Source organism: Pipra filicauda, unplaced genomic scaffold, assembly GCF_003945595.2.
Source record: "Pipra filicauda isolate LSUMZ 115617 unplaced genomic scaffold, ASM394559v2 scaffold156_size1729456_pilon, whole genome shotgun sequence".
Taxonomy (NCBI): Eukaryota; Metazoa; Chordata; class Aves; order Passeriformes; family Pipridae; genus Pipra; species Pipra filicauda.
The window spans coordinates 1,026,413-1,097,541 of NW_024104062.1; the positions used below are offsets into that span (position 1 = coordinate 1,026,413).

Sequence of the window (71,129 nt, forward strand, 5' to 3'; positions counted from 1 at the left end):
GCCTTAAATTGCATTAAGATGGAACTTTGTTCATGTTGTGACACAAGAACAAGCTTCATTATAAGCTCTTCCGGGATATCTTTCCATCATTTCATCTGTTAACCCCTGATTCAAGATAAGCAGTGCCAGCCTCTTCAGTTTTCCAGCATTTCTGCACCTTTGTAACATTGTACACTCAATATTTCCTGTCCACTCCATCCTAAGTATTCCAGCAACTGCATGAGGGAGAAGTGAAAACAATAGGAAAGGAAAGTATAAGAACCCTCAAGTTTTAGGTTGTGTTTACCATGACAGTATTTCAAACAGCAACCGCAGAAGCAAATCAGTAGTGTTTCTTATTTTAATTGCATAAACCCAACATGAATAAATTTTATCAGGCCTGTAAGTACACTAAGGTGTATTCTTTTAATATTTTTTGTATACTTTTATTTACAAAAGAAAAAATGATCCTACAGTTTCAAACCAAATAAAAAATACAAGGCTAAAAAGTGGAAAAAGAAGCAGAACAACGTGTGGGCTTTTTCTTTAAGAAAGTATCTGAAAGACAAACAAAGGACACACGGGGAGAGCTGAGCCAGAGCAGCTGCTGATGTCCTCGAATTTGAAACAGCATCTGAAAAACCAACTCTCTTATCCCTCACTTCACATGTAGCGAAAGAATCCAAAGTAGTCTTTCAAACCTCAGACGTCCTCTGGCGCACTTGAAGCTCAATAGCCGTATTTTTCATTGAGATGAGTCTTGCCATCACCGCTTTGACCTAATGGACAAAGAGGAAGAAGTGCATTATTCCTTTTCCCCTCTTACCTAAGAGAAATGTGTATCCAAGTACGAAATAGCCTCTAGGTAGCACCAGCCATGCAAGCACAAAGAGGATAAAAAGTCAGACTGCATTTTGCAATTCAATGTGCCTTTTGATTTATACTTATAATTCATTTTAACCTTACTAATAGTGTTAAGATTACATCATGTATCCCTGTTTTTGTGGCTGGTTTGTTGGGGTTTTTTGGTGTCCTCAATATGGCATCTTACAAGGTAAGTTCTACTACTAGCAGGCAGAGCGGGAAAACGGAACTCCCTCTTACGGACACAGTTTGCTTGGCTATCCCAGACAGACCTCCAAGTTACTGAATCCAGTATTTTGTTCCAGTGGATTCATACGCCAGAGACATGCAGTCTTTTCATTGAAGGGTCATTCACCAGATTATAGCTTTCTTCAGTGAAATTTATTCTCATTTTTCTTATTCCCTCTGGAGCCTGCCTATATTATAAGCCTGCAACAGCCTTACAAAAATTATAGTAATGAATCTACTAAGTGAAGACTCAGCTTTGAACTTACTACAAAAATCTCAAAGCATGAAAATGAATTTTTTATTTTTGAGAGACTGAAAATTCATTACACTGTTTAAGAATAACCTCATTAAGCTAAAAACACCCTGGAACCAAAGTAAAAAAAATCATTCAACTTTAACATATGTTGGATGCATGCATCCATTATTCAGTGCCTTCACCAAAACATTACCAAGACTTCTCTCCAAAAACCTGACCCAATGATTGCATTCCAACTATTTTTGCAATAACCTGCAAAGAAGACTTTTGGATTTCACTGACTTTTACGAAAACTGAGAATACTAACATTGCTGGAGCATTTATCCCTAGTGAAGGCTTGAGCATGTCTTTCAACTAGATTATCATACCACCATGTGTGAATGGAGTTAGCACTCTCAGGTGTTACAAAACTGAAAAACAAACTTTAGGTGTATCTGTCCATTGAGATGAAGCTACTACAGATATGGTCTGTATTTCACTGCAAGACCTGCATGGTCACAGAACAAACATGGAGCAGAACATGCCAGAAAACATCAGGTTCTGAGTAAAGTATTCCTGAACGAACTTTTTCTCGAAGACTTACAAGGACACCCTGACTATGTACTAGGTAGATTCCTGAGTTATAAGACTAAAATTGGTAAGGAAATGGTTGATACCTGCAGGAGGAATCCATATGCAGTAGTCTGGGTCATCATCTGGGTACTGTGAGGAAAAAAAAGGTTGTTGAACCTGCAAAAGGGGAAAAGATTTTTAAGGTGCTGCGCCTCTCCATCAATGTGTCACAGCCACTAAATCCTCACTAATTCAGAGACAAATACTGAAAGGTAAGGGTTATTTCCACAAGAGTTAGGGATAAAAACAATAACAGAGAAGAAAGATCAAACCCTCAAATAAATCCAGTTTATTCCCAGTAGAGTCACAGACTAATAGAAATACTGGTTAGAGGGGACTTCTGGAGGTCATCCAGCCCAATTTCCTCCTCAAAAGAAGAACCTGTTCACTTCTGGACAGTTTATCTTGTCATCTTCATGTTTGGCAGTGCTGTTTGACACAGGATTTCTTTATGCAGGGGAAAGCTTTAGAGCAGGATTTTCAAGATGTGCTTTCCTGATTTCAATGCACAATCCCACTGGAAACTTTGGGCTTACGGTGACTTTCAAACTGGAGTATGTAAAAGTTCATTTGTTACATAAGGACAACTTAAGTTTTCAGAAAGAATACTCATTTTTTTTCAGGTCTCATTGGTATCCTGAAATGTTTAAAGCAAACCAAAACAGGTCACTTATAATGCAATTGTTGACACAGCAATGTCTCTTTGTCCCTAAATTTTTAAGTTTTGCGACATCAGCATCATTTTCTCAACAACTTCTGTTTTCAACAACTGAAAGTAGCTATATAAAAAAAGTCATGCAAGTGTAGAATGCAAGACTTAAGAGCTCAAAATATATCCAAGTTACTCAGCAATGATTTGCATTACTTCGTATTATCAGGACACAGTCTTAAGTCTGCAGTTGAAGTTTTCATTCCCTCAAAAACTTTCCTTCCCCAAAGTAACCTCTAAAACAGTTATTTTGGAAGACTAATGTTTTCCAAAACATTAGTCTGCACGGTTGAACAGTTTTTAGATATGGCTTGTGAAAATCACTTGAAAATTGTTTTTCCAGTTTTACATGATTCAAAGTTATTGAAATATTAAAAGAAAAAAAGAAAAAACTGACTTCTGGTTGATATTTTCCATGCAAGATCTGAGCCCAAAGGCAACGACAGCATGTGGAAAAAGTGATTTGTGATGGGAGAAAGAATACATCTAAGCCATCTGGCACCTAGAGAATGCTCAGTGTTAGAGTGAACTCTCTGCTGATGAGAAATGCTGACTTGACTGTCTCAGCATGAAAAACTGCCTTGTCCTCCCATATTCTTAAAAGTGGTATAACTTGGCCTTTAACAGTATAAATACACTCCTGATTTCTTTAGCATCTTTAGCAAGGCCAGCAACAAAGGACAATTCTAAAGACTGTGCCTACCCAAGCCCTGGGTCCTCCCCCAGGACTAACAAAGCAGCAGTTAGCACACACAGTCTGCTGGGAGTCAAGTTTATTTCAGTAAGTGCTGCAGGGCTAAAATTAGATGGTCACCACAAAGAAATTGTCATAATGGTCAGAACTCATGGCCCACCAAGTACAGTCATCTCCTCTGATTGCAGCCAGAAGAAGAACAGGGTTCACTCTAAAGGGAAGAACTTCACAATAAGAATTAGGCTGAGAGCATGCTGCCAGAGAACATCCTTCCCTGCTCTAGGAACACTTGCCTGAATTCCAGAATATGCAAAGCTCATATACTTTACATTTTAATACAGATTTTATGCATAGGAGAAACATTGTCTGGTACATCCACCCAAATTTAGTGATAACTTGGTTGCAACAAACAATAATCTCTTAGACTCACCTCTTCCCACATCTTACAGAGAAGAATGAGGTTTGATATAGACTAGTTACAACTTTAGTACAGCATGTTGAGTCAGTCAATACATGTTTCCCAGACTACTCTCCAAGGGAAATTTTGTAATGACATTCCAAAGCACCTATGTTCCACAACACTCATGATACAGGAGAAGCAGCACTTAGTAACTGCCAAGTGAAAAGGTGAAAAAAATAAATTTGTGATTAAACAGGGAGCCTCTAGCATGCCTGAAATGCTGTGCTTTACCTTTCATTGGAGACTCCAAAGTCTGTGTCGAATGGCAGTGTATAGTTCTACATTTGGGTCTTATTCAGCAGAAAAGCACTACTCCATCAATTTGTTACTATTTTGGTAAAAAAAAAAGTCTAGTACATTATTTCCTTAAAGTCTTAACCTGCAGGAGTCATGGTGTGGTAACTGACCTTCCTTGAGCTATTGGTTTTCTTAACTTTCTCAGATGTCTCTTCAGGTTCCTTATTTACTGCCTTGGATACTGGGAAGAAAGCAGATTTGTTTTATGACACATCACAAATGATCAGTTCTACCAGAAATAAGTTTACAGGAAGTTCACATAAAAATTAATACATCCATAAGGAAATCCAAGACAGCTCACTGCAACACAGTTCATACTTGAGAATAATACTGTTGAACATCTTAGTGTTTTTCAAACATTTAAATTATGTTAAACACTCTGTTGGTCAGCTACCTGAATGCAGTTTAATAAGGTCCTCTTTAGTGTGATTCTTTAGTTAATGGCAGATGTTCATTTTCTGAAAGACACTTACTATCTGTAATCACTGCACTGATAATTTAGAAAGGAAGGAGCAGAAAATGTGCAGGACCAATGTGCTTTTTAAAAAAAAAAACACCCTCACCTAAACATTAGAGTAACATGGGTGATAAGAATTCCTTGGTTTTCTACCACTTAGTCTGTGAAATATTGAGACTTATGGTTTAAGTCTGCAGGTGAGATGATGAGGACAGGACAACATTCTTAGGAGTCTAGAGTTATGAAAAAATAGTAAAGTCATACAGATCTCCTCCATGTTCAGTACACCTAATAGTCTTCATTTTGAAGATCTGACTTTTTGGATGTACATGCAAAAGGGTCATCTAGGTCATTAACAGATTATAACCCAATGTTATGTAATATTTGACACTTTATAAAAGAAAGTTCTGTCCTTCTGTAGCGTTAAGAGCTACTGCAAAAGAATAAGGGAAGCATTATCTTATTCTTCTAAATTAAAACAGTTTTTATTCTCAGGCTATTTTTTTTAAACAAAGGATCTCAAAGCAGTTATTGACTATGAAAAGCAAGGAGCACTGAAATACAGTGGAAGTGACCTGTCTCCACCATTCAGTTATCACTTCCCAAGCAAAACACAATCCTTTATTTCAAGTCTGGATTCTTAGGGCTCTGCATTAGGCTTAGTTTCCTTTGACCCACATAAGACAGTAAGCCCTTCAGTCAGTTTCTAAACCCACATGCTCCTATACAAGAGTCTAAATTATACTGCTCACCTTGAGATTTCTCTTGTGAAGGTCCCATCTGAGATTCATTCCTCAGTACCTTTGGCTCGGGCTGAAAATCAACCCCTGTAAAAGAAAAAAGAAAGAGATAGGTGGGCACTCTGCAGTAACTCATGAGCAGAGCACTAACATCCCTGAGACAAAGTACAACGGGGAACTCTGAGCTACACTTGTCTTGGGAAGAACTCTTCTCTCAAAAGGCCTCCAAATTATTTCATCCACCAAGTCCATTGCAATACATTAAAGAAAAACCCGTGACCAGTTAAAACACTTCTCAAGAGCAACCTGTCCAGCATTAAGCCCAAAAGTTAGAATTTGCTTTCTGTTATCAAACATATTGTTTATTGAGAAACATCATTACTGAGCTGTCAGAAGCATCAAGCTGATATCATCATGGCTAGGCTTCGCGAACGAAGATTTGGGAAATCAAGCTGATATAGAAAAGGAGGAATATACAAAGATACAGGAATACATCTTTCCATTACCACTTTTAAAATTATTTTTCCTCCTTACAAATGGATCTGAAGCTTTACACAGACACTTTTTTTTTATTGAGTCACTTCCACTGCCAACAACACATTGTAGTAGTTTCCATATGGACAATCAATCTAGTGGAAATGGAGCTTATCAAAATAGGACCTTTTTAGCATCCAGGAGATTTATTCTATTTCACCAAAATGCAAGAAAGCCAAGTTTCATGCCAACTGCCAAGCAGAGTTTCAACTGAAATCATGTGAAACTTAGCTGCTGCCACACAGACTCTGGACTCATAGCAAAAAAAATTATGCAAAAGAAATGGGCTGGAGAACTGGTGACTCAAACATTAGGAGAAAAAATCAGCAGTAACAGACTCAACTTCATTACTGGAAAAAATCAAAAACAATGGTTTACCATCCTGAAGGGATTCTAGATTCTTGTTATTGCAAGGAGAACTATCAGGAGCATTAGTTTCTTTTCCTGTTTCTTCCTCTGTTGTCGTTTTCATTTCCGGCTTTGATGCTCTGCTGTTTACTGCATCTCCTTCTTGCTGTTCTTCCATTTCTTCCTCTTCCTCCTCCTCCTCCTCTTCTTCTGGTCCATCATCTTTCATTTTTAACAAGCTTTCAGGGATGTCTGGACGCTTAACAGGCAACTTCTGCAAGACAAAGAATAGAGGTAGATGTCACTCATTACAGGAGAAAGTACACATACTATTGTCAGAGACAGTTGGTAAGGAAACACTCTCAGGATGAAAAATAGGTTTAAAGGGAAAGTTATTAGTAGAGATGGAATATGAAAAAATATGTCCAGTGTGGCAGTGAATCTGATGAGAAACTTGTTTAAACATGTCTTAAACTGGCTCTTTGTGGTCTCTTTGCAAACATGTGTTTCTTCTTCCCAACACCCCCCACAGCAACTGTTATCTCCTATGCAGGAATGTCCTGGGAAGGTGTCCTGAGGTGTCCCATTGGTCCTTTGTTTAACCCTTTCCTATTGGCTGTTGACCCCTTACCTGATGGTTTCTTTTGTGTGACCCTGAACTTGTGATTGGTTCCCCTTTGACCCTCCTAAAAGCCCTATAAACCCCTTCCCAACAATAAACTCGCTCTTGCCTCCTCTCCACGCCGGTGTGCTGTCTCTGTGCCTGCCATGGAGCCACGTGGGTGCTGGGGGGAGGGGAGGGCACCTCTCCCCTCCAGGCTCGGGGCCTGAAAAACCCTGTCGCTGGAGTCCCCTTTCCCCGTCCACCAAGACGTCGGAAATGGTTCTTCAGATGGAGAAGGAACTAGAACTGGGCTCCCCCACGTCGAGGGTGGGGAAAGGGATCCAGAGTCCAGTCCATAAACAAGGAGTGCAGTCTTTTCATAAGAGAGACACTGGAAACTGAATCATTCCTGGATATGATCTTGACTATAAGATCAAGCAAAACAAAAGGAAGTAAAGGACCAGCTGCTGAGATATAGCAGTGGTTCAGCCTGATGTCCCCAGACTGCCTCTACTTGATCCACTGCCTTTTGTCCATAGTTGTGTGACTGCTGGGCAAGGGCAAAGAATGGCAACTGCTGGCAGCAAACAATATCCAACAGCCACTGCTTGCCACCCATGGACCTTTCCCTGCTACAGGTTGCACCTCCAAGGTGTTTCCATGGATGTGAGAAGACGTGGTTGCCTCCTACAGTCACCACAGCCTGAGAAGGTATCCGAGAAACAGCCACTGACTCGCAGCACCTGAGTCCAACTTACCCCTAGGCTTCCAGTTTTCAGTTTGAATTTGCTCCCCCCTTTCATCGCACCGAAGAGAGGCAGGTTCATCTTTTTAGGCTTGTTCTCTGTGTTCAGACTGTAACTCCCACCCCTAATAAAAATTAAATACAAAGAAAAACAGTGCACAAAGTATCAAACAAGTCTTCTATATACAAATGCAAAAAAAAAATAAATCTGCAAATTAGAAGTGGATATATAAAAATCCTTTTATTTCTCTCCCACTTGCAGCATCCAAGGAGGAAGCTGCAGGAGATGACTCCTCCATCCCACATTCATGTTGTAAAATTCAGATACTTGTCCTAACAGGAAGCAAAAAACAAACAAACAAAGAAAAAAAAAATCTGTATCACACAGACTCCCTCAAGTTCAACTGCATACATACTCACATATGTATATAATATATATGCATATATAAAATCATATTTGGAGGCCAAGTCTCAATTTAAGTGAATTAATTAAGTAATTAAATCTCTAATCAAGCTGCCACTAGCAAATGATGAACCCAGCACACACCCTCTTGAATTGCAGCAGTGCTGCTGGGCAGTAGTTGAACAGCCACTACATTTGACTTCCAGACACATTTCAGAGAGTGAAAGTGGGTTTCATGTTGTACATAGTATCTCTAACATTCTTCATTTTCCTTTGGATGCAGGTTGGAAAAAAATTAAAGAAGCTGACACTATGCTTCCAATCCCTTTCCCACCTCATCCTGTCAGCTTGGGCTCATCTTATTCCAGTTTTGTGCATCTGTCTGAACCATAGATGCTGCAATAGCATGAAGGCACAGCGACTCTTTAAAGAGATGAGCCAGGTAGTTTGGAAGGCTGTCCTGCTTTTGTGCTTGGAAAGCTGTCCATTTACTGGGCTTGCACAATTGCCCATGGATAACAACAAGAGGAAAAATACTTGGTTTATATTTTAACTGACTTACTGGGGCTTCAGCTCAGGTAGTTCTGCAGGCTTGACGAGCTTTATTAACCCTTTCAGTCTCTGTTGCTCTTTCTTCAGTTCAAATGACCGCAAGTGAAGTTTTTTTCGTGCCACACTGTCTAAGGTGCATCCTGATTTTATTTCAGTCATGAATTCATCCAAGGAATCTTGAGCTGCTGGCTGGGACTGGACTATGCAAGATAAAGGGAAGATACATACTGTTATGGTGGGGAGATGAGAGCTGCACTCATGTGGTTCAGCCTTTAGAGAATAAGGCACATACAAACAACTATCCTTTCTGCACAGTTTCTGTTGAAACACTGGCAATTGTTAGCCCTGGAAACATGAAAGCATTTCTCCTAACAAAAGCCTGAAAGTAAACTTTAATCCACTTACATAACAAAACCTCTCCTAAAACTGAATGTTTCCCTGTGAGTAAGTGTCTCTGTTCTAGATTGTTCATCTCCCTCCAAGATCTGCTCTCCCTCAAAAAGCGGCTTAGGGTTCTTTTTGTAGTCACAGACTAAAATAATCCCAGCTACAAGGAAACCTACACCACTGAATGGGGAATAGCATTTTGGTTTTCCTGGAATATTAAAGCAGTAACATTTGGAAAACTCAAAATGAATCAACACATGATGCTGCCTCCTATCCCTGAAAGAGCGCATACAAAAACAAATTCATACATCTACCAAAATGTAGATGTAGATTTCATACATCACAAAATCTACCTTTGCTTTGATTGGATTTTCTAAAAAGAAAACACTGCTCTGTACTTGAAAAAGAGTAATGTCAGTCTTCCTAGTCCACCTAATTTCAAATATTAACAAATCTATGCATATTTGACTAATTAAAACTCAGGAGATAAAACTAAATCTCTAAATGACTAAGAAAGATAAATACAGAGTTCTAGCACATAGATTTCAAACAAAAGACTCACGAAAACTCCTTTCCTGGGCTTGAACACTGAGTTTTTATATGGTGTTCAAAAATAAGTTGGAAGTAAACAGAGAAAAATGTTTTTGCCAGAATCTTAACAAGTCTTTTGACAGATAGTTTTCTATCTTTTAATACTATATGAAAAGTGGCAAATCCAGTATGTCTTTGCTGCCTTACAAGTGTTTCTCTATATATGCACAAGCATAATTATGTGATCAGTAAGTTATTTTCAGTTCAGCTTGAGCTAATTAAGTAGCACTTGAAATTTTAAATGCATACAAATAAAATAGTCCAAGTTATTCTAAACAGCACGTATTTGAGCAGTTTTACATGACTTAGATATTTAGAAGAAAGTCTAATACCACTCATGCTTACAAATGGACTCAATTGAAAAGGATACTTCTGATCTAAAAGAAAACAGAGTTTACCATTTGAAAATATATGAAAGCCGTAACAGTAACTGTTCAAAGTTATACAGAATTAAGAGGCTCTAAAAGATAAGAAAGGGTTGTAGCATTCACCTCCACACAAGCATAAATGATGACAAAATGTCATAAAAGACATTCTGATAGAAATACTGAAAAAGAATTACTTCTTTTTCCTCTTAACTATTTATTTGAACCAAGACAAAATGCAACAATGGAAAAGGATTGCTAACAATCAATCTGAAACTTCTAGCAGGCAGGAGCTGAGCAGAATGATTGATTTAAACATCAAATTTAAACATCAAATTACAAAAATACGATTTAGTGACTAGTCACGTAATTCAGAACAATTAAAGCTCCACAATTAAAGCCACAGCTCGCTGCTTTAGCTGCAGAACAGTGTAAGTGCTTCAGTCAGTGAGTGATCCTCAGGGGCCAGATCACCCCCTCTTGCAAATCGGATTCTCTGCCTGATTCCACCAACAGTACAGGCTCACAGTTAGCATTTGCTATCTGTTGCAGCAGTTTTCTACACTACTGAAGTAAAATTTAACATTACTAGGAGGTGAATCAATCATGTCTATTATACTACATATCCCAGTAAAAAAAAAAATATAGGGCTATTTACTGCACCATCAACTTATCGATTATTTTCTTCTGAACAGGCAACCAAAGATGAGACTGAAGAGCTCTATGTACTTGATCTGCATTAGGGTGCATCAGTGAATGAGAGATACCAAGTCAGTCCGCCAGTAATTAGTTCCAAAGAACCCCAGGAAACAATTTTTGAACTTATACTGAGATTTTTTTTAGACAACTACTTTATTTCTCCAAGTGCTTGGTAAAAGGTGTTGCAATTTAGCAGATGAAATTCCAATCCAATACTGAATTATACTGTACTGCAATACAAAGACTTCGATTTTTTTCAAGGCTCTAAACTAGCTGTGCAACAGCCTGCAACTTACAAAAACATGATAACATAAATCAGCATTATATGGTGTTAGTAGAAGCATAGAAATGAACTAACTCTTCCTTCTCCCAGCCTCTACTACGATATGATTTAACAGTTGAGAGAACTGTTTCTCAACAGTTGTTGAAAAACAGTATCAGCAGAAACAAAGGCATCAGAACATATGAAAGCTTGGAATTACACGGCTCAGACAATATAAGCATCAGTGCCTCTTGTCAGTCAATCCTAACTACTTATCAAAACAGTCATGCTGAAAACAATTCCTTCAAATACACTCAACCTGAGTTAGAATTCTTGGTGGAATGGTACTGCTTTTTGAACAGGGATCTGGTATAATCTATCACCAACAAAAACATTGATACAAATGAGTTTTGGTGTGGAGCTGAATTACCAAAAAGAAACATGGCCATGTAATGCACAAAACACAGCCCAGCTGTCACACTGCTGTTAGGCTCCTTGGAGAGAAACTCTTCCGACTAATACTGCAACCTTTATTAATGCCAACTCTGTTAAAAAGGTTTTTTATGAAGAACCAGCCTAAACACATTTCCTTTCTGCCTTCCTTTTACTCCAAAAGACATCATCAGTAACAGAAAGCAAAATGCAGTTATTTGTGTAGTATGCTTTTAAATGTAACTCACTAACAGACAGAATCACTAGCCCAGAAAGGCTCTGCCTTTGTACACAAAGGCATAATCCTAGAACCTGAATTAGATAGCAAATTCACTGAACATATGGGTTAAGTGTCAACTGCTTTGACTCTACATTTCTCTTTTCCCACCTTTCCTTTTTAAGGTGCATCTACAATGAGAGAAGTGAAATAAAAGATATTACCCTTTCTGTCAGTTTTTTCTTCTTCCCTTATAAATGCTTTTGAAGGGAGTGGAAAAGACCCTGTTCCTCACTTTGGAAATTGGGTCAGTTCCACTAATACTGGCAGATAAACAGTGATAATACTCACCCTCTTAAAATCCAGGAGCTTGTACACTTGCCACCCTACTTTAACATAGATGCTGCTTGCTTTGGAAAAAGCTGCTTTCATTAGCAAGTGACCATACACACAGAATACATAAACCATTGGATGAAGAGCATAAGTATTCTCTCCAGCCAACTCAGTGAGCTGCAAAACTTCCAATCCCTTTGTAAGAAGTGGACACTGACAAAAGAAAGCACTGAAGCGAGAAATCTGTAAGATAATTTTAATCTCTTTTCTTTATGGAGAACACTACAATCAAATAAACTTCATACCTTACCTTTCCCTGAAGCCTTCAGCTTCTCTGTTATCTCAGAAAGCTCATTTTCAGCTTCCTTTAGCTTTGTGACCTATGAGAGAACAACACACTTAGAAGACTTTTCTATCGTCTTAAAATACCCTTTTAAGAGCTACTCAAATATCCTACCAAATTACTTTGATTTTTCTGCTTCTGATCTTTTACCAGAACTTCCTGGGTTGAAAAAACTATACTCTAGATTGCTCTTAAAATTTATCCTTCCTTTGACATATTGTTTAGACAATTTTCTTTCTGAAACACAAAAGTATGTATAATTCTGCAGCAGTGTTATACCACCACTGTGACACTCCAACCCACCCTACCCCTCACACCCTATTGTCTGTGTAGGATTTTTAGTTGTTATATGCCTGTCAATCCAAGATGCTTGTTCTTCGAAGCAGAATAAGGTTCTTCTCTGGGATGTGTCCTGCAAAACTTGAAAGCTTGCAATTATTTTCTGATGATTTAGAACCATTTCAAAAGTATCCTGTTCTGGCATTTCATTCACCCACTGCCATGATCCACTAAAGTTCCTTCTTAGTCATAATACAGGCATGGAAGAGTAACCCTGACACATCGTAACAATTCTTCTTACCAAGGAGTCATAAGTCTCTGGTTTTTCTTCTATTTTACCAGCTTTTCTCATTCTGTTCAGTCGTTTCTTTTCCACAGCACCAGTTCGATCGAGGAAGGTGTCATCATCACTGTCATAAAAATCCTCATCCTCCCAGTTCTTTGATTTCCTTTTTCGGGATACTGGGAAAGGTAAGGGAGAAGGCAAGAAACAAAATTATATGCCTACTAGTCAGCAATAAACCAAATTCAAGACACCAATCTCAAATCCCTAATTTAGGGCTTTTAGAATGATCACAGCCTTTGACTAGTTATTTACCTGCTTCTTGCCTCAGTACTCCCCGAGCATCAAGTAGCCTGCAAGCTTCCAGTGCACACTGTATCATTGCCTCTTTCTTTTTTCCTGAGTGGAGAACCTCTGCCACCAGCTGCTTCCCTGCTGCATCATCCACAGGCAACCTATTCAGTTTGAAGGATCAGAGCACAGCTCAGATACGAACAGCTTTTCAGGGATGCTACTCAGATATTTTACTTATCATGCTGGCATTGTTCTTCCCATTTCATTCTAATCTTTTTCTGTAGATTAAATATTTTCACTTTTCTTTTCATACAGAACCAATCAAAACATAAGCATGGATTTCTTAAAGCATGCAATTAAATTTGTATTTCACTAGTGCAAACAATAATTCTTCCTATATTTATTCCATTGGAAATACAAGAAGTTAAAAGGCTAAGTGTCAATCCCTGGATCGTTTTAAACACCAATATCTTGCATCCATGCAACACCAGTAACAAACATTTTCCATGCTTAGGCAAAGGATTTTTAAGCAGCACACTCATTGCAATGTTGCACCTATCCACTCGAGACTTATCTTGTTGACCTAATTTCCACCTCACCTTCTCCTGTCTTATAAAAGAATGACATTAGTGGCCTCTAGAAGGAACCCATCAAGAACTGCCTTATACTATAAAAGAACTGAAATTGGGCACACAGTAGAATTAACGTTGTTTTTTTTTTTCCCTCTGTCCCATTAGGAATTGAAAGAGATTGTTTCTCTTGTACTTCCATTTCACATATTTCTCAAAACAAGGGGAGCTGAAAGAACCTAGACTCTTGCTTTCCCCATTTTCATCTCTAAGGAAAACTAAATGCTGTCAGGATAGAAAGGAAAGGAAACACTGAACGAGGTACTGATCCTTGAACTTCTGCCTCAGTATCAGGGGTTAGGTCTAATTATAGCTTGCATGTGACATGAGAGTGACATGAGAAGTAATTCTTTCAGCTTTTGTTCATGAATTCAACAATTTCCATATACAAAAGTGAATGAAGACATACATACTTGATCCTGCACAGCCAGCTATTGTGCCCACGATCATCATATTCATATTCTAACTCTTCTCCTAGAAAGGAAAAGAAAGTTGATATAGCAACCAAAATTGAAATAAGCAAGAATAAACTACAGCAGAGAAGAATGTCATGTTTAAACAAAAGGGATAAAATGCCCTTGTTACATATCAAAGGACTGATTTTGCCTTACTTTTTATTTTTAAAACCATGGGATCTTCAGTTGGCATTATGCTAATTTTTTTTTTCCGCCCAAAATCAAGGCTTTTTCATATTTAAAAAATCTCTAGTGGTCTGCTTAGGAACATGTAGTTCAAATTAAAAACAATCTTGTCTCTGTATGTATTAAAGTAAATACACTGAAGTAATGACAGTTTACAATCTGAATTCACAGATATCAGATTGATTTTCATTTTAGCAAAAAAGTGAGTAATCTTTACATTTCACTAGCAACCATGGAAACTTTAGACTACTTAATTATTGCCTGTTGTCTTTTTTATACTTTCCAACTCTATCTCACAATTTTAGCTATCTCCAAATCGAACAATTTCAAATTTGATGGGTTTCAATTTTTTGGCACAGCTTCAAAGCATGGGTAGGGTTTGAGGGTCACTCCAGAGGAATACAAGGTGCTCAGTGCAACTCCCTGCTTAGGAATTAATACCTAAGTCTCAGATATACAATGGTGAGCCAAGTCTTGATTAAAAAATTCCAAACCAAATCACTACAAACCTCCACCAAAACTTGACCAAAAAAAACCCCATCACCCAAAATTGCCCCGTTAGCAGAAAAGTTGAGCTCCCAGATCACGCCTTAAATCCCACCCCCTCAAAATAAGCACAAATGTAAGATTTTATTAAATTGAAAAAAAATCCCATTTAATAAAATAAAAAAAAAGGTACCTTCTCTATCAAAAAAGCCCTGTAAGGCCTTCCTAGGATCTTTCATATAGAAAGCATCTTGAACATCCTGAAAATCAACAGCAATAGGGTTTTCTTCAACGTCATCCTCCTCAGCATCCTCACCTAGAAGACATACAAAGTGCAAAAAAGAAAAAAAGGTGAAACATTAGAAAGAGAGTACTAGTATATTTCAACTTTCATTAGTTTGAAAAAAGTAGCAGCTACATCATCCTAAAAATACTTCCCTTAACTTTAATATTATTTCTGTACCCAATCTAAAAAAAACCCTCCCACTTCTTTTTTTTGCTATTAGTTATTACAACATGAGATATAGTTTTGCAGATGAGTGTCCCTGCAGTTTTGGTACTTGCAAAGGTTTATGTGCTTATACATTTCCACTCAAAAAAACCCAACCCACTTTGTTCCAGAAAGCTGATTAATCTAGCAATCTATCTAGCTTTAAGATGTGGACTTTCTGTTTAAAGGTAAAGACAGCTATACCACATAGAAGTCTCAAGTAACTAAATTTCACCTCTCAGGCAAAAGTGTGGACATCATCACAGGAGCATTAACTAAACTTTCAGTTTCATGGCCTTTTACAGGTATAGGTGAATTACCTTCTCCTGGTTAAAAGGAGGTCTTGCATACTTCTCACTAGATATAATCTTGTCTTGTCACATACCCTTCTTTTTAAAAGGAAAAGGATTAATTTGTACTCAAGAGCTTTGACTGGATTGTAACTCTTGGCAGCCAGCTGGAAATTCACGGAAAACTGGCTTAAAGACCTTCTAATGCATATCAATCAATTTATACATCATCGCTTACCCATTCCCCACGAGCAGCTCATATCACTGTTCTGACTCCTTTCGCTTTTCTCCTCTTTTTCATCTTCCTCATCAGAGTCCTCTCCCAACATTGTCTTTTCTAGTTTTGCTTGCTGCTGCTTACGCAATGCCTTCAATTCAGTCACAGTTAGTTCTGACTCAGACTCCTGGTCCTCTTTGGGTCCCTATATCACAAATAGTAACTTAGCAGAAGTGTTTTTTAAAAGAAAACAACTCAAGTATTTTCAACACACATGCAGATTACACATTATAACAAAAACAAATTATTACAGTATTCTTCAGAAAGTGGAATTATTAGACCATGTTATGACGTACGCTCCAAAATATATTAGTTTTGATTATGTTTTCAAAGGGGGAAGGGGGAAACAAGCATTATTGTGTACTTGTCGGATATCAAATTGGATATCAATGCCAACCAAATGTTGTCAGATGTCAAATATGACTCTTTTAAAGGCTGAAGGGAAAAATTCCTGTCAGTGCTACATGGTTGAATTTAACGAATGAACACCTTCTGAAGCGCATGTAGAGCACGTGAAATGCTGTCAAAGTTCCTACTAATAAAAGCTCCCCTTGTTCACAAAGACGTGTTAGCTCTTTACTGGGGCATCATACTGTCGGAAAGACACTCCTAATACATCTCGTTGTTGGAAAGAAATGCCTTTTGCGCTCACTGCACATCAGCGGAAGCCGCCCAGCCTGGTCTCACGGCGAGCCCTCAGGGGCGCTGCCCCGTGCTCGGTGCCCCAAGGCGGCAGAAGATACCCACAGCTGGCTACTCTTCTCCCAGTAAAACCACCAGGGCAGCACTGGGCTGTTCCCAAACCTCCTCACACCTCAGGAGCGGCTTTTACCCCGATAGGCCCGAGGAGCCGCGTAAATTCCTGAGACTGATCCAGCCGAGGCTTCACCATCCCCGACACACCGCTCCGGGACCGCCCCAGCCGGAGCCCCGACGCACCTGTAGGAGGAAGAGGCGGGAGCTGCCGCCGAAGCGCAGCCCGTGGCCCACCCGCACCCGGCAGTAGGTGCGGGGCGGTACCCGCGCCTTGTTGAGGAAGGTGCCGTGGGTGCTGCCCAGGTCGTACACGTAGAACCCGGCGGCGTCGGGGTCGGCGCCGGCGCCGCGGTACTGCAGCACGGCGTGGTGCCGCGACACCGAGGGGTGCTCCAGGGAGAGCGCGCAGCCGGGCAGCCGCCCCACCAGGAACCAGCTGCCGTCCTCCAGCCTCACCGAGCCCAGCGCCACGCCGCCCTTCAGCACCTCTAGCCCGTACCCGGAGCCGGCCGGCGGACGGCTGCCCCACGCAGGCTCCTCGTAGCGCGGCGCGGGCGGCGCGGGCGGCGCGGCGGCGGGGCGGGGAGGCCCCGGCGGGCTGGGCCCCGGGTCGGCGGGCCCGGGCGCGGCGGGCAGCGGGCGGCTCGGGCGCTTGAAGGCGGCGGGCTCGGTGGGCTCGGTGGGCTCGGCGGGCTCCGCCGCCGCCTCCGTCGCCGCGGCCTCCGCCATGTTCCCGGGTCCGCACCCGAATGGAGTCCTCCGGGGACGAGCTCCGCGGCGCTACAGTGCCGGGGGTAGGCGCAGCTCTGGGGGTCGCGCCGCGGCCTCAGCGCGGGCCGGGACAGCGTGGGGGGCGAACCAGGGGAAGCGGCGGCAGCGGGCGAGGCGGGGACGGCGGCGGGCGCTGCCTTCCGCCCGGCGCGGAGGAGCGCTGGGGACGGGGGAGCCGCTCCCGGTGCCGGACCGGGACGCAGTTCCGGCAGGGCGGCCGGGAGCCGAGCGGAGCTGAGGGGTGCGGAGGGAGCGCGGGGGGCCGGCGAGACACGGGCTGGGGTTGCTGGGGAGCCACGGGCCCGGAGCTGGGCCCGGGGAGGGCGGGCGGACGGGCGAGCCGAGTGCGGCCCCCGGAGTTTCTCCACGCAAACCAAGACTCACCACGGGCCCCGCTCGGCGAGGCCCAGGTGGACCCACACCAGCCTCTGTTAAAGACAGAAATAATTCTCGCCTCACGAGTGCGTTTGTTTGTTCCCCCCTCAGGAGAAGGGATCTGTTAAATGCCGGAGTGGCGACCTGATGCTGCTGAGGACACCGCGCTGCTCAGCGAGGCACTGAGCGACAGCCTGCCTGACAGCCGTAATCTCTTTAGGAGTGTCATCCCAGCTCCAGTTCTTGTTGCTGCCCAAAGTGCTTTTCCCTGCGACAAGGCGCCTTTGTACCACAGTATCAGGTAGCCTTCTCCTGGGCTCTGAGAACAACGTGTGACTTGTGCAGAAATGCTGCGATACTGGGGTGAGATCCCGGTTTCCTCCAACCAGGCCAACCGCAGCTCCTTTGACCTGCTGCAGCGCGAGTTCCGTACCGTGGAAGTCCAGGATCCTCCACTGCACCAACCATCTGCGAATAAGCCCCGGCCCACCACCATGCTGGACATCCCCTCTGAGCCCTGCAGCCTCACTATCCACACCATCCAGCTCATCCAACACAACCGGCGGCTGCGCAGCCTCATCGCCACAGCTCAGGCTCAGAACCAGCAGCAGGCAGAGGGCATAAAAACTGAGGAGAACGAACCTCTGCCATCTTGTCCAGCCTCTCCACCTCTCCCGGATGACCTGCTTCCTCTGGATAGCAAAACGCCCAAAATGCCATTTCAGCTGAGGCACAGTGACCCAGAGAGTGATTTCTACAGGTGTGTTGGTGTTTCTTTGGGTTAGTTTTTGGCTGAAGGAAAGCTGAGTGTTTTTAAATATATATGTAGTTATGTTGCTTCCTCTAGGCTGAAGGGTCAAACAGTTGTATGTAAATTATAAAACGGGCTTCACAAAGGAAATATTTAGCTTTTTCCTGTGTGAGTAACACACACGTTGTTTAAAATAAATGTGCTTTTGTTTCCTATCAATAAAATGTGGATGTGTAGTGCTGATTTCTGTCCTGTTAGTGCTACATTAAATGTGTGTGAATGGTTTTGCTATCTTAGTGGTATTTCAACAAGTTTAGTTACAGGATGTGAAGTCTCTTCTACTTTGGTCACTTACAACTAAGTTATGTTTTTATAATTGAAAACCCGGAAGATGCATGAGGAGGTTTTGGCTGTTTAGCTGTAGGGTCTGCAAAGATGACATGGTAGCATATTTGTAAGATGTCAGTGGCTAAGGACCTATGACATAGTAACTATCACATTTCACTCTACTTGTTGTTGGTCTTCTGGTCAGAGGTGGAAATGAGAATGGGTGAAGGGAATTCTTGCCTCTGGTACTGGCTCTGCCAGCCAAGGGCTGGAGAAAATGTAAAGGAAAGTTGTGTTGCTTCTTCCTCTGCAGCTAGTCTTTGATTAAATAGTGTTGCCACCACCTCCCTATCTACCCATCTGACAAGCACTAAATTCACAAGGAGGTGTTGCATTTCTTGCAGGATCTCACAGTACTTTGTGGGTTATGTGCATTTAAATTACGGGATTAATTCTCACAACTACAACTTCCTGTTCTTAAATGAAAGACTGTGCACTAATGAACATGATGTGGGAGAGTATAATACATTTTAGTTTTGAAATGGGTGAATGCGCATCAACAAAATATAACTGATCAGTTAAATGCCACTGAGATATTCAATGGCCTGAGGTTGTATAAAATGCATTTTATTGAAAGATGTTGCATTTGGTAACATAGTTCCTCTGGACAGTAGAGTGATTTCTTAATACTCTTTGTGGAGGAACACCATCATCCTTCTGGAAAGATACAAAGTAGCTAGCTGAGAGGGATGAAGGGAAATACTGTCCTGTGGGAATAAAGTCAAGGTCCTGTGACTCCTGCTCTGTGGTTTGTAAAACTGAGAAGTTCTCTGTTCTGTCCTCCCCGGTGGCTTCAGCTTGAAGTTCAGTTTTCTGTGGCTCTGGCCATGTTTTGGAGGCTGCTTTGTCTTTTTGTTTTTCCTTTCGGGTCTCTGGAGTCTGGTTAAAGAAATGTTATTTAGTCGTCAGCCACGTGGGGGAGTTTAAGGACTACGTTGTGAAAACTGGAGAGAGAAATGTTTTGTGGCTGACACAGAGTGGATTTATAATGAGCTGCAGTGTATTCTAGATTTTAATTGTGTGCTTGCTAAACCAAACACATTTATGCTTTTCCAGAAGGAAAGCTTTGAGTTTGTTGTTGCATGTTTCTTCTTAGCTGTTTTAAGACACATAAATTAAGAACAGCAGGTGCTGTTCTAGAAGCAAAAATGAAGTTCTGTGATTTGCTGATGCTTCTTAGTGTGTAAAATCAAATTAAAAGAGGAACGTTCTTCCCCCTGATAAAATATGGTAGCACTCAATTTTATGCTGCCTTCTGAAGTACAGTTGTCAGACTTACGGTATTCAACTAAATCCATATTTTAATTTCATTTTTTTTAGCAGTAACCTGGGTCTGAGAAACAATGTATAGGTACATTTAGACACAGGAAGAAAGGAAGATAAGAGTAGCCAGCTTGAATCAGACCACAGGTTTCTTTAGCATAAATGTGTCCTCTTCTATTTCCTTGTTATTCATTTGCATCCTTTGACATGCTGCCCCCTTGTCTTTGATTTTGTTATGCCCAGGATTAATTTTGGTTTTCCTCTGCCCCGCCCCATACCTGTAACCCCTACCTCCTCCTATCATGAGGAAGAGGCAGAACCTAATTTACTGCTATTTTTCAGTTGGTTTGGTCTTTTCAACCCTCCAAAATCTGTACTACCAGCATTTTTATAATCATGATGCTATTTCTCACCTACAGTTTTCTAGACTGTTTATAAGTATGTTGAAACAAACTTTGATTCTGACACAGATCCCCAAGGGAAGACCTGGACTCCACAGTGGAGTGGACATACTTGCTTGTTGATTGATTTGGAGGAGTCTGGGTTTGTGAAGCGGGTTTTCCAGTTACAAAAGCTCTGTGAATTCTTTCTGAGCATAACGTATTTACCTGTGTTTCCTCTGATTCTTTGAATTTTCCTGATGCACCAAAAATATGGGGCTTCCCAGCCTGCAGTTCTTCACATCTGTTCTGAGGCTATTAAAAGAAAATGTTTTCACATTTCCTGTCTTCTGGTCCTCATGGACCAATGCAGTTTGAAGCAAGAGGTGACTCACCACAGCTATTCAGCTATTTCATCCTTGGAATTCCTTTAGTATTCCTGGATGAACTACTATCTGGTCCTGGTGATTTGCAAGTGTTGATGTTACAGTTCTTGGGATGCACAATAAGGGATTAATGTTTGGTTTTGGTTGGTGTAGAAACAGAAAGTAAACTTAAAGCATAATTGAGGAAGAATGAGTAAGGAACTGTAGACTTGAAACTATCATTTCAACAGGAGACTGCTACCATAATACTAGCTTTTCCTTCTTCTTTGTTCAGCTTCCTCAGATTAACATGGATACATCTTTAAAAGAAACCTAACCTACTCATGTGCCTTTTCAGATGCTTTTTCTTGTGTGTACATGGTTGGTTTTGTAACAGATTTCTCAGTCAATCTGTCATTTGCATTTCTGACCACATTGGATGTGTGCTTTGCATTGAAAGATAATCTGTAAACAAAATTGGCAACTTGCAGTGTGAAGACAGTTCATGATAGAAGGACTTGTAGTTAAGAAATATCTGTACAGAAGTAGAGGACCATGTGTCGGTGAGATAGCAGGTTTAATGCTGGGAAGGATTTGAAGCAGTGGAAATTAAAGCCGAGAGAACACACTTCCACTGATGAACTAAGCACTTTGGCTTAGTCTGATTCTAAACCAACTGGTGTTCTGGTTATGCCACTGGGGTACAATTTATTTTTGCCATTATCTATTGAGCAGTTTCTTTTCACACCTTTACAGCTTCCTGTAGACGTAGCATAGGTATTTAAAAAGAGATTTAGTCAGGATGAGATGTAATGAGGCTCTTTTCCGAAAGGAAACAACTTGCTCATTTGAGTTAGTGTGCTGTATTCTTTGATGCACTCTCTGACTAGTATAATCTTGTTTTTCCAATGTTCTCCTTCATTTTACTGCTTTGGAGAGGATGGCTCTGAAGCAGCCTTGTGGTACCTCATTTGGTATAAATCCAACTCCACAGTGTAATGTTTCATGAAATTGTCGTGTTCATAGGAAAAACAGTCCCTCCCTCCATCTGCTGCTGGCGTATGCTCACCTAGAAGGGAGCAGAGCACTTCAATCCCATGCTGCAGTTGAGTGAACCTTGGCTAGCAATCCTTGCCTTAGCCCAAACACTGTCCCCTGAAGATAGTTGCATGGGAAATGAACCATGAGCTCCCCTTCTCTCTGAGAAAAACAGCCTACCAGGAGATGAACCTGGGTGAATGGATTCTGCTGCCTTTGTGGGGTGGCTTGTTGTCATTTAACTGACTGACATAGAAAATGGGCCTTTTCTGAGTTTTGGAAACTTACTAATTCTGAAAATAAGTCTGGTTGGTATAAATGGACACTATTTTCCTGTCTTCTGTTGTGATTTTCTGCACGTTGCTGGTAGAAGTGGGAGAAGGTTGGGCTTTGGGTCTAATGAATTCATAGCTTGGCAGGGAGATTTTTGTCTGGAACATTATCTAGTGTTGGTGATCCATATATAAAAATATAGAACTCTTAGAAATGCAAAAATGAAGAGTGGGAAATTGGCCAGTATATGTGATAAATTTCATACTATATATTCTGTAGAGATCACCTCCAAGTCACCGATCTAATTTCCTGTCCTGTTAATCCATGGTGATGAAGCTTGAGGTATGAAAGCACTTTTGTTTACTTGTAGCTATAGGACCCTGCTAATTTATTAAGTAGGTTTGGCTTTGGATGGTTGCTGAATGGAGAGCCTTTCAGGAAAAGAACTAAGTGCTGCTGAGGGTGGCATTCTGTATAGTCATAGTACCTGGCAGGGTGCTTTTGTAGGTGCTGACTTTATGGATGAGATCTAAAACCAAGGCTCTTTAGGTATGATCATCAGGGAAAAGAAGATGTTTGCTTGTCCTTTTTGGGAAGACTTGACATTAGATAGCTGTCACATTTATGACACATAAATGTGTCCATATGGCTCTTTTTGTTCATGTGCATTCTTACCAGAAAGTATGTGGAAGTTAAAGGAGATGAAGAAAAATTATTTTCTCATTTGTTGGTTTCCGTTAACATCTACATTTCAATTATTGCTCTTTGTTCTGGCCTTTAATCATATACCTCTATTGTTTATTGTGGGAAACAGGAAAACAAGAGAAGAAAAAATAAGAAAACCAAAATTGATTGACCTTTCCAAGAGCAAGAGGTGGCGATTTGGCTTTGAATACAGTACCTGAAATTTCTTTTCTCTCTGTCTTTAATTGATTGGATTTCAGGTTGATTATATGCCCTTCAGCATAGTGACCTCACTGCATTTTAATGCTCACAATTGGTTTCTTTTCCTCCAGGAGTTTAAAAGGGATATAATATTCTCTGCTGCTTCTGAGCAGTGATATGCATTGCCAAATGGTTGTTGTTTTCTATTTTGCAAGTGGCTAAGCATCCTGCCTACACTTGCCGAAATCTGCATCTGATTTTTTTGCCCACAGCGTCTCTGTATTAACAGTAGCCTGGTTGTTCAGTGGGTTTGGTAGCATAAGATGCTCTCAACTGATGGCTACCATACAGCTGGATATGTCCTTTATATGCACTAAAGAAAAAGAGATTCTTTTTTATAGGCATAAATTTAGGGGGTTGTTTTCCTTGGTACTTGTTTATTTCTGTTGTAACCTCCCGGTCCCGGTGTTGTGTGAGACATATGGCTGCTTCTGAACTTCAGAAATCTGTCGCTGAGGTGGAAGGGGGAGTGAGGGAGATGTGACAGTTGATTTATAAAGGAACTGATGATCTTTTAATTCATCTTGTCAGGGTGCCTGCTGTCTTCTTAGCAAAGTAGTTACATAATTGAGAAGGAATTGGGATTTGAGTAATTTTCCATCAATTAATAGCTGGGATGAATCCATGACCTGAGATCCACATGTTCTTAATATCTGCTCAGAAATATGATCATATACAGCTTTTATTATAGTGTGGTTCCCCCCTTTATTTGAATAATCAGAAAGTGCTGAGCTGGTGTTCTTGAAAATGAATGATTTTGTTCCTGATAGCTCTAAGTGTCACCTTCCATTTTCACTCCTCTGAAATGTTATCTTTTTTACTGCTGTGTTTCAGTGTTTTTCTATGGGTCAGTTCTGAGGGTCAGGGGAACCTGAGACTGTGGCCCAGCTTCTCAGTGAGACTGAAGGGTACCTAGTGTAGTTGTTGGAGAGACTTTTATCAAGGCATCAGTGCCATCTGTGTACTGATTTAATCAGGTCCTGTTACTGGAAAGAGCATCTGGTGATATGAAAGTGATGTAGGGTGAGAACGAGGGGAATCTCAAGGTGGACAAATAGATCAGAAACAAATGAGAGTGAAATTCTCAGCTTAATTATGCCTTTGGTGGTGAATGAAGTGTAAAAAAAGTATATAAATACCATACTTGGCAGAAAGGAAATTGATTTTTTGACATCAGCATTTGAAGTCCTTGTTACTGATATGGGCAAATAGATTACATGCACTTAATTGTGACTTGAGTAATCTGGTACATACATATTTCCCAATCAGAGGCCTTGTCTTAACTCCTCTTTTTCCTCTGTAAAACTTCTGTTTGTTAACTCATGTTGATGAAAAATTTGGGTGGCTGACTGTAAATGTTGTTTGAAGTGCTCATGTCAGTTGTTCTCCATGTCCTCCACCCTGCGTGGTCACTCCTTCCCACTTAGCAACACAGAGAAGAGAACAGAGGTCTCAAACGCAAGGCCAGAGAATGCTGCTTTATGGCAGAACCTCTCCAGGCCTCCTCCCAGGGTCTTGTGTTTGCATCTTAGGTTATATACAGGGATACTTCTTTCAGTGTTGTTCTTAGTGACTGCTGGGAATGAGGACAGGGAAACAGTATCTTTGGCTACAGTGTATCTTTATGAAATGTATGTGTATCCCATTTCTTGCTTTTTTATATATGTCTTTTGCATTAGAAATTCCAATCTTGTCTGTTCCAGAAGCCTTTGTATCTCAGTATTAGGTCTGTGACATTAGAGGTAATAAGGAAAAGAAATGTAATTAACTGAGAGGGGAAATGATTTGCATTCAAGTTATTTACAATGCCCTTTTTGTTTGTGTCCAGGACCCATTTAATTCATTTCTCCAGGAGAAAAGCTCTTGGGTGAGAAGAGAGTTGCTTAAGGTTTCAGAAGATTTGCATCCCACATTCATGAATCACCCAAGGACTCTCACAGCATTAAAAGGGGAAATGAAAATTGGAAGTGCTGATTTGGAGGGAGGGGAAGAAGGAAAAGCAGATAAACCTTTACTAGGTAGTGTTCATATGCAGTGGAGAAGTTGTGGAGAACCCCAAACTCCCTGCTTTCGCTTTGTCCATCACTTATTATTGACAATATCTTTTCAACTTATCTGCTCCTTTCAATTTTTGAAAGTGTGCTATTTTTGTCTTTTCTGGTTTTTAGAGGAAAAGGGGAGCCAGTGACTGAGCTGAGTTGGTCCTCCTGCCGACAACTTCTCTACCAGTCAATGGCCACCATCCTGGCTCACACAGGCTTTGAGTGTGCCAATGAGAGTGTTCTGGAGACCCTGACAGACATTGCCCACGAGTACTGCTTGAAGTTCACCAAACTGCTGCGCTTCGCTGTGGATCGAGAAGCTCGACTTGGGCACACCCCTTTCCCTGATGTCATGGAGCAGGTCTTCCATGAAGTGGGCATTGGCAGCGTGCTCTCTCTGCAGAAGTTCTGGCAGCACCGCATTAAGGATTATCATAGCTACATGCTTCAGGTGAGAAGAGCATTAGGGACCCGACAGCACCAAGAAATGTACCCCCAGTACAATTACTTCTTCCTGTGGCAAGTCCTGAGTCTTACTGAGGTGAAATCCAATTAGAAAACCTCCTGGATGTGGAGGGGAGTCATCAAGGGAAAGAGAAACAGGATTTTTTTGACTGGAAGACAGACCCCCTTATTTGTGTCCCTACTGAGGCTAAGGATGCTCTACTGATGGCTTGCCTGAGTTAAAGGAGAGTCCCCCAGCTCTTGAATGGCCCAGACAAAAATATCAAGTAGAGGTAAAATCAAAACTGACTGATAAACTGAATTTTCTGCTTTAATGAAATATTTGGCTGGAAAACAAGTAAGGAGACAAAAATTACTAAGTTGTGCAGAAGTTTGTGTTTGCTTAAGCAAGGGGTGACTTCCTTAAGCTTTGGTAGGAGTATAGGGTAGTATTGTGCTGATCTGACTTGTCACACAGGTGCTACCTTCCACTGTAGAGGAGACTGTGCTGTTGAGAAAGAAGGTGAATTGTTAAATAAGAGGCATCAATAAATGTAGGTTGTAAGAATAAGGGTATGGTTTCTCTCTCGGTCCCAGTATTCTAAGAAATTAAACATGCATTTTGTCTGAATGATATGAGGCTGCCTGTTGTGGACTTAGAGAAATGCAAGGATTTGAAGTGGAAATCATGCTCCTACTTATCAAAAACAAGGCTTGAATCAAGTAGGTAGCCTGTGACCAAAACCAAAACCTGCCATTCCTTCTTCCTTATGAGTGCCAGTTGACTCATTTTGGAGCAGCTACCTTGTGCTCCTGCTTTTCCCAGGGCTGACACCTTGTGGCTTACAGAGGCAGTGTAAATCAGAGACACATGTAGTATGTAAGTTGTGATGGATTCTGAGGTTTGTGCTTAAAAATAACATCATCAAGCTCTGTCTTCATTAAAACATTCCTGTTCAGAAAACCAGTTGTGTTCATTTTTGTTCAAATGTTTTTATTCAGATATTCTGTCTTTTTGAATTTGGGCTTTCTGTGTCATTCTACTGATGCAGTTTTCTCTCGTCCTGCAGCCAGTTGTTGTCTTAGTGGTTTTGTTCTTTATACAGGGCTGAGGTCCACAGTAGCCTCTGTATTTGGAAGCATATCTAGAAGGGGGAAATAGGCTTTGCTATTCTTTTTCCTGCTTTCTTCTGTTGTTAAAAAGTCTTGGGATTTTCCTGAGACAGTTCATTGACTGTTGGGATTTAGTTGTATAAACAAGCATTTGTTAGAAGCAGATAAAATCTGAAATTTTTAAAATTAATTGCTTACTCTTGTTAACTTTCTGGAAGTACAGGGTAATTCTAAATCTCATTCCTGTATTTGTTCCACTTTAACTGGAGAAAACTTCTGTACTTTTTGCTGTGAATTTGTCAGAAGGTACTCAGGCTTTGTCCAGTGGTGACTACAGAGCTTACGAAGATCTGAAGTGCTTGGTTTTTAATGCTGGGGTAAATTTGTTACTGAAGGATGGGGGACAATCTTATAGGTAAAACCAAAGAATAAGACAGACACTTTACTTTTGTTCCTTGCTCTTTTTAAATTTCTGGGCCTCATCATCTCTGTCTGAGAAATCTTTGTCAATCAGATGTTAATGGATTAAACCTCTTATTAAAGCCCCTTGTTACAGGACAGAAGGTGCACTTAAAGAGGAAAAAAAAAAATCTTTCCTGTGTAGCTAGTAAGCTGTTTACTTTTTCGTTTGGGTCAGATGTTAATAACATTCTGGGAACAGAGTGCACTGCAATGTAATTGCCATCAGAGTCTCTGAAGTCATTCTCACCTTTCTGGCCTCTTCTTCACCCACTGATCTTGGACAGGTTAGCAAGCAGCTCTCTGAAGAATACGAGAAGATTGTCAACCCTGAAAAGGCAGCAGAGGACACAAAGCCTGTGAAGATTAAGGAGGAACCTGTGAGTGATATTACTTTCCCCATAAGTGAGGAGTTGGAAGGAGATCTGGCTTCTGGTGACCAGTCTTTGCCTGTTGGAGTCCTTGGAGCTCAAAGTGAGCGCTTCTCAGCCAACTTGGAAGTAGAAGCTTCCCCGCAGACTTCAGGTAGGGATTTCTTGCTGCTCCTGGAAACAGTCCATTAGCAATTCCTTGTGATCTTCTTTCCTCTGGATAGTTTTAGATTCACATTCAGAGATTCATGTTATTGAGAGGTTGAAGGTCATGTTCCTAAGGTAGTTTAGGCACCAAATGACTTCTGGAAATACAAATGATACTTGCTGCTGTTCTCCATGTTCAGAAGTCACCCTGGTAGTGACAATCATTGTATTGTGAAAACTTATCAGTGACTTATGTGAAATAGGCTCATGGAAGTCCCTCCTAGCATCTCTACCCCAAAGCCTGCTGTGGTTAGCTGAGGCCATGGAAAGTGAAATGGTGAGTGACGTACCGGGGTTATGGAGACTGCACTTTTTTCCTCAAAGTGCAATTCCTTGATGTTGGCATTGAAGCACACTGGTGCTGCTGTGCCTTTTCTATATCTATATACAAGTTTCATTCTGTTCTATGTTTAGTAAAGCTAAACTTCCTGTGAAATGAAGAAGATATTCGTCTTCCAAAGAAAGGCAGTTTTAATTTTGTATAGAACCTTCTGAACTCTGGAAATCCCTGCAATAGTAACTGTTTCACTTAAAAATCTGGTTAAAAAACAATGAAGCCTGTCCTCTTAACCCTAAACTAAGTAGCATATATAGTGAGGGTAGAGTATACCTCTGAGTCCATTAAATTTTTTACATTGTGCTGAGCTTTAAGAAAGCACAAATCCATCTGATGTTTTTCTGAAAACTCCCACTGTTTTTCATAGCACCTCCAATATGTGAATTGTTTGCATTTTTGTGGGAGAGGGAACAGCAGACTCCTCTGGCCCATCTGGGATTGTGAGTGATTCATCTGGAAAGTTTCGTATTAGCATTTACCACTTGAGACCCAGAGGTTAGCATGCTAGCTGTATATTAAATGCCTCTTGCCTCTCTGATACCAAATTGATATTTTCTAATTAAGAATACAAGTGCTCTGTTCCTTCCTGAAAATCCCTCTTCACTTCATAAGAGCCTTTGGAAATCTCATCACTGTGAGAAGTCCCAGTCTAGGGCTGGGCAGGCTGGAGAGTGTAATACCATACGGGGCAAGAAAAAGCTGCTGCAATTAGGACTCCACCCTCTCAAAAATACAGGTGTGAGGCCCAAAGAGAGGTCAGTAAGCCTTCAGTGTCTGAGGGCAAAACTCTTCTTACAGCCTTCCCCATTCTTTTTGTGTTTCTGCTTATGCCTGATGTTGCAGTTGTGGGCTAGTTGCTTAATTTCATTGCAGTTGGAGAATGGATGCAAAATTGGGGACTTTGTTCCTCCACCTATCAGGATAACATGAGGATTAGCTTATTTGTGAAGTACTTTGAAGTTAAAGTGCTTTGAAGATGAAACATCCTGTGTTGATGCTTAAGTACTTTTAGTCATTAGTGACACTCTCAGTGATAGGTGACAGGGCTGAATGGAGTAAGAGCAATTGATGATGGAAAGACACAGTTTAGTTCAGTGAGCATCTCTGATTATTGTCTAGACTGGAGCTGTACCTGTGGAACTGATAGTGTTTTAATGATGTGTCCATTGTTGTTGAGAGGGATGCATTTACTTATGATTAACATAAAAAGGACTTTTCATTAAGGCAACTGAGCTAATGTGGGTTGTGTTGCCACAGAGGTCTCATAAACCCTGCTTTGGGTTAGCTGCTCTGGAAAAGATTCCTGACTTCTTCATAAAGGAGAGTTCTCAGTACAGACGTGCTGGGAGATTTCTTCTCTGTGTAATTGCTACTAATAAGGGACTATTGTTACTAGTGTATTGATAATAGGGAATAATAGTGGGTTTGGCTCAGTACAAGATATTAGGTTGTGCTTTCAAACTGTAACCGTGCTCCTTGAGACACAAGGTTTGTAAAACTCGTTAAAACTGGTTTCCTATTTTACTTGGCACGTTTGGGTGGTTTTTTTTTTTTTTTTTTTTTTTTTTTTTTTTTTTTTTTTTTTTTTTTTTTTTTTTAATTTTTTTCCTTTTAGTTTTATTTTTACTTATTTTATTTTTCATGTGAATTTAATGCCACACAAGAGGGACCAGATTTAAAAGTGAGAAGATTTCATGGTTCAGTTTTGGGCTGTTTATGCCCATCTCAGCAAGGAGCCCAATTAGTGCATTTTTAAGAGAATTTTTGTGTCTCTTAAAACTGTAAATAAAGAGAAATAATGCAATCTGTAATTGCTACTCTTGGGGAGAAAAACATTTGCTGTTATCAAGAAATATGATTTCATTATCTTGTACAGAAAATCCTCAATCTGCTCAGATTGCACACTAGTTCAGAAGTTTTTTATAAAAAAGGTGGATGGGGGAGAGCTATTTCCCGTGAGTGTGTCTGTGAGGTTGAGCCAAGAGAATTTCTTTCTGTTGTGCTGAAGCATGGGATGAGACCTGTGGGTGTTGAGTACAAGGAGGCAGGCAGGTGGCTGACTGCAGCTCTGATGTCCCTGCATTTCAGTGCTGAAAATGCTATTTGAGACTGTTCATCTACCTACTCCTCTGCCCTCTCACTTCACCTCCCCTGCAGAAGTCCAGTATGTCTGACAGTTGCAAGGACCTCATAGTGACTTCTGGACTGCCTCAAAGTCCTGCTTATGCAGGGTCTAGTTCATGTGCTGTTGGTGAACTCACTGCTGCTTAGGTACTCCTTCTGGAGAGTCATATGAAGTTGTTTCTCATGGAGAAAATGACCTGGAGGCTTGCAGTGAAAGGATAGGATGTTTTTTAGAGTGGCAGTTGCTGGGCTGTTAGAACAAAAAAGCCAACAGGTTTTTTTTTTAAATTAATCACAGTGCTTGTTGCATTTTGTTGGTTTTCCCCCCAGCCTAGTTCACCTGTGGCTTTGCTTTTGCTCCGTCTTTATCAGCGCTGCTGTCCCTTGTATCTGCATGCTGTTTATGATTTATCTTTTTACTTAGTTATTACCATGTGCTTTTTCTTTTTCTAGGGGCTGAGGTGAATGCTTCCCCACTCTGGAACTTGGCACAGGTGAAAATGGAGCCACAGGAAAATGAGGAGGGTAATGTACATGGCCATGGGGTCCTAGGCAGTGATGTCTTTGAGGAACCAATGTCAGGCATGAGTGAAGCTGGGATGCCACAAAGCCCCAATGGCTCTGAGAGCAGCTACGGTTCTCATTCTGCTGACAGTCTGATGGGATCCTCACCTGTCTTCAACCAGCGCTGCAAAAAGAAGATGAAGAAAATGTGAGAAGGAACATTCTTTTTATTTAGTCCTGATGGTATTTAACAGACTGGAAATGAACTAGGAGAGTACTGTGATGGCTACGATTCTAACACAGGGCTGGCCCTGGTGTATGAGGGACCTCATACATAAAATTACTGTGAGAGGTTTGATGTGTAGTGCACTTCAGCTCCCCTCTTTGCTGGCTTCTGTACTCCATCCTGACTCATGAGGTAGAAGATCACCCATTACATTTGACGGTGGCATGGCTTGCTTTGGCAGATTAATGAGGAATGTACCAGTGAAAAGTAGTTGTGAGGAGGTTTGCTAAGTCACAGAATCATTGAATAGTTTGGTTTGAAGGTACCTCATGATATTTCTACTCCACCCCCCTGCTCAGAGCACAGCCATTTAGAGCAGGTTGCTAAGGGCTTTGTCCATTTGAGTTTTGAGTATCTACAGGCATAGTGATGCCGAACCTCTTTGGGTAACATTTTTCCACATTTGACAACCTTCATAGTAAGAAAAAAAATATTCTTGCATCTAGTTGGAATTTCCCATGTTCCAGCTTGTCTTCATTGCCTCTTGTTCTATCATTGCTCATCTCTGAGAAGAGTCTGACTGTCTTCTCTAACCTCTTAATATCTCTGGCTATTAAGTGACTATATACAATGAGATCTCTCTCTAGCCTTTTCTCATCTCAAATGTGAAGAAACCATGTTCCCTGAGCTCTCCTTGCTCGTCCTGTGCTCCAGCTCCCTAACCAGTTCTATGGCCTTCCACTGAAATTGCTGCAATGCCCTTGTGAAGGGGAGCACAAAAGTGGCTGCAGCCCACCAGACAGTCTCACAAGTGCTGAATAAAGAGGAATAATAATTTCCCTCAACGTGCTTGCTTCCCTCATGCTTGCTGACTGTTGGGAGCGGCAAAAGAGTCTTAAGGTAGGGTATTTTAAATTAGAGAGCCGTTGCTGATGATTATGATGACCTAGCAAAGATGCTGTAGCATGGTCTCACAGTGCCAGCTCACTCAGTGCCTTCAGATTAATCCTGTTGGTTCCAACTGGCTTAAGTTCTTGCTAACTCAGTCTTCCTTGCCATAGGTAAAGCTTTATTACCACACACTGATTGAAGGCCCAGGGACCTGACAGGCCTTAAGGCAGAACTTATCAGTAAAAACAGACAGAAAAGGTGTTGTGTACATCAGCCACAAAGTACAAAGAACATCCTTTGTCACCGTATTGCCTGCATTGTTGAACAGTAAACCCATATTTTCTTATAGTTTCTTTTGCTTCCAGTGTACTTATAAAAGCCTTTCTTCACATCTCTTACCAGTTTCAACTCCAGCTGAGCTTTGGCTTTCCTAATTGTTCCTGCATACTTGGGCTGTGTCTCTATATCCCTGCTGGCAAGCCCATTCTCATTTCCACTTCTCTGTACTTTTTTGTTTGTGTTTGAGCTCAGTCAGGAGTTCCCTGGTCATCTTTGCTGGCCTTCTGTCATGGCTACTTTAATTTCTGCTTGTCAGATAGGACTGTTTTTCTACTTTGAGAAAGCTGTCTTTGAAGATAAGGCAGCACGCTTGGGTTCCTTTGGGAAGCCAGGGTAGTCCCTCATGAAATCCTGCCAAGACATTCCTTGAATAAACCAAAATTTGTCGACCTGAAGGTACAGGACTCTGTCTTGTAAATATTTCTCGGGATTTTAGATGCCACAATTCCATGTCTTCTGCAGCCAAGACCTTCACATTCTCCACCAATTTTTCCTTGTTAGAAACAAGTCAAGCAGAGCTTATTCCCTAATTGATTTCGTGATCATTTAGTCAGGGAAGCTGATGCGGTTTTTTGGAGAGAATGAAGCAGCTTTTAGTATTGGTGTGAGCCCATACTGGCAATGCAAACTTTTCCTTTGCTGTCATTGGCTTGAGTGCAGCAACTTCAGACTGGGTGAGGTTTCATATTCAAAGTTGTTATCTTGACAACTTAGTCTGAAACAGAATCTATTTTGCTGCTTGCTTTTACAGCTCAGCTGACTGATGGCATTTCTTTTGTTCTGCACAATTCTCAGTTGATCAACTCGGTCTTTAACTTGATTCAGTGTGTCTCTCTCTCAAAAGGGCTGGAATGAACGTGAATCAAGAATGAACAGCCACTTAAACTGGCTTTATACCTGTAACCCCTTGGGATGTTTGAGGGAAATTTACCAAACCTCCCATTTATCCTTACAATTGCAGGTTTATCTTTTGAAAGAATGAGCTTCAGGCATAGTATTTTTGTTTCTGTATAACATGCCTGGCCTTAATTCTTTTTTCCTAACTGTATTTCTTTTCCACTTTATAGAAGTGGAAGCCAAACATAAAATTCCTCAATGTCTAATAAGAATGTGTGACCACAGGCTTTTATGGACAATGGAGTTAAAATTGTCCATCACAGTTTTAAAGTTTTCTCTTGGGAGTTAAATTCTCACTATTTTAAGCCTAGTCAGTAGTAGAAGAGCATACCAGGAAATCTTTATTTTGATTCCCCCTGAGTCACCATTAGGCAATCTGCAATGTCCCTGTTTTCTCAGCCGTAAAAAAAAAAAAGTAATATTTGCCTTTCAGAAGTATGTTTGAGATTTAGTTACTATGCAAAAAAAGGCACAGTGATCGTTCAGAGAGTTTTGAGAGAGTCATGAGCTTTTATTCAATTCTGGTAGGACTGTTGCTGGCTGGAGAATGTTTAGATGGTCACTGAAATGCTACAGTCCTATATGATACAGGTTTTAAGCAAAACTGCTGATCACAAAGAAGTACAGCACAACTCTACTGTTCAGCTGCCCAGGTACAAGGAAGGCATTTGAGGTGGTATCTTCTCAGCTTTAGATGTCTACATCTAAATTCTTTCTTCTGGACTCCAATTGCAGTTGAAGAGAAATAATCATTCTTAAGTCACTGTTCTTTTGGCCTTGAAGTAGAAGTATAAAGCGGCTCAAATGAGTGGCATTTTTAGAAATGTCTGTTTTTCCTTTGTGTGCTCATAGAGTGAGTTCAACTTGACTACCTCTGCTGAAGACATCCACACCATCAATATCTGACATAAGGGATCTGACTTTAGCCGTTCCTGTGTGGGAATCAGAGGAGGCCTCCTCCTGCTAGGCCAGTGCTTTTGCTTTTCTTTTCTGCACATTTAGCAGAGTTTGCCATTCAAATGGCCGTAAGGGGCTAAGAGTAGGCTGCCCATCTCAGCTAAACCAGTAGACCCAGTGTTCTCCACAACACACAGAATGTAGAGTGTGCTAGGCTGGGGTCTCGAAGCTCAGCCTGATTTGGCCCTTGTGTCTGATACTGTGTGAGAACACCTGTCATTGGGCTTTTCTCTGTAGATGCTTTGCAAACAGGTGTATTAAAGTATTCTCGAGGCCAGGGTACTTATGCAAAGTCTGTTGCACTGTTTTCAGGAGCTGAATGACAGAGTGACTGCTGCCAGCATCGCTTGCTCATTTGCAAGATTTCAAGTGGGCTAAAAATGAAAATCTAGTGTTCTCCAGGACTTTGGTTAAACCTCCTAAGTGTTAATCTTAAGTGCTTTCTTTGTATTTCTCATGTGCAGATGTTCTTTCTTTCTTTTGTGATTTTTTTCATTTCATGTCCCTTTTCCACACCCGTTTCACCCTATAACACACACTGCAACAAGCCAAACCTGAGTGCTTCAAGTGTATTTAAATACAGTGGAAATTCACCCTCCTTTGATTCAGCTGTGTCATTGCAGTGTAAGGAAGAAGTGTCATTGATTCTCTTTGGGATGCATGTTTATGCAGAGGTGAGAAATCCATCAGCATTGCTTACATACTTAAAAATGAAGGCAGAGTAATAGCTGTACCTCCTGTTCCCACACTATGCTAAGGGTTGCTGCTGACATTTGTGTGCTTGAAGTTTCCTCTTGTGCATGTGGAAGCTTCACCTTCTGGGTGAGCCCTTCCCCTCTGAACATTTATGGTTTTTAGATTTACAGTAGTGTTCATCATGCATGAAATAGTGAAATTTAAAATCCAGCTCACAAAGTCAGATACAGACAATATGCTCTTTTGATGAATCAAATAAGATTTTGCTAGGTGTTAATGCAGCCTCGGGCAACTAGTGAGGTGTTCATTGACCATGTAATCCCCAAATTTTAAGCCACTGTGAGATTATGCAGTGGGCTGGAATGAAGCTCTGCTCTTGCAGTTGTTTTTTGCTGATCGCTGGTAAAGCACTCTGCTGACCCACCTGCTTCAGCAGTCTGCACTTTTGATAGTTCTTTCATCTTTTCTCCGTTCTCTTTCCAAAGGTGGGTGGATGAAAAATTGGAATATTGAGTATTGACCATGTCCATATCCAGTAGCATTGATGTCTTTTAGTGATTTAGTTTGCCATGATTGAAATTGGTGGGAACTTTGATATCAATTTGGAGAGCAAGATCTGTGAATTACTTGGCTTTTGAAGTGTTTTGCATAGGAATCATACAGAATTGTAGTTGAGAGAGCACTGTGCATCATATTCCTTTTTCCCTCTAGCAATACCTTTTTATTCCTTTTGAAGAGTTTTGCCTGGTATCCAACAAAGTTCTCTCTATAAATGGCAGCGTAACAACTGTAGTATACAGCTCTGTGTCAGACTGTGCTACCTAGTGATTTAATTCCGAGGCCATCCATGCTAATTTCAATATTCATAATGATGTGCAGAAAAAGAGATGTTTGCTGCATAGAAATTTACAATTTAAAAAGAAAACAGGAAAATAAGATTAGGTAGGGGAGGTGAGGCCAATCTGATTATGTGCTCAGTTCTGAGACTAATGCAGGTGTTATGTGTGAAGGATGTTTTACTTAAAATGTTTTTGTACATGCATGTGAACGAAATAGGTAACTTTGCTTGTGTTTATATGGAACAAAATTGCTTCATAATATTTCAGGGTTGGGTTTTTTCCTTGCTCTCCTGGAGAGAGTTTCTTTGTAATTTCTAATAAAATAAATAAACTACTCAGAAATAAAAATCCTGAAAGCGTTGTGTGGATATTTTGGTTTGTTTTGAAGAATGGTGCTGTGAATGCAAAGTCTGCTCTTGGGGTTCTGTCTACCCTGACGTGGGATCTGAGTAGACCTTTTGCAGGCCTAAATAAAGGGCTGAGATGATATATCAGTGTTAGTGTCACAACTAGGAAGACAAGATATATTATTCCAGGAAGTGGCCAGAGAAAATGCAAGTCTTATTTTTCACAGGTGCCAGTGTTAGTGAGCCCCTGAAGTGATATTAGAACCACAGTGCAAGTATTGGTATTCATCTAGCATAATCAAGTGCCGTTTCTGGAGCAACTGCTTATATATACTTCTACTCCTTATATTAACAGACTGCCTAGGAGCCCTGCTCCAAGCCATGTGCTTTGCTCTTTTATGTGCTGGTCTACTTCTTTTACATTCTGCTCTTTTTTTCTGGGGGACTGCTTTAGACTGCAGTGAATGAAGCACAGCGTATTTTCCCCTCTGCTCTGTCTGTCATGGTAGGGCTGAGGAAGGAATGTTTGGTGCTTGATAGCACTGCTAAGCAATTGCAAATAACACACCATGAATTAGGGTATTGGCTTGTGCTGCTTGCCAGGAGAGAGGGAATAATAACCATTGTGCTTCTCATCACCCTTGTACCTGGCAGCAGCCGTGTGGGATGACTGCTCTCCTCCCAGGCCTATACTGCTGAATTAATTTCCCGGTATGCATGTGCGTCTTGGGCTGTACTTTCCACTTCCCTATCAGGACCTGGAGGCAGAGGAAAGCAATCACCCCTTCCCATTGCATCCCACCGGTTTAAAGCCTGATCCCACTTCTACCTCCCTCTGCTCTAAAAACCTGGATAATCCGTGCTGCGGCAGCCGAGAGCCTTGTTGCCAGATGGTCCTTTCCAACCCAGCTGATTCTATGATCTCGGGGTGGGGGCCGACACCCCGGTTCCTGGGCTCGCTGTGCCCCGGCTCTCACCCCCTGCCCGGTGCGGGTGCGGCCGGGGCCGCGTGGTGGTGCTGGACACACGCCGCTGGCGGGGGATGCTGCAGCCCAGGGAGGGCCGCTTGCGGCTGCAGCGCCAGCCTTGCTTCTCCCCTCAAACCCCCCCCCCCAGACTTCAAACCATGTCATTTTCGCTGCGTCTTTTAGGTTGGAGATTAGAATCGCCTCTCTGTTGCTATGGAAACGCTGCGTGAGAGAAGTCGACCTCATTATGAGTTATGACGAAACGTCCTTTGGAGTGGGCTCGGCACCCGGTGCCCTTGCAGTGGGGAGAATGGGGCTGTGGGATCTGTGGCTGAATGGTGATGCTCAGTGCTTTGCAGAGCTCGTGGGTCTTTCCCTTCAGGCTCAGCAGGCTAGAAACAGCCTTGCTCCCGAAGCTTCCTTCCCTTTGGGAATCAGCTCGGGAGTCGTGCGTGCACCTGGACTGCACGTGCTCTCTCTTCAGGGTGTGTGGAGTGTCCTTGCAATAGGCAGCGGAGCCTGACAGTGAGCTGGATGAAAGGCTTGGGTGTTGTAAGGGTTCTTTTTTGTTTCTGGTGTCTCTCAGGGCCCTGGCACCCATTCTGTGTGCTTCTCCCTCAAAACTGGGCTACCACCTCTGAGCCCAAACTGTCCTTCCAAGTGTGCCTCACTCTCAGCTTTGTGCCCATCCAAACATGCTGCTGCCTCTGCTCATCCTGTGCTGCCCCTGGCTCTTCATGTAGGTTTGCCCCATCCCTCCCGTGACCAGCATCACTCATTCTCCTCTCGAGCTCCCGACAGTTTCTGTGCCCTCACCGCCCAGCTTCTTCTGGCACATTGTTGCTGCCTGCTTTGAGCTGCAAAGCAGATTTAGGAAGTAACTTTTTTTCTCAGAGGGAAAAAAATCTGATAAGGTTGGTTATCTTAGTTTAGCCAAAGTTTTCCTTTCTTTTGGTGGAGGAAAGGAATTTGGAACTTGCTGTAAATATAATAGTTGAAAATGCTGATCGCTCTTGCCAGTTGTTCCATTTTGTTGCTGCTGGACAAACTGCCCAGGAGGGAAGGCGTGCTTGATTCCAGCTCTGGCATAAAGGTCCCGCATCCCTGATGCCTTCAGGATGAAGGATGGGGACAGGCAGGACTTGTACAGCAGGAGATGATGAGGCAAGGGATCACTGCAGCATCCTGGGCTGGGCATGGCACATGCTCTGGGGTCTGTGTTGCCCTGCTTTGCCAAAGCTGGCATTTGTTAAAAGTTAATCCCATTAAAGACTTTGTGAACTACAGTTCCTTTCCCTTTCTGGGTATCAATTTCAGATTATTTTGAGAAAGGCTGGGAAAATGATAGTGTTTGCCAAGAGTAATACAAAAACCCAAGAAAAATAGGCTTTTTTTTTTTCCTTTTCATTACTTTTTCCAAACATGAAGCAGCCACAATGTTGGTTTTGGTGTTCCTGATTTTGCTGGAGGAAATTTAGTGTACTTGGTGAACACGACATGTCTGCTGCTGCTGCAGCTCCTTTGAAGGCAGCGATACTGAATGTTCAGCAAAACTGTTCTTTTTCATCTGCAATGCCCAATACTGAATAAACTTAAATGAATATAACCAGACCAGTTTGACACTCTCCATCTTTCCCCACTGTCAGTCTCTTGACTCTTGTAATACCATAATTTTGCTATTGTTTGAGTCAATACAAAGTCTTCTGTTGTACCGCAGTCCTGGATTTCCCTAGTAAAGAAAGGAAACAAGGGAGCCAATTGCTGGTAACTCTGAATGCCTAAAGAAAATTACATGAAACAATTTTAATCTGAAAAGCTGTAGTATATAAAACCCTTCTAAGAATTCCTCATGCCCTCTAAAGAAACAAAACCACACCTCCATTTCCCAGCTTCTTTGATAGTCACATTGAAAGAAAGTAGTTGCATTTATATTGTGATCTCTGAATTAAATTTTTCTGATATGGCTGAGATGTCACAGCCCTATTAACTACAGATGCTCTATAACAGAGTATCTTTAAACAGGCAGGAAGGATAAAATACAATTCATTGTCTAGTGAATAGATTTTTCTGTGGGAAACATTGAGCAAACCAGTTACATCTCAGTATATCCAAATCTTTCACAATGACTTCAAAGAAACCAGAGAAATTAAGTGAATAAAGAGATACGAACCTTCATGTATTCAGCTTCTCTAGCCCAAAGCTCAGAGACCTTCCTGCACTCATTTCTAGTCTTTAAAAAAATTAGCATTTCACAACAGATTGGGGGAACTCTACAGCTCTCAGCTATGATTTTTGTTGTTCTTCTCTCTGTGTCTAACCATTCTGTTTGCATGCTCAGTTCTGATAAATTGTGTTCTTCTTGGGTTGGGTGCAAAATGTACTTCCATAATGAATGAATGTAATTCTTCTTATCTATTAAGGACATCTAAGAAGATACCCTAAAAGATGCCTATCTTATAAGGTGTTTAATCAGACAGAATCACTCCTTGAAAATGTACTAATGGCCTGGTCCTGCTGAGTACTCCTGAAGCAAGTGTGAATCAAAGATATCTGGTCTTGCAATTGTGGGCTAGAAAGGAGATTGCTTGTTGGCCAGGCACAGACCCTTACGCATAGACTCTGATTTATTTTATTTCATAAATTCCTCATGAGTCTGGCATCTTCCAGAGTCTTAAGCAGTTTCAGAGCCTATAGTTGCAGACTCCAGTGCTGGTTTTGGGAGTTTCTAGGGTGTTTTAATGAGGCATACAGGTAATTTTGCAGAGTCATGCTACAAGTAGATGTGTACCTGTGAGCGCCAGTGTGGGACTGCGAAAGAACTGACATTTCTTTTTGGAATTGCAGATAGAAGAGACAGTCTATGCAGAAAATCTGTTAGCAGCCTAAAGTGGAGAGAAAACATGAGCTCTTGGAGCATCTACTGGAAATTCATACAGGGGTGAAGGATTTAAAAGTGAAAGGAAAGGCAGAGAAGAGAGAAAGATGAGACAAATTGTTCTAGGAACCGCAAAAGTTAAAAATTGCAAGTCTTTATTCCTTCCTTTCTCCCTGCTCAGAATTCCTCTGCATCCATAAGATATCAGTCATTCAAACTGACATAGGAAAAGCTGAAGAGATAGAGAGGGCAATCTGTGTAGGCATATATTTGGGGATTACTGAAGTATTTAATATTTGTATATGCATTTATCTGTGCAGAGTGGCTATGAAGTTGCCATCATATCATTTAGTCCCCAAAGGATTATGAATGGCTTCAATGTTACTTCTATCAGTATCCTGTGGGATGTGTGACCAGGAGAGTTTCAGGTGCTTGAGGTAACCATGAAATGCTCCTGGTCTTTCATCTAGCAATTCAGATAAGCACATCTGTGATTTTAAGTGTATGAAGAACAGAGTGTGGATGTGCTTTGAATTATGCGTATACCTCAATGCTTTGCAGGATAAGTGCAGTACAGTAGAGTAATGAGCAAAATTAAAAAAAAAAAAAAGAAAGCTCATAATTCTAAATCTAGGTCAGGACCTGCAGTTCATCTCTCTGGACACTCGATGCCCCTAGCTAACTGGCATGACTGGGCTTCTCCAGGAATGTTATTTTATTCCACTGATCTGACAACACCCGTTGTTTTCCTATACACAAGTGTCCATATCACTAAATCACCTCTGCCATCGTTAGTGCTAATTGGCTCCCTTGCTGTATCCTCAGAGGAGCATGATAAGTCTGAATGGAAACTGAAGGCCCATCTCCCCACAGAATGGCACTGCAACAACCTGTGAATATATAGCAACCTCTGCTTTCACATTGTGCTCCATGGTCTCTTCTACAGAGAAGTTTGAAAAACCAGGGCTATCACTCTCAACATGTTCTGTCAGGACTGAATTTGCCCACACAGAACTTAAAGCATACTAACCACTGGTAAATGTTCGTTTTCCATCATGTTTTTTTGCCAGCTGATGCCTGTGTGTGCAGTCGGGTGCGCTGGGCAGGCTCCAGCCCCTGGTAAACAAGAGAGACAAAAGGAGGATGTGAGCGGAGTGGGAATGCAGATGAGTGTTGGCATGAGGTCAGACACTTTTACAAAATACCACCCTCCATTTAAGCTGTGTCATGCTTTCTGATGTGTCATATTTTATGATGGATTAGACAAAGCTAGCAATGTTTTGGCAGACTGAACAAAACTCATGCAAGAGTAGGTCTTTTTACAAAAATTTATCTTTCAGAACCCTTCTGAGAAATCCCTAATTGTCCTGGAAAATCTGTTTTTACATGTAGGTGCTCAGTGTGTAATCCTGAACAGATCTCAATATTTGAGCAGTAATTTTTTGCGGACTGAGTAAAATACATTCTTTGTCCTGCAAATTTTTTCTATCCTTTTCCAAAAGGAGTGATGAGCTTCTCCCATTAATAAGGACAAGGGAGAGGGAGAAAAGGAGAGGCAGAGCTGACATCTGTAGTTCCTGCATCTGAATTGGGTTCTGTTATTTATTTTATATAACCAGAAAGTCTTGAAATCTGCTTTTGAGAAAGGAGAAATGGAGCGGGCTGTGGAGAATGGAAGAATCATGATTTCATTCCAAGGAAAACGAGGGAGGAAAAACAGAGTCCTGCCAACAGAAATACAATGTTCTTTGTCCTCTCTCACTTCCACTGCCATCCCACCTACCATGGTGAAGTCCCTAGGGGAAACAGAAGCAACCAGAAGGTACAGAAGCAGTTTCATATGTTCTTAAAGTGTGTTCTCAGTCAAAGCTATTTACATTCTCTCTCTATCTTGTCAGTTGTAGGCCCTGAGGGTCTTTCTGTCCTTTTCCTTTCAATGAGTGTGGTTGAATTGTGGCATCCTTTCTGCTCCCCTCCATCTTCAAGGTCTCCGCTTGGCTTCCCAGCAAGATGCACACAGATTTACTATTTGGCAAAATGCAGCATCACTATTCCATACTCCACTCTAAATCTTATCCTTCTAGCTTTGCAGGTTTTGTTTGCTTAAATGAGCGGATTGCAACCAAAAGAATCTGGATTGGCAGCTCTGAAGACTTTAATCCTCTTTTCATCCACAGAGCAAAAATAATGCATCAGGAATGTGACTGGGATGACTGCTATGCTGGATAATACCAGAGACTGAACTGGGGAACATCCAGGACTTAAACCTATGACTCCTTTTATAACTGAGCTGAGGTAGGAGGCCCGTATGAGACCTGTAAGCTCTAGGGACTGGGAATGCAGAGGAAGAGGTAGGCCACAGACCAGCTTTTCAGTTACATGTGTTTGCTCTGGAAATGAACTCTTTCCAAGTGTCTGGGCTTTACAGCATTGCAACTCCTGTGCAAGTCACTACCTAAGTGATGACAGTATCTCACTGGCCACACCAGAAACTGTGATTCAGTCCTCATGCTGAGGAAAAATAATCCTCAGGTCAAGTTAGTCTTAGATTCTCTGCAGAAATGCTAGTGGCAAATTCACTGGGTTTGTTCTACAGTAAAGATTCTACAGTAAAGATTTTGTTATGAGGTTAATGGTGCTCCTAGCTGTTCCAGATCTCAAGCCTCTGGCCATCTCCAGATCTTGAATGAACTGGGTAGTCCTCCTTCTCCTGTGCCCCAGCTGGAGTCCCCTGTGCAGCAACGGAGCTGTCCTGCAACAGGTTTACCTCATAGTTCCTTAGAAATATAAAAGAATAGGGTGGGAAACATGCCGCTGTGTAAACTTTGGCAGGGTTCAGCCCCAAGATATCAAATCTGGTCTGAGTAGGAGATTCTACTTTGAGGAGCTCTGACACATAAGTTTCACAGACACAGCTGAAACCTAAATGATATCTAAATGCTCTAAGCGAGCATTTAGAGAATAAATAAGAATTAGTACATTAACAAGGCTTTTTTCCCCTGATTTCTGGAGGCTGATGTCATTCAGTCAGGCCTTAAGAAAGGTATCTGAAATAATTACTTGTAGAAAACTACAGGTAGGTATGCAGCTTCCTGCTTTGCCCATCTCTTCCTACTCCCAACCTGAAGGGGAGAAAATATGCAGCTGGGGAACCTTGCATAGGATCAGACCTTTTGTTTCTATTCCGCCTGGGTCATTTACTCACTCTGTGGCTTTAAGCAAATGTCTTAGGAGTCGTGAGCCACAGTAGTAAAATAGGGTTAAAGATCCATCCAGTCCTCAATAAATTACTTGAGATATTGGGGGACCTGCAGTAGCCTGGCTGATCTTACAGTCTCCTGAGCAGTTCAGGACCATCCCACAAGATCAACAGCTCAAGGAATCACAAGGCTTGTCCCCAGCTAGTGGCCAAGGGTTCTGGCACTCCTAACAGTAGCACTGGGCACTGGGCCCTTCTTTAGCTGGTAGGAAGAAAAAGATGCCAGTGACGCACATTTCAGCCCAAACGTGTGAGTTGTCATGCTTATCATTACCATTGTTCATTTGCTGCAAAGCAGGTGTTAGCTCAGAAAAAAAACACAGAAGCTGCATTCTGGATTGTTTGTTCCTCGTTAAAATGATCTGGGCCCCTGTGGGCATGTGTTGTCTTAATATTCTGATGCTGAGAAGTGCCGCATTTTCATAATGAAAGCTGTTGCAGAAAAGCAATTCCGACCTCAGATAAAAGGAGAAGATTACAGTTGCCACTCGAGTTATGGTATTAGAACAACTGATTTTATTTGTTTTCATTTCATTTTCTCTGTCAGCTGCTGCTGAACCTCTGTGCGACGTTTTTCAGAGATGTTAATTGTATTTTGTGTGTCTGGATCCCCCGAAGAAATGACAAACATTTTCAGCCACAAATTAGATGTCTTTTTTCATTTAAACATCAACAAGGAAAGCTAATTTAAGAATGGTGGAGCCGTTGTTCCAGCAAGGGCCCTAATGTGTGATAGAAGCTGACAGATAGATTTAGGGACATAAAACAACAAACTCTGTGTTCAGAATGTAGATCTATAAGATACTCATTTAATTTTTCCCTCAACTGGTTCATGGGTGAGAGAAAAGAGCCATATCTATGCAGCAGGGCACAGTAATAAAGTAACTTCATTCAGTCTTCTGGGATACAGTCACATAATTTATGTCTAGTGTTGAAGTGGACGCAGCAAACTTTGGACAAAGTTCCTGGGGACACGTATAGATGCTTTGCCTGAAGAAAAACTGGAATGCTTTTTCTAAGTCTAGAATGAAAAGGAGGAAAGAACAGATAAATAATATGAAAGAAATAAGGAGAACATTGAGAACATAGATCTATGCAAAGTGGGATGTAAAGAATATATTGCTGGTACTCCAAACAGTTGAGCTGCTGAATGGAAAGGGAAGATGACCAGAACACACCCTGTGTTTCCAACCAGGGTGCCTAGGGAAATTCGGCCAATGTGACCAAAATCATGCTAGAGTTGCACCTGAGTACAGTACAGTCACCCAGATCGGGGAACTAAGCCCAAACTTGAGTCTGACAGCAACACAAACAGGTATTTTAAGAACAGCTGTCCTCCCCATGTTAGATACTAGGACTTCACAGTGGCTGAGCAAGGATGAAGTGGAAGTGCTCAGCAGGTGTTAATTATTCTCTCAATCACCCTGGAGAAAAAAAGACACTGGCACAGCACACATCCCTCTTTTAGGCATCTCTCCCTTCATTCCTTCTAATTCTGCATGGCCAGATTACACGTGGAAAAAGAGCATGTGGACACCGGGAAGGCGGTGGAATATCTTCCCTTCCTTTGCAAGTCGGTGTCTAACACGGGTTTCAGAGCTGGAGTTCTCTTCCTATGAGTTCGGGTCTGTTGCTCATGGTTCTCAGTTGTTCCAAGCTAGTTTGGGTGTGCTCCAAGCAGAGGGAGCTTTGCAGCATTTAGGCAGCAGACACTTTCTGACAGGCTTTGCACTCTCCTGTGAAATGTGCAACAATCCTTAACCAGAGTCACTCACTGTGTTCATCAGTAAATGCTTGAAGGTGACTCCAAATGCACTCTCTTGTCTTGGTACTCAAGAGAAAAGAAGCCATCCTGTAGCTACTGGAGCAGGACTGTCAGCTGCTGTGGATCCTGTCAGACCATGGCCTCAACTTATCCATTGTGGAATGGGCTTTCTTGTCTTTAGGTTGGATGAACCAAGTTTCCAGCTTCATATTCCTTTGTCTCTCCCTGTGGGTCCAGTGACTTGTCAAACAGGAAGTTCAAAGGAATTGAAAGCAACCTTGGTCCCTCTTTTTGATTTGTGCCAAGTATAGCATAGACCCCTGTGGAGAACAATTCCCAGTTAACATGGAAATTATTGTACTAGTGGGCAGCCAGGAGGCTGAGGGGACAGGGACTGCCACACTGTGAAGTCTTTCTGTAGCAGCTGCATGTTCAGCCTATGACATGAAAGAGTTGCTGGGAGCTCCTCTATTCATTTTCTAATGCCATTGGGCAATAGGCAGAGCTTCAAGAAAGCTCATTCCAAAGGGAGATGGCTCTGACTGCCTGCATCCCTCAGGACATAGTTCCTCAGGCACTGAAAGCACACAGCAACTTCCATCACACCCCATGGACTGTAAGCAAGGTGCTGGAAATTTTACCTGTGCAAAGTAGCATCTTCTTCCACAAGTGGTCCTACTACAATCAGTGAAGTAGGTTCCTACCTGAGTGAGGAAGTCAGACAACAGCTGGTCCTCAAGAGCTGTGAGTTTAAAGTCTAGCAAGCAAGCTGATTTCCATAAAAATGGAAATGAGTCAGAGAGGGGAGAACCATATTTGAGTGCAAATGCAAGCAATTAGCTCAAAGCCATTACTGTAATGGCTAGAAAGACTTTTTTTTATTATCATTACTGAAATGCATTAGCGATATCTTTTTTAAAAATGTAAATATACACAGTACAATCCCATCTATCTGCCGGAGCATGAAGTAAGCCCGTTTCAGTGCTACATGCAGAGGAGTCTGTAGAGGCTCTTAACCACAAACAGAACAGCACAGAGGAATATGAATGAAGGCAATACCAGGGAGCACTTGAGAAAGGCAGCTGTGATTAATACCAACAGAGATAATTGCTCATACTGAAAGCTGGACTTTCGGAACGATTTCTAGGAATACCTGCCTGGCACTACCTGCATTCCTGACCTTGACCTGTGCTGATGCTTCTGTCCCCCAGGGTATTGCTTTTCTCCTCCTTCCCCAGCAGGCACTTTGGAGGATGCCTGGCTCAGGTACAGGACTCACAGGTCCCATCATAGGATATGACTGGGGACTTTCAGAGTCCTGGTGGTATGGGGATTGTGTACTGAGGGCAGTGGAAGTCCTCAGTCAGTCTCAAGGTATTCTTAGGCAGCCTTGGATTTTTGTTCAAAGAGAGATTTGATCACCACTTCATCTAATCTCTGTAGTTGCATTTGGCTAAATTAGGTGGTCAGTGAATTCAAACTGTTTTCTAGGCAAATGTGATGAAAGTGAAAAGCTTTGGTTTCATTCAAGCTGGGAGCATGTGGAAGACTTCTACCTGATTGTGAGTGGAAGTGGGTTGATTCTTAGGTTGCTTTTCTCTCCATCTTCTTCTTGCCTTTGAAATAAGGAAACAAAGAAGAAAGAAAGAGAAAACCCTCAATTACGTATTACAACAGTTGTTTGGGCCAGATTCAAAGAGTTCAGCTCAAGATTTTAGAGTCCTATTACCCACCTACAAGGTGAGCAGTGCAACCTAGTGCCCTGCAAACCACTTTCACATCTCCGTTGTATTTTTTGAGGGCAACTCTAGCATCAGACTGATGTAACGAAATGATGTATCACTTGTATGAAACCAACTTTAGACACATAGAGGAAGTTCTCAATCATAATTCATAGATGATCTGAGGGAGACACATTGCCCTGATGTAAAGATCAACTAGCCATGCATCTCAATCCAGTAAGCATGACTGTAGCCATTCCCACTGCTGAGAGTCCAGGACATCCAGGAGAAGTGTTCTTCTGGTAAACTGGGGAAAGTATTTATGCTTTCTAAGTTCTCAACATCACTGATGAATTTAGGACCTAAACTGTGTGACAAGTATTTGTGTTTGTAGGGTTTTTCTTGTGCGGCCACAGTGGTTGGTGGTGTAGAAGTATTGAGCTATGCTCTTGTGGCTCCATAGTCTTCCTTTATCTCTGGAAGAACTGCCCTATTCCTCACATAATTTGGTACAAAAATACCTGGAAAAGCATAGTATTATCAACAGGTGCAAGTTCCCTGGCAGTACCTTGTCCATGCAGAAACAGTGAATGGCTCTTCTGGCAGAGTGACTGTGTACAAATATAGTTTTATTCACACCAGTAGCTCTGCAAGTATCTGAGCTGTTAGCGTGATGAGAAGTCAATGTCGCATGATAAGACTGGATGTGGCACTCAGTGTCGTGGTCTAGCAACCACAGCAGTAGTGGATCAAGGGTTGGATTTGATGATCTCGGAGGTCCCTTCCAACCCAACTGATTCTATGATTCTGTGATTCTAGGACTTGTTTGAAACTATAGGGTTTTTGCTTCAATAGACAGGTGAGGTGAAGACTTACAGGCTGACCTCTGCTTTTGAGTACACCTTCATGGTTGTCACTGAAGGCAGTAGAAAGAAATAGGCAGAAGTGGTGGGAAAGGCTATTTAATCCTCTGTGCAGGAGTTTCTCCTACAGGCAAGTGGTTAATTCACAAATGTTCAGTGCTCATTGATGTTCCCCTGTGCGTATATGTGTGTGTAATCCCCACCTTCCTTCAGGGGCCTCAGTGGGTCTGAACCTGGCCCACAGATGATATGGAAAACATTGTCTGCTGGAGAAAGATGTATCATATTTTATACCTGGATTCAATGAGGTGAAAAATGTAAGCCTGTTTTATATTACTGTGTGGCTGCTGTATTTCTCACAACTGCCTATTGAGGGTTGTCTGACAGAGACAGAAAGTCCTGGGTTGTGCGTTTCAGTTATTTATATGCAAGGTCACTCTCTGCAATCCTTTCAGAGAGATGACTGATGCCCTCGGCCTGACAGCTTAGCCTGGTGCTCATTTTTCTGTACAAGGTTCTTCCATCCCCCAAAACAGCACGAGGTGTGGGTGTTTTCAGCTGGGGCCCTCCCTGTGTCTTACAGACCTTTGATTCAATGGTGCTTTGAATCACATGCCAAATTTTAGGTGTGCAAACAGCCCCACTGGTTTGTGGTTCAGTTCAAAGATGTGGTTAATTCCACCAAACTTGCATTATGGACCAACAGAAGACCTTTGGGCAGCTGAGGTACACGACCCTGTGCAAAGCCAGTCCAACAACCAATGCTATTGTTGTTCTAGCGCTGCTCAGATGCTCTGGCTGTAAGTGCGGAGGCATCCTGTGGCCTGCCATAAGCCTGACAGCTGCTACCCCCAAAATGGCCTTGAAGCATGTGATGCTTTGGTGATGGAAACCTGGGGATCCAACAGCAGGAAGGAGAGTGCCACTCCTTGCCTGTGGGAGCTTTGCTGGGACATTCTCACTCTGCTTAGTCTAATCTCTGGGCTCATGAAACTGGCTGTTTTCTGGGATGGGTCCCAGAGAGCCAGTGGCTGGGGCACTGTCTGCATGACTAGATGTGCTCAGTCATCCTCTTTCCAATTTAACTTTGTGAGTGGCATCTCCCACTCCTGTCATGTTTTCTGTGTGGGAGTAGGAGAGGTAGCAGTATGAGGGCTGTCACCTTCCTGTGCTTCCCCAGCAGAAAGATTCCAAAAGAACATGAAGCTTTCCCTAGAGCCTCTGGCTGAGAATGGCTGCCCTGTGCTTTTTAAGTGGGGTAAGGAGTCTGTGACAGATGAAGGAGCTACATCTGCTCATTTAATGCACCATGGCCCCTCAGAAATAAAATGACACTCACTTTGGGAGGACAGTCCTGTGAGGTGGGTCTGGAAGGATTTAATGAGTCAGTATGTGCACCACTGCTGGAGCAAGGAACGCTGGGGTGAAACAAGTAGAGAAGGATGCAGTTAACTTCAGCTCGAGATGGGCATCAGTTACTGACACAGTCCATTAGTGGAGCTGTTTGTTATACCAACTTAATCCTGTTTTCAGTAAGAAAAGGGGAAAAATAATCAATATGCCCAGTTCATTTTAAAACAATAAATAACCACAAGTCTCTCTTCTGTCTCGTATATAGTATTGCTCTTAGCTGGGAGAGGGAAAGGTGCTGTGTTAGGCTGTTTGGCCAGCAGAATCAGGTACTATGGATTTCTTTGAACTATTTTCCTACCTTCTAGCACAGAAAAGAGATCCTGCTTCTCCAAGGTGGTGCACGGAGCAGCTGCAATACCATTTTTTGACTTGAGCTTTCACATCTGTCATTTATTCCTTACTTCAAGCTGCTTTTTCTGCTCCAGCCCTTTTTACACAGCAAATCCAGTATTCACTGACCCAGTCCATGGCCATGCAAATGATTTCCTCTATTTCAGAGTGACTAGCAGGTCAAGGGAGATAGATGTGAGGAAAAAATTCTTTACTGTGAGGGTAGTAAGACACTGGACCAAGTTGCCCAAAGAAGTTGTGGAATCATAGAATCATAGAATCAGACTGGTTGGAATCTCTTCTGAGATCATCAAGAAGTTGTGGATGTCCCATCCCTGGAAGTGTTCAAGGCCAGGATGGATGGGGCTTTGGGCAACATGATTGTTGTGGTTTAGGAATGGCATTCCCTAATTTAGCACCCCTCTCTCCCCTGAGACTCTCCCAAAACAGACACTGACCTCCAATGGGAGACAAAAAAGGCAGAAATTATGGGTTGAGATAAGAACAATTTACTAGAAACAGCAATGAGATAAGGAAATGAACAGAAACAGCTACAATGTTAATAACAAGAGTGTACAAAAGAGTGGGTGATTTACATGCAGAAATGCTCACCAAGCCCAGAACAATGAAAAACAGTGGTGGACAGACCTTCCACATTCCCTGACCACTGCAAGCCACACTCACTTTCCTCCAGGAAGCAAGAATCCCTTCCTTCCACCCCCCACCCCCTGCGATGACATCAGGTGGTACAGAATAAAAACCTACACATGCCCACATGGCTCCAGGCTCCACCCTCTCATGGCTACTGCAAAAATATTGGCCCTAGCCAAAGAGTAGGATACTGGTCTAGTGGAAGGGTTCCCTGCCCATGGCAGTTGAGCTAGAATTAGATGATCTTTAAGGTCCCTTTCAATGCAAACTGTTCTTTGAGTCTATTCATTATAACTGAAAGAAGAGTCTGAATCAGAAACTTCAATGCTTGAGAAGGCAATAAATAAAACCGTCTCCTAGTGAGCACCTTACCTCAAAGCTTGTATTGTTTTTGACTTTGTAGTGCACAGGGACAACTCATGCCCCGAGAAACTGTGGTCAGATGGAGACCGTGGGCAGGAACCACATCAAGCCCAGACCCCCCAGGTCAGGGACTACCCTGTGCATGCATGAACCAAACACATAGTCCAGGAGAGATCAGAGCTCATTTTTCTGTATACCCTCATGTAGCATAACCCATAGTATAGGAAATATGATAATGAGTATAAAACATGTTGTATTTCTTTTTGCTGTGCTTGAAGAGTGTAATTTTACCACTATTTGCTTTCATACTGTTTTCTCATGAGTCTTCTGTACTTCTTGAAAATTCATACTATTGGCTGGGAAATGATATGATTAATAAGAAAACACTACAGGCATTTTTTTAAAGATGTTAGATTTCTAAGTCTGTTTCATCTCATTGCAAACAGAAGGAGAAGAAATGTCCACAAAAAGAAAAAAGAAAGCTGAAGATGTAGGTGGTAGACCTTTAAGACACACTGTAAATATTGCAGAAATTATGATGAGCTCATAGCAGTCAGTGAGAAAAATGTGTCTACTGAAAATACAACTTTCAAAGATTGGGACCATGATTTAGTCATGTGTGGAGAAATATGTTGTAACTGCTTAACAAATTATAAAAAATAATAATAACAATTAATAATAGACGAAACCTGAACAAAAAAAAAAAGATGAATCACTACATTAAGAGAACCCAGTAAAATTCTTTTGTTTCTTGTCAAGGATCCTATGCTGACAACTGCATCTGCTACAGCAGTGTATGCTGAAGAAATGCTCCGAGATAGGGCTCGGTTACACTGATTTACAAACTGGGTGATGGGAATCTGGCCTGGAGCATGACAGTCTCATAAATCAGTGATAAACCTCGCTCTGCACAGCTTGCTAAGACATGAAGCAATTGCCATCTTTGTGGGGGTAGAGAATGACTTGGCTGTATGGTGATGGTGTGTCTGGTCCTGGGATGGATGGAGCAAGGTATGTGGGAAGAATTTTGGAGACACTGGTGTTACAGGTAATTGAACAGAGAAGTGTTTTCACAGTGTCTTCTGTGTGAAAATGAACAGGCTCCCTGTGGGCTTGCCAGCAGGCATAAATGAGACTCCACACTTCTGCATCCTCTGGCCAGCTCTGAGTGTTGCCCAGAGTCAACTACTTGTCTCCCAGGGTGTACATGCAGACATCACCCTGTGTGCTCAGGTTAGAGTGCGTTTGTCCTCAGAGTGAGTTTATCATTCACGTGGGAGCCCACAGCAAGCTGCATGCATGATGCAGATCACTCCCCTGCCTGGGGCTTGAATTCTCAGTGCACTGATCCCAGAGGGAGTAAAATATATTGCAGCTGCCAAGCAGAGAGGGCGCATTTTGCTTTGCCAGCAAAGCAGAAATCCCAACTAAATGGCTAGAAAGTCTGCCCAGGGCATGCTTGAAGGCAGAAAAAGCCAAAGGTGTGTGGAAACATTAGATGTATGGTAGCACCTCTCTTCCTACTTTTAGCATCCGTTTAGAGACACATTTCCACTGGGTTTTTTACTCTAAACTGAACAGATCTGTACATTGGAGATTGATTTTTAGTTATAGAAATGTTCTTTTTCCTATCTTTAAAATGTAAAGGACCCATAAAATAATAATAAATTGCCTTTTTTACTGTGTGGAGTCCTCTTTACATTGCCAAAGTGATGAAAATTGGCCTGTAAAATGAGCTTTAAACTTAAATTGCAAATTGTTGTTCTTCACTTAGCCTTTGTCATCTTCTCTCAGAGTATGAGATCTTGAGATATGGCTACATCCTTCTTCACTGTTTGGAAACTGCTCAGCACGCATGGCAGGCTACTATAAACATGTGATAAATAAGTGCAGCATGACAGGTTGCAGCTTCACCTTCAAACAGTTTTGACGAGACAGTGGACACAAGGGCCAGCTCAGGGCTCCTTTTATTTTAAACAGACAGAGCTTTTAATAAGAAATGATCTATATAAAAGGTACTGTGGAAGATTTCTAACCTGACTAGTGACACAGGGAGATTTCCTCATTTCTCCTCTCATTTCTTGCTGAAATTCTCTTTTTTCCCCCCCATTAGAAGATTCTCCATTATTACAGAACGCTTTCCTCTTTTCTTCAACTCAGTCCTTATGCTGCCTTTCAACTACATGGAGAAAAAGGTCTTTAAGTATTTCTGCTGTTTTAACACCACAGGTAGAGAGAAAGCTCATTTGCATCAGTTTTTGATGGTGTTTGCATACAACAAGGTTATTATGCCCAAATTTAATCTTTCTTTTCACAGAAGTGAAATATCATTCTTTCTACTTAGTCTTTTCCTTCTTTTTACCCAGGAAAATTTCCTTGCCATCCCTCTCCTTGGGCTGACCTCTCCATTAGGATCCACTCCAGGCTCCACTCTTGCTCTTTTTTTGCGCTCACAGCCTCAGGGTATTTTAACATGAGATGGTGAAACTGGTAATAGAAGGAATATCAAATATCCATCACTATTGTGAATGCTTACTGCAATTTCTCAGGAAGATGAAATAACTGGTGGCAGAGCAAGAGCATCTAGGAGACCCTGTCTCTGGCCAACATCACTTTGGTCAAGCTTTGCACAGACACAGGACAAAATGGCAATTATTGCTCCCAGGTGCAAAAAAAAAAATAAATCTCAGTTTATATTAGGTGGTACAACACCTAGAGAGGGGTGGCATGATGAAACAGACATAGTCAGTGTGCTGTCCACATGGCAGGAAGGAAAGACGCCCCTATGGAAGGACATTTCTCCCTGTGAGTTGAAACTTGGAGCAGAATCAGCCCATAATGGACTGGAAGAGAAAATCAGCGGCATATAAAAGTAGTCTGGACTTAAAATTGCATTGCATTTGATGAGACCATCTCTCTCTACCTACCATCATTGCACTTACACTGGTCCCAGTTACTCAGGGCTTCTTATGTAACCTCTAATCAGCTCTTAACTGTCCTCGAAGGAGGAAAGAGAAAGAGAAAAAATTGTAGGTCGTTTCCATAGCTATATCTGCTTTCCCATAATCTGAATGACAATTTGACACGCAAGTTTCTATTGTCAGCTGTTCCTTGGAGTGGATGAGGGAAGAAAAATTTCTTGAGGTTTCCAATTACAGGTGTAATGATCTCCACAGAACAGAAAACAATATCTGTCTATAATGCAGACAGGTTGAAACAGAAGATGTAGAAGAAGAATAATAGAAACTAGAGTGTGACACATGCATACAGAGAGCCTTCTGACATCTATCCCCCAACAGTCCTCTGTCATTATTTGCTGAAAAACTCAATTTACTTGTTTGGAGACAAAAAAAGAAAAAAAAAAAGAAAAAAAACCCTCCAAAACCCATAAGCAAAGAACTGTGTGGCTGCAGAAGGAGAATGTTCTTCTTCCCTCCCACCATCTCGAAGATTTTTGGAAAGCTGATTCCTTTCATATGAGACATCAGCTGGACATCCTTGTGGGTATCTGACAGCATCTAACTCCTACTGTCAGGTAGCAGTTGACATTTTTTTCATTTTACCAGAATGTTGATAATACTGGTTTAGTCAGCTCTTGGACCTGACTCCTGTCTCATCTAAGTTACGCTAGCAAAGTTGGGTCTTTACTCTGCAGCTTCTCTGGGGCTGCCAAGGACAGACCGTGGTTCATTTTGGGCAGTCAGGTTAGGTGTCGTCTTTACCAGTTTCTGTGATTGCAGGGAGCATTTGCCCATGTCTGTAGGGAATATGATCAGTATGGCAAAATTGGTTCTGTGCAGAAGGATGGGGGTTCCTCATTTGGTCACCTGTGACATTTTTTGGCTCCTGTTTTAAGAACAAATAAAATCATCAACCTTTTCCTCTCTACTAATTTAGTTTTTATCCTATTTGTTTTCCTGCTTCCTAGAGGGCTTTTGTAACCAGGCCTTACAGGTTGTTTTACTTATCAGATGCAGTTGTAGGTGATAAACTGATGACTTATAAGAGCAATTAGTGCAACCAGAAGAGGCACCAGACACAGCATGGTCTTACCAGAGTCATTTAAGAAGAAAGGTTATCTACTTAGGAACTGATCTTTTCTGAGCTTGTTTTAATATTTCTTTTGAATCTATTTTTTTTCTTTCCTAAACCCCCTAATTCTGAAGTCTCTCTGTGGGAGGGGTTGTGTCCATCTGTGATGAGACTGTCCATGCTGTAGAGCTGTAGATGTGCTCAGGGACAAAGGCAACAGGCAACGGGAGCCTTTCATTTGACCCCTTAAAGCATTTCCTGCTTGGCTTAGATGAGAAACCTGAGAAGAGCTGAACACAGTGTCAGCTGTCTCAAAGCTGAATGGCAGGCCCTTCTCAGAGCTCACTGTTGGGAGCTGCTGGCTATGTTGCTGTGCACTGGCAGCCTGAATACTGCCTTGGTGCTTCACAAACAGTGGGTGATGTCTTGAGGGTGGCTCTGAGAAGTGAACCACACATGCAAAAATGTGTCCAGCCCTGAGGAAGGGAGGCTAGAGTGACTGTCAACTGTCTTGATATCTTATCTGTTTTGGACTTCTTGGGATAGATAAAGGCTCTGGCACAAAGCAAATCAATTGCCTTTCCTCTGCTTGACTTGATTCTACTTGGTTTTTCTTCCTGCCACCATAAAAACCCTCCATGGCACTGTAAAGTGGCAGGATTCACATTCCAGTAGGTGTCCACCTTCAGTAGCAGTCTTGCAAGGTGGCCCGTCCTGCAGTGGCTGGAAATAAAAAGGAAGAATACTGCTTCGCTCACTTCTCCTTCAAGTTTATTAATGCTTTGAAGACTTTTTCCTGAAGTGTGGGGAATTCCAGGTATTTTCATCCTTTTTCATCATCTCACAGAGACTTGCTCTTTGCCTATTGGTTCTGTCCTTGGAGACAGGTGGGATGGGGAAATCAAGCCAATGACACTATTCTACCAGTTAAAAACATTGTTTTGTGGACTTTGATGCTTATTTCAGCTTGGAAAATGCTCTGAACCTGATTGACAAAAGCAAAGATTAGACGTGTTACTGTCAGAAAAACTTATTGGAATGATTACAGTTCTGTGTGTATACAACCACCCCTTTCACTGCACCTGCAGCTTTCAAGTGTGTGGAGTGACAGCTGCTTTGGGCTCCAGCCAAAGGACTGGGATGCACTTTCCCCCATGTTTTAGTTAAGTGGAAAAGAACAGACTTCTCAGCACATGGTATAGCTTGAAGCTTGTCTTGCATGATCTATAAAAGCCAGGGTCTGGGGTCTGTCTCTGCTGGAGTGTTTAAGATGCTGACCTGGAATATATATCAATCTACACTGCCATCCTAATAATGACTATTGGGTTGTATTCAGGCAGGTTGTGGTTCCCAGAGGCCAGGAGTGTTGCACAGAGATGGACAAGTGGGTTTGGCAGCCAGGAAGAGGCAGGTCGGCCACAGGGTTCACAGGAGGGACCGATCTGGTTTTTTCTGCTTAGCTGAGGTCAGGAACCTACTAATTGGTTAAAAACATGTTTACAGCAACCAAGGCAAGTGCAGCCTAAATGCTCTGATCTCTGAGGATGGCACTTTGGCTTCAGCATATAGCCTTGGTTAAAATGCATAGATTTCTGGGCTGGTAGGCTGCTGTTGTGAACAAATTTTTTTCGGACTTTGTCCTGTACTGCTGTGAGCTCAACCCAGCCACGTTTTGCAGTGCTGGAAAAACAGGGAGGATTAATGGAAAGTGAAAGCAACTCAACCCTAGGGGCAAAGAAATTTTTGTCTAATGCCAGTTTTCCAGCTGAGAAGTACCTTGACTTTAGTGGAATTACCCCTGATTCATACCAGTGCACGTAAAGGTCCTGGAAAGAGGCCAAACCAGTGTAGATTTTGCATCTGACTTAGCTTGCTGTTCATGTTTTAATTTTCTGATATTAAAGGTGTCCTGGATGCCTATTCTATTTTCTATCAAATCCTAGTGGAAATGTGGTTTGGATTTGAGCCCCATCTCTGACAGGCAGTCTAACTTCAGCGTCTTAAAGAAAGCATAAGCCTGAACAGCTAGTGTTGTTGAGGAAAACAAATGACATTTGAAGAATGTGTTAAGTTTAAGATAAGAGACGGAGACTGGAATGATGAGAGGTTTACAAGCCCATGTATTGCTTTGTTAATAGCACTAGAGAGGAGACATCAATTCTTTTAACTTGATTTCTGCCCTGGTAACGTTCCTTTAAGAAAAACAAAGGCATAGCGAGATACTGTAAGGTTTCATTCCTGCTGATAGGGTCTTTGCTGTGGGTGTTGTTATTCTGATCAGCTTTGACATCGTATAAAATAGCACTTATTCTCTGAGTAATCCGAGAAGCTTTTCAGAATTCATGAGGTTTAAGTCCAAATAATTACATTTATTGATCTCTACTATGTGAAGAAAATTTCCAATTTATTGCAGACCTGTTTGGTGTTAGACCTCAAATTAGGCCATGCCAAGAATTTAATTTTTTCTGTCTCTATTTTTTGATGCTTTTGTTGGGCATGAGATTCTTCACCTGATAATAAATGCTGTCAAAACTGTTGCTGCTGAGCAGGTAAACTAGGATGCCTGGTGCCAGTAGCAAGCCCCAGGCCAAGTGAACCCTGCATAGGTCCAAGGAGAGGAGGGAGAGGTTCAGATCTGCAGCCCACATCTCTGATGCTCTGCTCCCCACCCTGCCATGGCCTCATGGCAGGAACCTGGTTGTTAATTGCTCTGATCTCTGGAGAATAAAATAGGGAATAAAACTGCTTCCTCCAGTTCAGTGAGGTTAAAGTCCAAGTACTTGGAGATCCTCAAATGCATCTTGTGCCCAGAGGCATTTTTTCCAGGAAAAGGAGGTTGGTATTCCTGCTGGATGTGCCAGAGGTAAAGGGGAATAACCAGTATGACTTCACGATGAGTAGAAGATCCATACATGCTACATATACATCTAGATAAATTCCCAGAGGTACCATCTTTGCTGCCCTGGGATTCTGTGAAGCACAAATGGATTAAAAGTGTTTGCAATGTTCCTCATCCCCGTTTGCCTACTGCTGAAGTCCCTCACAACAACAGTGAGACAGAGGAAGACTCCAGACCTGAAAAGCAGAGATTATTGCATATCAGGGCTGAAGTGCACAGATACAGCTTCAGGTGTACATACATGTATCCTGGAAGAGATGAAGTCAGGCACCAGTAAACTCATCTGGACAGCACAGTGCTTCCAGGGGATAGGTGTAGGGATAGGTGCAATTGCACAAGGATTTGTAACTGAAAGCTAGAACTTGTTTCACTTAGGAAGACTGCAAAATGCCTTCTCAAACAGATTAGATGTTTTTTTCTTCCTTCTGCATTTCAGACAATGTTGCAGGGAGAAGCTGTGAGAAAGCTATCTGTCTCCCTGGTGTGCAGAGAGATAACATGTTAGCAGACATGTACAAGGCCTCCTTGTGCTGGAGAGAACGGGAGAGGAGAGAGAGAAGATACAAAATGCCTTGAAGAAGGCTGGGCATTGCCTTTTTTCCCCTGGGGGCCTGGTGTGTGCAGCATCGTTAAGAAGTGGTCCTTGCATCTGAAATTAACCTTTTTTTTAATCCTTCCACTGCCTTGGCATTCTTGGGAAGAATATCTGCGTATGTTTTACCTTGCACAGGACCAAACTGTGGCTTTGGAGTCAACTACAGGAGACCAGCCTAACCCCCTCCTGGGGCCCTGGACGGATGATAGGTTCTGTCTGGAGAACTCTGCTTCTGGACATACTTGTTTCTCCTGAAGGTGGGCCAACACCTCTCCGGCAGATCAAAACACTTACTGTGAGTTTTGCCTTAAGCATGGAAACGGTCCAGGTGCTTAAAACAAACATGTACAGAGTTTACTGGCTCAGAAATTCAGAAGCCAAAGTTGATGCATTAGAAAGCCATGGCAAAAGTCACAGAGATGTCTTAATATACACTAATATATGCTGCACCATGTATTGGCTTTCAGTGGGAGAAAATAAGGCCTTTAGAGGTTGCTGCTTTGCTGTCTCCCTTGCTGCTGGACTCTGCACCAAGCTCTTGGGCAGGGAGACTCAGCAGGAGGTCCCCGTGCTTCTGGCCCTGCTCTGGTCTGTCAGTGGCCACGGGAAGAGCATCCCAGTGCCCTGGGGCCGCACAGCTCCCTGCCTTCTGCTGAAGCAGGGTACAGTGAGCTTTGCCAGGGCTGGGGAGTGACACAGCAGGGCAGGAAGGGGACATTTGTGCTGCAGACTTTCTATGAGACTAGAAGGTGCAACCAACAGTTTAATAAATTATACTTTTCTCCAAAAATACCTTTAAATTTAGATCTCAGTTTAATAAGGCAGTCCTCACATGTTCTTTCATGGGCACATGTATTATTAAAAAAACATTTATAAAGGATTAATGTACTCTGGAGACCCACTGACAAAAATCTCCGCCATTTCCAGTGCTAAAAGCCAAAATAGTCCAGCTTATTCTAAGAAACCCTTTTCATCTGTATGTTTAAATCTGGCAGTGGGAAAAATGCTAGATTTACAATATTTGTTTATCTACAGGAGTCCTTTGTTTATGCAGTAAACAGGGACGGCACAAGCAGAGGTACTGTTGTCTCTTCCTGTGCTCAGTCCAACCTTTCTGTTCTGCACACAGTTAGTGTATTTGCACAGAGGATCTCGAAGCCTCTGATCAATTTATGCTGACTTCTGCCACCTTTGACCGTGCAGAATGGTTACCTGTACCTCTGGTGTCCTGGGTACTGATTTGTAAATTGGGAAATATGTCTGTTTGTCTTTTGCAAAGGGTTTGTGTATCTGCAGGTGTCAACAGCTAGAGAGATCTTACAGATGGAGTGCTTATTATTTTTACATGGCAGATAGTTGTGCAACGGGAAGCAACAGAGCTGTCTCTCTCCATAACCCCACAGTGGGCCTCCAGTAGCTGCCCCTCTGTCCTGACAGCTGCAAACTGTTGGGCAGTGTTGTCCTTCATTTAGCTGTAACATTTCCAAGTGCAGCTTAGTTTTCTCTTCCTGAAATCCCTGGAAGCAATGACTGAAGTCACCGATATTGGACTTAAGATTTTGTGGGGAGCAGTAACTCCTATTAGGAGAGGAGCAGAAGGTTTGAATGGGGCTTTAAACATTGCTGCTCTTCTGGCACTCTTCTGGAGGACGGACGGACTTGCATCAAAACCAGCTGTTTTGATCTCCAGCTGTTCAGGATCAGCAGAACCTTTCTGGGCAGCAGGAGGGTGATGGAGACCAACTACCCTCTCTGGTCCCATCTGAACAGCCCCTGTGCGGTCCCATTGTGCTGCTGTGGGCATGTGGCTGGTGTTGAGGTGCACAAGGGCTTCCTCCCCTTTGTCTAATGTTTCTCCCTCTCACCAGCAGAGCTGCTTTGTTAGGCAGAGTGGGGGACATGGCAGGAGAGGCAAGGGATCAGTAGTTTTCCCACACAGCTGAGTAGAGAGGTGGGATGAAAGAGAGTTGAGCTCGCCTCACAGAGAAGGTGGTGGTGGGATGGCCAATAGCCCAGCCTTGCCAAGCCTGGGGGGAATCGCCATCCCAGAGGGGTGTCTGTATCTGCACATGGGAAGGGTGACAGCCCTCGAGCTGCTGGCTGGGCTCTGTCTCAGCTCTCTGCCTGATTCCATGTGTCAGGGAAAGTTGTGGGGCCAGGAGGCTGAAGAGATTTCTCCTCACCATCATCACTGCAGAAAGCAGCCAGTCATTAACAATCAAGGTTTTGCTGGCACCTAAGATCTTTGCAAATTATTGTTGTGCACTACTCCTCTCCTGCCCTTTCCTTTCTCTCTGCTCCTTCTCCCTGGCCTTTGATTCAATAAATCAAAGCTTAGTGCCAAATCTTGTTATATTCCAGCTTCCCTGTTATTTCCTCTCTGCCCTTTGGGAGATGAAAGCTTGGAAATATGTATAATAATGAGGGTTGTGAGATGTGAATAGAAGACATGAGAAATGTAAACTAGAAGGATGATCAAAGATGATGCATTAGCTCTGATGAGGATCTATATTGCTGCTAACAGGGTGGCCAAGCCAACACAGAATGACAGAAGAAAATCCCTACGGAATGACAGATAAAGTCTCAGCCTGCACTGGGAGGAAGGCTAGAGGAGAGTGGCATAGAGAGGGATCTGTGGTATCTGAACTTGTCTTCAGTGGCAGAAAGGCATACTCTCAGTTCTTGAGGCAGCTGAAGGACTAAAACATGCAGAGCTGGTGAAAAATATCTAGTTAGGCTTTTGTAGAAAATAATAGAAGTATCCCCATTTATTTAATTTTTTTATAATTAAGAAGAAATAACATTAATTATTTTGATTTTATCTTTTATTATTTAACTGCCATCTTTGAAAATTGACAAAATAACAAGTTTGTAGTTCTATGTTTTTGAAATCTTTTCTCTTCCATTCTCTTTTTTTTTTTTTATTTTCATTATCTTATTTTTTCCCTCAATAGAGTGAAGGGAACATAATAGAGGAGTGAATCCAACACTCTTTTAAGATTTAAAATACATATTATTTAAGAATGTATATTTTTTAACAACTTATTTTTTAAACAACAAAACCCCCAAAAGAGAAGAAAAGGTCAGTTTCTGTTGGAAACCTTTTTCTAACAAATTTTTCTAAAAAATACCTTTCCTGTTTTCCAGGAAACGACAAATCTGTGTCATTCACCACCTCCTCTGGTGCATGCTTCTTTAGTTTTTGTCTTTTTTTGCAGCTGTCTTCTACATATTCTTCTGTTTCAGTCTTCATGTCTGGTGCACAGCCCTGGATCCCAGACATCAGCCTAGCCCTCACTGGGGTGGGACAGCACAGGGAGATTTCCTCATGATTTTAGCAGATGGCACAGAGCAAGAGTCACCAAAATGAGACCAAATTCCTCTTGAGTTTGTATTTCCCCGTGTCCTGAAATACATGCTTTTAACTTGTCAGTTATTCCCTGTCTGATGTCTCAGCACTTGCATTCTTTTTTCCTAGTTAATATTTTGTTGAAGACTTTATTGAGTTGGGGCTCATTGATTTCAGACCATTTCTCCAATTTATTGAGACTATTTTGAATTCCAGTCCTGTTCTACAAATGTGCTCCTAAGCTGGAGTGATCAGCAGATTTTATAATGCACACTCTCTTCTGTTGTTCTAGTTCCTGATGAAGAACTGGAACAGATTCAGGACTGGGTCAGATTATTTTGGGATCCAGATGAGATTTCAGACTGGTAGTTAATCACTGACACTTTATCTGTTTGGGTGCTCTTTTATCTCCCTGGTTGCACTGACAGGCAATTTCATGTAGGCCAGTGGCTCCCATACTGTCACCTGTGAAATGCTGATGAGCTGCAAAGCCTTAGCACATGGTCTGTAGGTGATGCAAGGAAGCATTCTTCCTTATGAATGTTTGTCTATTAAAGTTTAATGGTAAGGCCACATATTGTTTGCTAGGGAGTTTATGTCTGCTTATGCTCAAGGGTCCAAAAAGCTACTACTGCTAAGCTAGATTGTACTTCCTTGCTTTAACTATGGCCATGTGGGACAATATTGAGAGCTTTGCTAAAACATATATTTCAACTACTTCCTCCTTACCCACAAAGCTAGTTATCTTGTCAAAGATGGAATTACTTTTCTTTGGAATAAACAACTGATTTGTCATCCTTTTTGTTGAAATGAAGAACTGAAATTATTTTTTCTTGATAAATTCATTATGCTGAGCTGTTTGGTTTTTTTTTTTGTCAACTGGTTTTCCCTTGGGTTTTTTTATGTATTGATCAGGCAGTAGTCTCTGCTAGTGTTTTTACAGGAAGACCGACTAGTCCACATTTTTCCATATTTGCTTTTTCCCTTATTTTAAATAAAGATACTGTATTTGCTCTTCCTGTATCTCCAGGGATCTTTCCCAAGGCATGAATTTCAGGGATGATTTTTGAACAGATCAGATATTTCTACAACTGGTACCTTCAGTGCTTGGGGGTGGATTTCAGAAGGCACTGATAATTTGACCAGATCTCATTTATCTCAAGATTTTTTCTTTCTGGCTTGCATTTCTGTCCTCTCGTTCAAATTAATTTTTGAAGTATGTTATGGAGCCTGAAGCAGAGATGGATTAGGCTACTTCACCCTTCTCTATATCAGCCATTGTTTCCTCTTTTCCCTTTGAATAATAGCCTGTATGTGCTCTTTTTCTGCCTCTGCTGATAACCTAGTACTTGTACTTGTGACTTCATACTAATTGTAATTAAATTTCTGCTTTAGCATTTCTGATTTTTATGCTAGTTCTTATCTTTGTGGTCTAGTTTTCACTTTTCCTCTAATTTCTTTTTGATTTTCAGGTCTCTAAAGAGCTCTGGACACAGCTATAATGGTCTTTTCTTCAGCTTCCTGTCTTTCTATCACAATAGGATAGGTTGCCATTGTGCTTTAACATGGTCTATCTCTGTAATGGCCAATTGTTTTGCCTTCTTCTATGCTTAAATTCTGCTCTCAGGAGACCCTCTGTGACATGTTGCTGAAACTGTTGGAATCTGGGAGGGAGAGTCTGCATTTTCCTGGGGCTCCTGCTAATTCTGCCTCACTTTCAAAGAACATAGGGTGCCAGCATGTCAGAATGACTGCACCCAAATGACTTCCCATCTGAGATTTTTAAGTAGTAGCTGCCTACTGATTGCAATCAAGCCTAGAAAAGTGGCTTGCTCTGCCAGCATCTTCCTTCACTGTTTGAAACAAATCCCCCAAGCACTTGAACAGTCTGGCATACTGTCTGTTCCTTCTCTACTCTTTTTCTAATGTTTCTAATACCAGATGAATACTGTTGCTTGCTGCCAGCCACAGTTCTGCCCCTTTGCTGCCTCTCTTAATTTGTAAACACAAAAAAGAAAAGCTTCAGCTTCTCCATGGTGAGATGGGGTGCAGCAGCATTTTCTCTTGATCTCAGCCTTAGTCTTGTCTTTGCTTCACTTAAGGAAATTTATTTCTTTTTTACTTCAGAGTCAGGTTATGTGCAATCCTCCATCTTCCTCTATCTGTTTTTATTCTGTCTACTAAGGGCTCCCACTCTTTTTCACTGTCTCTTACACTCCCTGAGCATGTACAGGCCACTCACTTACTCCACAGGCTGTGCTCATGCCTCTCTCATCTGACATTTCTCATATTCCATGCAGCAACTTCTCCTCCTTTTCCTCACCGGTAGGTTTTCTTACCTTACCAGTTGGTTGTCTTACCAACTCAATGAAAGGCACCATCACCCAGAGGTAAGCAGGTGAGTGCTTAGGAGTGTGCTTTTGCTGCTTATCCAATGGATGCACCTTTCTGGCTCCATCCACATGGTCTTGGGAGCAAAAGTGGGTCCTGTAGATAGCTAAAGGACAATATATGAGTCAAAGCTGTTAACTGTTTTTCACACACGGTATTAAAAATCCCCAGAATTTTAGTGCCTGCCATAAAATTTATTGATTTCCAATTAACTGAAAATGCTTTGGTCACCTCCCCATCGAGCATCCCACAGACAGCTTTGTGCTTCCTCAGTCTGAAAATTAAACTGTTGAATACTCGTAGCTGTTCCGCTGGTAGTTTTTGTTAATGATGAAGAATTACCTATTATGCCAGCATTGTGTGGCTTTGACAATTCCATTACATACTACTGATAGTGTTATTAATATATGGCAGCTTATCCTTGGCTTTTGAGTGCGTGTGTGTGCGCATGTGTGTGTGAGCGTATGTGGATGCCTAGTGGGAGGCAGGGATGGAGACGACACATCTGTATGCAGAACGCAGCAGCCACTGCTGTCACCCCTCCCTTCCTGCCATGGGGAGACCACTCTGAAAGTGGTAGTGAGTATGGGAGGGGAAGGCCTGGCTCTACCTCTCTTGAGAGCAGAAGCATGAGTGAAGTCGACTAATGGGAAAGATGCTGATCTCTGGTCCTGTGGCATCCTCCTCTGCTGCACAATATATCTGTGACTTGAGAAACTGATATCTGGTTCCTCCTGTCTTTCATCCTCACTTCAGCTCTGCTCCCCTTTCTTGTCTCCTGGTCTTTACACTTTAGTCTGCAGCCAAATAATTCGGTTTCTGGGACCTGCTTATGTGTTAGACCTCCTTCCAGGCACAGTCTAAAGCAGTGGTAGGAGGCTGACCAAATAATGGAGAGTGGAACTGCCTTGTTTTCTCAGCAGCAGTTTAGCTCATTGAATTAAAAAATGAAAAAAAAATTATTGTGGTGCTCTCATAATGTAAAAGACATTGATATGACAAACATGCAGCTAGTGCAAAATTGATCCCCCTTTCAGGGTTCCGTGGAGATCATATGCATGCAGCCTTGAGGGGAAGAGAGACGTGGATTAGTGGGAATGCGAGCCAGAACAATTTGGAATATAGTGATGTAGCTAATCTCCTCTGAGGCAGGGACAGAGGCAGGCTGCCCAGCTCACCTCCTACAGTCCTGTACCATGGGGCAGCTCCTGCCCAGCAGGCCAGTAAAGTATCAGCAGTGCTGAAAAAGGAGGGAGGGACGGCTGCTTTGGTTTTGTCTATCTGAGGTAGGGAGAGCGCTTGCAGCAGCCCTGCCTTTAGGTGGACTGGAGTCTTTAAGCACTTGTTGAGGCAAGCATCAGAGCTGTGTGTGTGTGTCCACCCTTCTTGTCCCTTTCATACCTGAACAGTCTAATATATTTAGATTTATCCCAGCAAGAGGGAGAAAAGGCAGAATGTGTCCGCTGTAACCAGAGCACTTTAATTACACAGATCCCCTTCTTTTCCTCTGTATCTGCCTAATTTTGAAGATGTTTAGGGGCAAACCTTTCCCATACAGTTCTTCAAATGAGAAGTATCAGGATATTTCAGTACTGGCTGGCCCCTCAGGGGTTTCGATACTGCAATACGAACCCCGATATCAGTACTTTGCCTCGTTGTTGTCTGCTGATCTGCGAGCAGGACTCCTCTGCAGTGCAGTATCAGCACCTGTGTACAACACAGCTGCAGTCTTCGGGTGCCTGCGGGGCTCCAGCACTTGCTGGGGTCATTGCAGTCCTACAGAGACCAAGGACATGGCCCTTACTTGACCTCCTGGTCTTTCTTCACATCCCTCTTAAAACAAATTGTCTTCTGCTGTCTTGTGCAATGGTGGGAGCAGGTGTAAATATGTCAGACCGCTTAGCTCTAGGCTGGCCTCTTCTCTTCATACCAATGAGCCAGAACAGCATGAGAATTTCACTCTATTTTTCCCCAAGATTTGTCTCATCGTGAAATACATGGAAAGAAGTTTATGAAACTTCTGAAAAAAAGGTCTTCCTCTCTTGTTTTTTTCTTTTTTTTCCTTCCCAATGTTTTGAAGTTAAGCCATCTGCAGAAGAAATATGTTTAGTAATAGCTTGTGCATCAGTGCAGGTGAATTTTTCTGTGTCTTGAAAAATGGAACAATTCTTTCCTGCAGCTATTGATTGTCATTCCATATCTATGCTGTCCTCCTAACTTCAAATCAATTTGTGCTTTACCAAGTTCTTTGATGTCATCTTATGACAGAATGCTAACTTTTCCCCTTAAAGGCTATTTATCTCTGTCTCTTTGTAAGGTCAGTGAAAATCACTGTACTCTGGCCCCCTAAAAGTAATCCATCTAGTGGAGGAAATGATGAGGTAGTATTATGTATGGCAGTCTCTTTAAACAAGTCCTCAGAAACATAAAGAAAAACATGATAGGCTTGGTTAGAGAAGGGGGAATTGAGGATGTTGCAAGAGTCAAGTTTGAAAGCAATCAAGGGAAAGCTCAGAGTTTATATTCTGGAAATGTCCTCTCTTCTGGAATCTATTTACAGATATTTTCTGCTGCTACTGAGGTGGGGGGAAATTAATAGTAATCCAAGCAGGCTCCCAGGTGGTGGATGGCCATGAGCCTGAATTGGAAGGATCATTTATCTCTTCTGCCACTTTGAAACCTTTTAGCCTGGGGGAGATCCGTTGCCTAATGAAATTAATTGAATACTTCTGCAGTCTGGGTACTTCATCTGATTTTAAGTTTTTGCCTCTTAGCAGTTTCCAGGTATCCACTCATCTCCAAAATGCCCAGTGCCAGCATGCATCATGCACTGCTCAGGCTCACACAGAATAAAATCTCCAGTACGGAAACCACCTCCTGCTGTCTCTACCTCTGTCTGCCTGTGCTGCCACCAAACTGCATGCACTGCATTGCAGTCAAAAGATCAAATGCAGTTAGAAAATTTATAGAAGAAATTGTCACAGGCTATTTTTAAGTGCAGAGCAATAATGTCACAGAAAACTTCTGAACAGCAGGTTGCCTGGAAGTAGGAGGGTGTTACTGGGAAAGCGTCACTCCATTTTCATCCTCCTCTTATGCTGTTCACCTCAGTGTTAGTTACTGGCAGTTATTAGAGACAAGACACTGGAGCAGTTCAATCTTTGGCCCAATTAGGAATAGCCATTTCAACATCTGCTGCTGGCTCAGGAGAGTCCAAAGCTCTTGGTGGAAATGATATATCGAAGATAAATCTCTGATGCAAAATTAAAATATCCCATGTTCTTTTTCAAAGAAACTTACAGATTGCATGTCAATCAGGCACTGAGAAAATGAGAAGCTGAGCTGTAGCTGTAGGCATCCACGTGATCGTGGCTGTTTGTGTCAAAAAAAAGCACTGGATCGCTGCAGGAATCCCCTTGCCAAGGTAGGAGCACAGTAGGCAGGATAACTAGGTGTCCCCAGAAGCAAACTAGTCAAAACATTGAAAAAATCAGTACAGAGAACAGTCCCACTTTAATGTAGGTCTGATGGGGATTGATTCAGCATTTAATTGACCAAGAGAAAATGGGGGAATTTGGTGACAGGCAATGTAAGTTTCCTTAAATGACAAGACACTGTAAATGGGATATGTTATTTCTTCCTTTTTCTCCTGCTACAAGACCACAGGAATGCCACAGTCATTCGAATATGCTTATGTTTGTTTTCTGTTAATTTTTTTCTGCAACCTTCTTTTCCCTTCACCCACCAAGCTGCATTCAGTTTCTGTGCTTTTCCTTTGGAGCGGATTATCTGTTTTTATACAGTTTTAGACATGGCTCTGAGATCACGTAAAAGTGCCAGCAATGTGACAGAGGTTTGCGTAGGCATAAATGCTGTATTATGTGGATAGTCAGCAACCTGGCTTTATCTTGAATAGATGTAGATTTGTTATGTGTAGATGTGTGCTTATTTGCTGAATACTTATGTCCTCTCAGCTGTGGTAGCTTCCAGGAGGCAGTTGTGTTTGCGTGACAATCTTGTTCCCAGGGAAGAATAAAATGCTTGTGCAGAAGCACTGGCCCTTAGGCTGTTGGATGAGGGAGGTTTTGCTTTTCTCATGTATGTTGCACTGAAATCAGTACTGAGGAAGCCAAATTCTGAGTAGCACAAGCCTGACTTTTTTTATGATATTTTATTTCTTTTCTAAAGAAGGTATGCTCCTCTCCTGCAGTGAAAAATAATATTATGTTGATAGCAGGCTTCTGAACTTGCACATGTCCTCCTTCTGAGGCTTGAAGACACACTCTTACCTTGCTCATTGAGAAGGTACTATGCTGTTGTGCTGTGCCTCAGCTATTCTGTAAAGATATGTGTCCCCTTTCATGCACAGGAACTTAGAAATCCTTGTTGCCTGTTTCAGTCTTCTGCCTTGATGTTGCAGAGTGAGCTATCTTGGACATGTGCTGCAGAGCAGACTGTGACCCAAAGAAACCCTCAGGATCCTTTTAAAGAGGTGGTACAGAGAGCATGGCCACAACTTGGCAAGGAAGAGGTGGCCTTGAATACAATTTATGTAAAGAAATCTCTCTGATGTGAAGGTAGTAAGTGTTTCTTACTGGATCAAGAGATAGTTTCTCTGGGTTTGAATTTAAGTTCTATTTCTTCCAGCTTAAGTCCAGAGTTTGTGAGCCTTATCCAGGAACCACTATTAAAGGCAATTAAACAGCAGCTACATTTTCTGTTTCTGTATTCTGCCATGCTCAACTACTTAATCACAGAGCAGATCAATACAGATGCCTGTTCCACCTGCCCTGTTCTCCCTGGGTGAAGAGGCCAACAGCAGCAAGGGGTGGAAGACTGGATTTTTAAAAAAATGTCACAAAGATTAATCTTGACATTTGATAAAGGTCCAATAAAATGTGTCACACCCAAACCCCATCTCTTTTACTTTTTCTCAGTAAAATAATATAAACAAGAGAAAATGATGCAACACTTTTCCATTTTTTGCACCCCTGTTTGAAGCAAACATGTTCTTCCACATACAATGTATAAACAAAACAAAAAGGCCACAGAGAATTGGCTTTTATAGCAGACATAAAAGGTGCACCAGTGCCCTCTATAAATACAGATGGTGTTTGATCTGTCTGATCTACCATGCAGTGAGACAGCTTAATGACAAAAGACTACGCCATCCTGGAGAGCTTCCAGCTCCTAATCCCTATGGGGAGGCAGCAAGTCCACTTCAGAGAAGTTTTGATGTCCTCTTACAAAGCTGCATGGAGGGATATGGTGCTGACTGAGAGGTTGCTGCAGGGACAAGGGAGAAAACTTCCCTGTAGGGAAAGTTTCAGGAAGCAATGTAGGAGCCCTCAGAGACTCTTTTGCACCATGTCAGAGGAAGCTATGTGGCACATATTCAGCAGGAAGAAGCCCACTGCCAGAGAGACTGGAAGGATGAGGCATGTGAGCTGCCTTGGTCACATGGAAAAGGAATACAATCTGCCACAGCAGGAAATCCAGTTCATGAGTTGGGGAGGGTGCTGAGTTAACACAGACGTAGTGATGGTCACCTGACAACATGGACTGAAGGGCATCAGCAGAACTGAAAGGAAATGTTTGCAGGGCAAATTTGCTGTTCATATACTGCTGGCGTCCTGCTTCCATAAGCAAAAATACTATACAGTAATTCCAGCAGAATTGTATTTCTTCTTGGTAATTGAGATGAAGGCTGACAGCATGGAAGGTCTGATTGACATAGATCTGGCAGCTGAGTTCAATACCTGCAATCAAAAGTGATGTATCAGGAAAAAACCCCCAACAAACCCTTTGAAAAGAGGCTTCTGAGACTTCGTTTAGGAGAGATGATGTTTAACCAAACATTTCTCCAACTGCTGTTGTGGCTGTTGGTGCTCCTGCCTGCCCAGGTATACCTCAGGCTTCTACTGCTTTGCTTCACATCCCTATGTTTGAAGCTTGAGCTGAATATGGAAGACACAGCTCTTCAACAGCTATAAATGATGTAGTGTCTTTAAGTCAGACTTAATGTTGCTGTTCTATGCCACTGAAAGGGCCAACATCCCAAATGATTTTTATATAATTTCCCTCTGATCTTCAGTTTGAATAAATCTGGACTTGAATGCAAACCTGGCAGCTTCTCTGAGGGCAGGTGCACAACATGAGATCACTGGACTCAGAGGCAAAGGAGTCTATAAATATGTTTTGTTTGAGGATAATGAGGCTTGACATTAAATCTCTGATCATTCAGAGATCCAAGACATACTAAGAACCCCAAAGGAGTTTACTTCTCTCTTCCATGAAACAGTATGAATAACAACATATCCTGACACTGAATTAATTATGTGAATATAATGAATTATATAATTATATAATGAATATAATCAGAATCACAGATCACAGTTCAGATCCCAATCCCTTTGTACCAACTGCTTCCTCTACACATAGCAAGAAGCTTTTTGCTTTACAAAGTTGATCTCCTACATCACCTAGGAAAGACCTAGAAAAGGGAGATAGTAGTGACATAGCTGGAAGTGAAACCAGATACCTGAACTGTAGTCTAGTTTTGCTATCCTCTAAATGCAACTATTGGGAAAAAATGTACGTATTTCTTTGTGACAGACTAGAAGATGGAAAGGCTAAGCTCATTATATGCCAGATATGCATAAAGTTAAAATGAGCACTAATGTCTTCTACTGTTTGAGGCATCTGGAGTATTCTCTTGAGAAAGATCTGTGACTGCTGTAGAAAACTTGAGACAAGTGCTAGTGTAGGTTCTTGGCTTCCCAAAAGCCCAGTAGAAGTTGTATTTATGCAGTTGTATTTATGTATTTATGTTGTTGTCTTCAGTAACATTAGGTAGGCAAAGAAATGCAGGGAGGGAAATTTTGTTGTAATGAATATAGAAAGCGATTTCCAAAGATGGAACAAATAAACCCTATGCATCTCTCATGGGAAGATAGAACAAAAAGTTGACCCTGATCAAACTGACTTTACTTCATTCTTTTTTCCTTAAATCTTATTTGTAATGTGAAATCTTAATATGACTCTTCTTATACAATCCTGTGCATGCTGATAGGGAACACAAGAATGGGGATGATGATGGCAACCGAGTCAGCAGAAAGTCTCTTCTTTACAGAAACATTCCAGCATGAAGATCTCATAGATTTGGTGCGTGGACCGCTAGATGGATGTTAGTGGACTATAAGATGGATAAGGAAGCGGTTGGACGATCACATCCAGAGGATGGTGGTCAATGGTTGAGTCCTGATGCACATCAGTGACAAGTGGTGTCCCTCAAGGATCTGTATTGGGTCCACTGTTATTTAGTATGTTCATCAATGACACAGACAAAGGGATCAAGTGCACCCTCAACAGATTTGCAGATGACACCAAGATGAGTGGTGTGGTTGCCACACCTGAAGGACAGGATGCCATCCAAAGGGACCACAAGAAGTGGGTCCATGGGAATCTCATGAGGTTTAATAAGACCAAGTGTAAGGTGCTGCACCTGGGTCAGGGCAATCCCTGGTATCAGAGGTGGAGGGATGAATAGATGGGGAGCAGCCCTACTGAGAAAGACTTGGGAGTGCTGGTGGATGAGAGGCAGGACATGAGCTGGCAGCTCAGAAAGCCAATGGTATCCTGAGCTGCATGAAAAGCAACACAGGCAGCAGGTTGAGGGAGGTGATTCTGTCCCTCTACTCCACTCTGGTGGACCCCCAGATGGAGTACTGCATCCAGGTTTGGGGTACCCAGCAGAAGAAGGACACTGAACTGTTGGA

General features: G+C 42.1%; 2 protein-coding genes and 1 long non-coding RNA gene across 4 annotated transcripts; 1 reads left to right on the plus strand and 2 right to left on the minus strand.

Annotated features, from left to right (window-relative positions):
- Nucleotides 1–326: 326 nt before the first annotated feature.
- On the minus strand, nucleotides 327–17,349 carry LOC114002694 (solute carrier family 4 member 1 adaptor protein). Its single transcript, XM_039379119.1, has 14 exons — nucleotides 16,720–17,349; nucleotides 15,742–15,925; nucleotides 14,917–15,039; nucleotides 14,010–14,070; nucleotides 12,989–13,128; nucleotides 12,692–12,852; nucleotides 12,079–12,148; nucleotides 8,493–8,682; nucleotides 7,541–7,652; nucleotides 6,209–6,452; nucleotides 5,309–5,383; nucleotides 4,210–4,280; nucleotides 1,984–2,056; nucleotides 327–758 (listed from the first exon to the last, which is right to left on the minus strand). The coding sequence occupies exons 1-14, from the start codon at nucleotides 17,263–17,265 to the stop codon at nucleotides 709–711; spliced, it is 2,100 nt and encodes a 699-aa protein (XP_039235053.1). The 5' UTR covers nucleotides 17,266–17,349; the 3' UTR covers nucleotides 327–708.
- Nucleotides 17,170–35,886, plus strand: SUPT7L (SPT7 like, STAGA complex subunit gamma). 2 transcript variants are annotated; one of them, XM_027748862.2, is made up of 5 exons: nucleotides 17,170–17,330; nucleotides 17,794–18,442; nucleotides 25,253–25,577; nucleotides 27,430–27,667; nucleotides 30,635–35,886. In XM_027748862.2, exons 2-5 carry the CDS (start codon nucleotides 18,030–18,032, stop codon nucleotides 30,895–30,897), a joined length of 1,239 nt encoding a protein of 412 aa, XP_027604663.1. In that variant the 5' UTR covers nucleotides 17,170–17,330; nucleotides 17,794–18,029; the 3' UTR covers nucleotides 30,898–35,886. The 2 variants fall into 2 exon arrangements, with proteins under 2 accessions (XP_027604663.1, XP_027604662.1); XM_027748861.2 differs by lacking the exon at nucleotides 17,170–17,330 and adding an exon at nucleotides 17,482–17,548.
- On the minus strand, nucleotides 30,293–36,958 carry LOC120322804. The gene is made up of 3 exons (XR_005562729.1): nucleotides 36,726–36,958; nucleotides 36,525–36,635; nucleotides 30,293–30,869 (listed from the first exon to the last, which is right to left on the minus strand). It is a non-coding gene; the product is annotated as an uncharacterized LOC120322804 (long non-coding RNA).
- Between the last annotated feature and the right edge of the window lie 34,171 nt (nucleotides 36,959–71,129).

Coding starts and splice junctions, on each gene's coding strand:
- LOC114002694 (XM_039379119.1), bottom strand. CDS start 17,265: ATGGCGGAGGCCGCGGCGACGGAGGCGGCGGCGGAGCCCGCCGAGCCC. Junction 15,926..16,719: donor CCCGCCTCTTCCTCCTACAG/GTGCGTCGGGGC, acceptor TTTGTGATATAG/GGACCCAAAGAGGACCAGGA. Junction 5,384..6,208: donor TCTAGAATCCCTTCAGGATG/GTAAACCATTGT, acceptor TTTCTTTTACAG/GGGTTGATTTTCAGCCCGAG.
- SUPT7L (XM_027748862.2), top strand. CDS start 18,030: ATGCTGCGATACTGGGGTGAGATCCCGGTTTCCTCCAACCAGGCCAAC. Junction 18,443..25,252: donor CCAGAGAGTGATTTCTACAG/GTGTGTTGGTGT, acceptor TCTGGTTTTTAG/AGGAAAAGGGGAGCCAGTGA. Junction 27,668..30,634: donor AGCTTCCCCGCAGACTTCAG/GTAGGGATTTCT, acceptor TTCTTTTTCTAG/GGGCTGAGGTGAATGCTTCC.